The sequence below is a fragment of the Carcharodon carcharias genome, chromosome 19, assembly GCF_017639515.1.
Source record: "Carcharodon carcharias isolate sCarCar2 chromosome 19, sCarCar2.pri, whole genome shotgun sequence".
Taxonomy (NCBI): Eukaryota; Metazoa; Chordata; class Chondrichthyes; order Lamniformes; family Lamnidae; genus Carcharodon; species Carcharodon carcharias.
The window spans coordinates 35,634,776-35,691,459 of NC_054485.1; the positions used below are offsets into that span (position 1 = coordinate 35,634,776).

At 43.6% G+C, this 56,684-nt stretch overlaps 1 protein-coding gene across 1 annotated transcript; it reads left to right on the forward strand.

Annotated features, from left to right (window-relative positions):
• Positions 1-17,107: 17,107 nt before the first annotated feature.
• Positions 17,108-40,134, forward strand: LOC121291103 (tissue alpha-L-fucosidase-like). The gene is made up of 8 exons (XM_041212159.1): positions 17,108-17,484; positions 20,191-20,325; positions 21,382-21,519; positions 23,439-23,544; positions 25,749-25,949; positions 32,559-32,746; positions 35,848-35,947; positions 39,514-40,134. Exons 1-8 carry the CDS (start codon positions 17,129-17,131, stop codon positions 39,652-39,654), a joined length of 1,365 nt encoding a protein of 454 aa, XP_041068093.1. The 5' UTR covers positions 17,108-17,128; the 3' UTR covers positions 39,655-40,134.
• The last annotated feature ends 16,550 nt before the right edge of the window (positions 40,135-56,684 follow it).

Genomic DNA, 56,684 nt, shown 5'->3' on the forward strand with positions numbered 1-56,684 from the left:
TGGTAGCTGGAGGTTAACTATTGATTATTGTAAACTTAATTCTGAAACACCAGCCTGTCCTCCTGTTGGGTGGGAAGCCCCCACTCTTTTGTCAAAATCCCAGTTGGTTCCAAGTATTTTTCCACCCTAGATATCCCTAATGGATTTTGGAACAATCCCATTAGAAAAGAGGATCAGTACTAATTTGCTTTCACATTTGAAGATCAGAGTTACACTTGGACTTGTTTGCCACAAGGACTTCACAATGCCCCTACAATGTTTCACAAATGAATGGCAGCCATTTTGAGAGACTTTTCTAGACCTGACTGCCTGTTGCAATATGTCAATGACTTCCTTTTGGCATCTGAAACTGTGAGCGAACATTTGTTCCTTCTGGATGAATTGCTTACATCCAAGCTCAGGAAGGCTTGAAAGTCAATCCATGAAAAGCTCAATTGTTTAAAGAACAAGAAAGCTACTTGGGAATAGTAATTTCATCAAAACGGACAACTCCAGACTCTCTCAAACTAGACATTATTCAGAGATTACCAATCCCTACATCCAAAACTGCCCTAACTTTTCAAACATTAGTCAAATGTAAAGAATCTTAAAGGCTGAACCATTTATTAGAAGTTCATTGTAAAATACAGTTAGTATCTTTAAGATTTAAAAAAGTGTGATGATTGTCACTTCAAAATCAGTTCGACTGAGTAGGGGGTCATGTGATTTTTTCAACCAATGTGTGGTTGGCGCGGGGGAATAAATTCTAGGGGAGGAGTCTCCTAGGAAATGGTCGTATGAGGTGCTGGCTGGATACAAGCAGCCACTGAAGCTCTTGTGTAAATAAAGCTTGAATTGTTTTACTAAAAAGCCTCCCAGAGAGTGTTTCTACATTTGACGATTAGGAACAACTATCTTAGCATTGTTTCCCACCTGCATCTGTGAATATCATGTGTAATTGACGACTGTGAATAGGAAATTATATTAGTCACCGAGATGCCTCTTTTCAGCCGGATAGGTCCATTCGACTCTTCTGGAGAGGAATGGGGTCAATACATCATGCGCATTGAAATCTACTTTCAGGTGAATGAAATAAGGGACAAGGGGAAGCATAAGGCGATCCTCCTAAGCATTTGTGGAAGCCAGACTTACAGTCTGATCTGCAGCCTTACCGCTCCAAGTGCACCCAACTCCAAAGCATTCAGTGGTTAGTGGATCTACTTAGGAATCATTTCAAACTGAAACCTTCAGTCATAGTGCAACGCTTTAAGTTTAATTCGTGAGTGAGAGTCCTGGGGAAATTGATTGTGAAACTTGAACAATTGCCAGTGCATTGCAATTTTGGTATGAGTCCAAGTGATATGGTGCGGGATCAATTAGTCTGTGGTGTGTGTAACAATGCTGTACAATGTTGGTTGTTAGCGGGAGTTAATATCGATTTCAAACTTGCGATGGAGACAATTTATTATGGAAAGAGCTTAGGCAGATGCATTGGAACTGCACGGCGCGCAAAGTGGTGTCGTACACCAATTAGGGTGAGAACTGGCAGCCAGCTGTGGCACCAAATTGGCCAAAGCCACTCGAAAAGAGGACATAGTTCCAGTGAGCTACAGAACTAAAAGATACAATGGAGGCAGTCAGGCAGTGACTCCTAAGGTCCAATGTTATTGATCTGGGAATAACCACACTCCTGAATCTTGTCGATTTAAGGAGGCTGAGTGCCATTATTGTGGAAAAAAAGAGCACCTGAGGAGACAATGCAGGGCTAAGTCCAGGCGGCCGAATAGCCAATCCAACAAGATGTTGAACGTACACAGTGTGGAAGACCCTGATACCAGTAAGTTGGATATTTTTCTTTACAACCTTAAGAATGTTAAGCCAGACCAATCACCATAATTCTCCGTGTAAATAGGAAGCCTCTAAATATGGAAGAAGATACAGGTGCATCAGTCACTGTGCTGGGCGAACACCCATTCCAGTATTTCGGAGGGGGTGTTCAGCCATTATATTTAGAGGGCACTTCAGCCAAGCTGAAAACATACACCAGAGAAGAAGTAAAGGTGAGGGATACCACCATTCTACCTGTGTGCTATGGACAGTAGTCTGCCCAGCTACCTATTGTAATAGTAATGAGTGAAGGACCAAGCCTTCTGGGCTGTGACTGGCTCAAGAACATAAAGCTAAATTGGGCTGACATTTTCCAGGTGAGGACAGGGGGGTTGTCAGAATTGTTAAGAATATATATGACGGTGCCTTCTGGGATGAGTTAGGCAAAATTGAGGGCCACGTGGATCCGGAAGCCACTCCCTGATTTTTCAGAGCTAGACCGGTACCATGTGCCCTGCGTAAGAAAGTAGATGCTGAACTAAGGAGGTTAGAAGAACTAGGTATTATCCAGCCGGTTCCGTTTTCAGAATGGGCTGCACAAATCATCCCCGTCTTGAAGCCTGATGCTTTGCTTCTTGTTGCATGCAGGCTGTCAATGTTGTAGCTGAGCTAACTTTATTGATAACAGATTTTCCTAACATAAACACATATCTACAGTAACTGAATTCTATCAAGACAGGTTTCAACATGTGCTGTATGACCTTCAAACCCCAGGTCAGGTGACCCCATATCTAGTGCAGAGTACTGTATAGTATCTAATACTGGAGTCCACTACCACAATCAACTATTATCATGACAGTGGACTATACTATCCGCATTTGCGATGATTACAAACAAACTGTCAATCAGGCCGCAAAGCTGGACAAGTATCCTCTTCCATGAATCGAAGATCTTTATGCAAAACTGGCTGGGAACCAGTCATATACCAAGCTGGACATGAGTCACGCCTACCAACAGCTTGAGTTAGTGATTGTTCCCGAGGATATGTCATGATAAACATCCACAAAGGGCTTTTTCAGCACACGTGCTTGCTGTTTGGTGTCTCGTTGGCATGTGCAATATTCCAACGCACAATGGAAAGCCGACTATAGGGGTTGCCATAGGTTGCAGTATACCTCGATGTTGTACTCATCCCTGGGGCAATGGAGGCTGAACATCTGGCAAATTTAGAAGACATGTTAAAAAGATTTCAGGAGGCTGGAGTCCGCCTCAGGAAAGAAAGGTGCACTTTTCAAGCCAGGGAGGTGACTTATCTGAGACACAGGATTAATGCTCAAGGGCTATACCTTGTTGAGGAGAAGGTCAGGGCCATAAAAGTAGTGCCTTCCCTTACGAATGTGTCTGAACTTAAATCATTTCTGGGAATAGTCAATTATTAGGGATGATTTTTGTCGAATCTATCCGCTATGCTGACCCCCTTACACACCCTACTAAAGAAGTGCCATCGCTAGTCTTGGAGAACTCCTCAGGAAATGGTTTTCAACAAGGTGGTGCAATTGTTGCAGTCTTCGAGCCTACTTGTACACTTCGACCCATCAAAGGAACTCAGACTGATGTGTGTCGGATCTCTATATGGCCTTGGGGCAGTGTTCTCCCATGAAATGTCCGAAGGCTCGGAAAGGCCGATAGGATATGTGTCAAGTACATTATCAGTAGCTGAAAGAGGCTATTCACAAATCGAAAAAGAGGGCTTGTCAATAGTCTTCAGCATCAAAAAGTTCCATCAATATCACATGGGAGACATTTCACGATTGTTTCAGACCACAAGCTGCTGTTGGAGGACAAGGCTATTTCACCAAAAGCCTCTACGAGGATTCAGAGGTGGGCATTGATCCTGGCCGCATATGAATACACCTTCAAACACCGACCGGGGCACATATTGCGCATGGGGACGCCCTGAGTCGCCTGCCTTTGAGAGAAAGCGTTACATGTACACCTATTCCTCAAGAAATTGTCTTGACCTTAAACTTTCTGTACGCTGCAAAGTCTGTACAAAGCAAATCAAAACCTGGACCAGTCGGGATCTACTGTTATCTGGAGTATGGGATAAAATCCTTATGGGATGGGGGAAAATGAGGCAGTTTCAGAGGACGTGAGCTCCATCCATAAACATGAACTTAGTTGTCAATAGGGTATTTTGCAATGGGGAGCGTGAGTGGTTGTTCCTCTGACGGGCAGGGAGCCACCCTAGTATCTCGAAAATGAAAATGCTAGCCTGGCGTTATGTATGACGGTCTGGAATCAACATTAATATTGGAAACCTGGTAAGGCACATCCCACAGTGCCAGTTGCAGCAAAACCTGCCAGTCACAACTCCACTACACCATAGGGAATGACCTGGTCGGCCGTGGGCTGTGGGACCAGAATCCCCTGCAACTGGACTGTATAAAATGTGATGGAAGAACCCCAAAACCCGCACAGATGCAAGTACTGTGAATGAAAGCCACCGAGGTAGGCCACACTGTGGGACGGGGATTAATCTCAGACGTTCCAACATCACAACAAAACTGATACTATTAAAAGGACTGGAATTTAAGACATCATCACAGCAGTGAACAGTGAATCTAATTAAGAAATGAAGGAGGCCATTGTCACCACCAAATGGCCCCGGACAATATCTATTCACTCTTGTCATGAAAGGAGAGAAACCTTTCACATAAAGATCAGCTTTGGAGACAGGGATAGCTCACCTTGCTGGGATTCATTGGTTTCAGTTGTGGAAACAACATCAGCGCTGAATAGGTCTGTCTGGAACAGACTTGAAGGATCAAAGAAGGTGTTAAGCGCTAACCATCAAGTGGGATGGCCTCAGGAAGCAAGTTCATGATATTTCAATAAGGGTCATCATAAAAAGGACAAGAGTAAAGGGTTTGGCACTGCAGTTGGAAGAAGGGTCGAGTTTGGTCAGCTTGACTGAGGCCTACAGTCAACACCGGACAGACCAGCCATGTTGGGGATTGCAAGTTTCAGCCAAATCGTAGTGATATTGGTCTGAGGGTTTTGTGAAGGTTTGGAGCAAAAAGGTTTGGGTTTTTTTGCCGGTACTTTGTAACTTATTTCAGTCATACCTTGGTGATATTGGCCTGAAGGTTTTTTTCTTAAAGTTTCAGGACAGGACGTGGTGTGTTGCCTGTGTTTATGTAACTTTTACCCGAGCCCTGGTGACTTTGACCAGGATCTTCGGTTTGGCGAGCGGGGGCGGGGCCCGCTCACCGATGCGTAAAATGAAGCGCGATGACATCGGGCCTGTGTCCCGACGTCACCGCGCATCATTCAGATTTTCAGTTCGGTGGGTGCGCAGCAGACTCGGCTATTCAGTCTATTAAGGCCATTCAAATATCAATTAACACAATAAACTGAGTTGCCTGTCCAACCTTAAGGTTGGCAGGCAGGCGAAGAGCCCAGATGGCCTTCGCATTTATCATGAAACCTCATCCATGGGTGGGATGGGGTTTCATGAAGGTATTTAAAGTTGGATAAAATTTTTTAATAACATTCATGGACATGTCCAAGCTTATGTGACACTTCCACATGAGGGGAAATGTCTTAAATATTTTTTTCTCTCTATTAACATTTTCAGAACTTAAAACTAAGCTCCCTAAGACAGCTCTGTGCCTGAGGAAGATTTCTGCGCTCTTTCACATGCATGCACAAAAAAGTGCACTCCCCAACTCAGTCTACTCCCCCCGCCCGCATAGGGAGCACTCAGCGCTTCTGGGCGCACATCACGCTGGGCAGGCCTTAATTGGTCCGCCCACGTAAAATGGCGGCGCCCAGCCGATCGCGGGTGGTGATCGGCTGTGTGCCTGCTTGCGCCCACTCCCGCCCAACACCCCTGACAGGGAGAAAATTCTCCCCTTTGTGTCAGGAAGTGGGAATAGGTTGTTTTAAATTTGGGGTTTTGTACTGTGGGGTTGTGGGTGATTCAACAAAGCAATTGTGAATTATCAGAAGAAACTTGTCTCGATAGTCATTCTGTTCAAGCCATACACTTGTGAACCTGGTGTCACGAACTTGAGTGTGGGTCTCTGGGGGAAAAGTGGAACCCCTACAGGGTCTGAATCCATGTCGATTATGTAGGACCATTTATGGGTATGATGTTTCTCCTCATAATTGATGCACACTCTAAGTGGATAGAAATTTTTGAGGTGAAAACACTGGCATCAATGGCGACCATCGAAAAGCTCTGGCACTGTTTCGCAACTCAAAGTTTGCCTGATGTAATCTTGTCTGATAATGGGGCAGTGTTCACGAGTACGGAGTTCCAAAACTTCACCACTCTCAATGATATAAAACACATATGGACAATGCCCTACCACCCAGCATCAAATGGCTTAGCCAAGAGAGCTGGCCAAACTTTTAAATCTGGCATGAAAGAACTATCAGGTGGATCTTTAGCATTCAAGAGTCTCACATTTTCTGCTGAGTTACTGTACCACCCCACACGCAACGACAGTTGTTCCTCCTGCTGAACTGTTGGTGAAACATTGTCTCAGAATGAGGCTAAGTCTTGTGTTTCCAAATTTGAAGGGGAGGGTAGAATGCAACCAAAATACAAGTCATGATTCTCACAGTAGAGCTAGGAAGTTCTCAACTAATCAACATGTGTACGTGAAAATCTTTGGTAGCAGTCCTAGGTGGATTCCCGGAAGGACATTCTCTGAGACCATACCTCTTTCATATCAAGTAAGGATAGAGGGATGGATCATTCAGAAGCCCATCAACCACTTGAGGGGTAGAGAGATGCTCCTGCAGTCAGCGTTGCCACCGAGTGTTGGCGAACCTGTGTGCACTGAAGATTCTGGTTGACCTGTAATAAATGTGAAGGACATCCCTGTGGAAGTTAATGATAATGAATTGCCTGTACCAAAGCAGGTACCCATTAGTATGGTTCCAGAAAATGTCGATCACAACCTGTTGAACTTGCCACACAACGCGAATTTGAAAGCCACCCCAAAGTCAAATTGTAGAATGAATTGTATGTATTGTGCAATTGAAGTGCGGGCTATGTAATTATATATGTACATACGTAATTATTAATTGGTTCAATTGTATAAAGCAATTAACTGAAAGGATGTACAAAAGAGTTGAGGGTGGAGGGATGTGATGAATGTCACCTTTAAGATCAGGTTGATGGAGCAGAGATCACGTGATTGGTTGAACAAATGTGTAGCAAGCGCGGGGGAATAAATTTTAGGGGAGGAGTCTCCTAGAAAATCATTGTATGAGGGGCTGGCTGGATACAAGTAGCCACAGAAGCTCTTGTGTAAATAAAATTTGTTTTGTTTGACTAAGAAGTCTCCCAGAGCGTGTTTCTACAAATTATATGTTGCAGGGAATAGAATTAAAAAAAATGAAATTAAAAGTTCTTTATCTGAATGCACGAAACATCTGTAATAAGATAAGTGAACTAGTGGCACAAATAAAAGTAAATGATTTAGATTTAATTGCCATTATAGAGACATGGTTATAAGGTGATCAAGGTTGGGAAATAAATATTCCAGCGTACACAATATTTCTAAAGAAGACAGAATGGCAAAGGCAGAGCGGTAGCCCTGATAGTAAAAGATGACATAAGGACATTAGTGAGAAAGGATCTGGCCTCAGAAGATCATGAAGTGGAATCAGTATGGGTGGAAATTAGGAATAGCAAGAGTCAGAAAACACAAATGGGTATAGTTTATAGGGCCCCTAATAGTTGTTATGCTGTTGGATAGAGCATTAAACAATAAACTATTTGAGTTTGTAACAAAGGAAATGTAATAATTGTGGGGGACTTTCAACTTCATATAGACTGGATATCACGACCACGTTAAAGGCATTTCCTTAAAGTCGTCCGCGAGCTGAGAGTTTGTGTGTGTATGTGTGTTTGTGTGTGTGTAGCCCCCTTTTAATTTATGAATGGTTCAATTTCAAAAATAACCCAGCAGACAAGCTTCAGTCTTAAACAAGATAAAGGTTAGTTTATTACAAAACTACTGCTGAAAGTTACTTAGGTAAATATGATAAAGTTATTAACTAAAATACAGATACAAAAATTAAAAGCAGGTGAAGATAAAAAGATGCTTAAAGGTAAGTTTTCAAGTCACTTTCTCAGAGATCACTATGGACCCGTTGTTTGAATTCCTTCTTTCCGAAGTGAAGGGGTTGAAACTTGAGGTTTAGTTTAGCAGTTGCGATGGCTTCTGTAATTGAAGTTTGTCTTTGCAAATGAACTCAACAAGCAGAACAGATTCTGGGAGTGAGTGAAGACTTCTGTTTTCGCTTTTACGGTACTGCAGGTGGTGCGTCTTGGTGGCCTGATTTAGTAAAGCAGTTCGATAGCTGTTTCTGGAAACGTTCCTTGGTCTCTCCCTGTTGAGAATGAGTTTCTGTTTCAGGGTGTCTTTCCCATGGTGTTCAAGAAGGCTCTGCACACAAAATGGCTGTTTGCAGCCAAATTTTATAAAGTTCAAAAACTTAAAATGGCTGCTATTGCAAACTGTCAAATTATGCTTCCATATTAGGAATTGGGTTTATCTGGAGGTCTTAGTCCCATTCATTGTCTTTTTGGCCATGGTAATTAACCTTTTAAAGGTCTCAGCCATTAACTTCAATGGTTCCCCTTCTCCCAGTCCTGAGGAGATAAGAAAAAGATATTCGCATGTCCTGGAAAGCCAGAATGAGTTTGTTTACCCAGGTGTAAATGCAAATTGAATTTCAAATGTCTTTGCATGTCTGCATATGTCTTTCTGCAATCCACTTAGAACTTTCTGGAAGCTTGACTACATTACCGTGGGAAAGGTCAGGTGACTTTTGGCAGTTGTCAAGAAGATATAATAATTTGCATAATGTTATTAGAATTTATTGTAAAATAGAGTAATAGTGGGATGTGTTTATATGTGGATGTCTGTGTGTATATGCAAGACTTAATTGGATTAAAAGCAGCTGGTCTGAAGGGTTTGAAATGTTAATTAGGTAATTATGGGGAAGTTTAAAAACATCGTTGTCAAGGGAACATTTGCATTGTTAAATTAACCAGATTAGATTATTTTCAAAGGAGGGGTGAAATGTGTTACCTAGCCAGGTGACGTTTAGAAACAGTATGTTTATTTTTCCGAAAGATTACTGGTAAAACTTAGTGCTTTGAGAGGGTTTTATTATCAAGGAGATAAAGTGCAAAGACATAGTGAAACAATAGGAACTTGCATTCAAAGAGGAAGATATGTATAAAGAAGAGAAGTCATTTTGGAAGGGAAGGCATTTTTAACATCTAACAAGTATGTGAAAACGCCTTCAGCATCTATGCCTCAAGTGCTGTCTTCAAATGACTGAAGTTAAGAAAACTCATTTGGAATTCCACTTGTTCAGGATATCATGTTGCTTTGCCTGGGTGTCCTAAAATCCATGTTTTACTGTTGCCTTAACAAAAGTGTAACTGGGAGTTAGATTGATTAGGGGATTTAGAAGTTATCATAGTAGTAATTCATAGATCAATGTAGCATTTAAAATAATTTCTCTTATTAATAAATGTGTAACCTTGTTTTATAAAACCTATAAGACTTGGTCTTATTACTACTGAATTCAAGGCATGCATCTTGAAATTTATTTGAAATTGAAAATTAGTTGTGCCGGTTGTTTCAAGTTTCCTTCTGGGATTTGAGCAGCTCAGCATTTACCATCAGCTGTGTCATAACAGAGCCATCTTTAAGGCATCTTGTGTTAATTTAAAAAGGAAGATTAGCTTTTCTGCAAAAGCTATAATATCACATATACACGTTCATGATGCTGGGACAATCAAATTGGCAAGAGTGATCTTGATGATGAGTTTGTAGAATATTTTTGTGACAGTTGATTGAAGCAATATGTTGTGGAAATGACGAGGGATAAGGCTATCCTAGATCCAGTATTGTGTAATAAAGACATTAGTAATGCAGCAGTAAAAATGGCAAGATAAGTGCGCATGAAGTTGGAGGTAATACATTAGCATTGATAGAGGATTGGTTAACAGAGCAGAGAGTGATATAAGTGGAACTTTTCATGTTGGCAGGTGGTGAATAATGGAGTACCACAAGGGTCAGTGCTGGGGCCTCAGATATTTACAATCTATGTTAATAAATTAGATGAGCAGACAGAGTAATGTATCTAAGTTTGCTGATGATACCAAACTAGATGGAAAGGTAAGCTGGGGCAAAGACACAGGGACTTCAAAGAGATATAGACAAATTAAGTGAGAGGCAACAAGATGGCAGATGGAGTATAATGTAGGCAAGTGTGAAGTTATTCACTTTGGTCGAAAGAATAGAAAAGTTGAATATTTTTTAAAAGGTGAGAAACTTGTAAGTGTTGATGTTCTAAGAACCTTGGGTGTGCTCGTATAAGAAACGCAAAATGTCTAAGTAGAGAAAGCAATCAGGGTGGCAAATAGCATGTTGGCCTTTATTGCAAGGGGATTGGAATACCAGAAGTCATGCTTCATAAATAGGGATAGAGATTTTGTTGGAAAAATTACACTTACTTCTTTGTCATTGCGCACTGATGAGTTAGTGTGCACCAGAACATAGGTCATTCAGTCCCTTGAGCCTGCTCCACCTACAGTTCGTACATGTTAGTTCATGGTTCACAGGGTAACTGTATTCATCTACACTGTTATAAACTCAATGTCATAAAGGATAATTTGCATAATAACCATCATTCTTGACACACAAGTTTCCATCACTCCTGAAGACCTGCGCTGATTTTCTGTTTCTTTGAATGTATTTTTTATAGCATCAGTAGAAATCACAAGTTGAAAAGCTCCACACGTTGGGACTAATATGCATGAATGATAGATAGTAAAGAGGGGATGGATGTCTTCAAGGGAGCAGGAAGAAGTGTGTGAGAAAACCTATTTTTGGGGGTTTATAAAACACACAGCACAATTATTTACATCATGCTGAACACAGTTCAGTGTTACTTGTAAGTTACTTATAAGTGACATCAAATGATACCTCAAAGATTTCCCACTCTCCGAGGAAGACGTTTCCACTTTAAGGCTAACTTCTGTCTGACGATCATATTTATGAAATGAATATATGGCATGGGTTCTGCACTTTTCTTGTATCCTGTTTTTATACAATGATTGTGACTTGTTTAGCCTATCTTGACGATCTGGCCTCTCCCACAGCTAAAAAACAAAGTCCACTACAATAACTAGTGTGGAGTGTTACATTCTATGGACACGAGAGTTGGACTCTGAAGGAAGAGGATGAGAAGCGGATAACACCTTTTTGAAATGTGGATATGTCGGAGGGTCATCAGCATTAGCTAGATGGACAAAGACAAAATGAATGGGTTAGAACAAGAATTCATGAATCAAAAGGGTTACTAAATACATTGAGAGAGAGAACCAAATACAAATGTTGGAAATGAAGACCAACAGCTTTATCCTGGCAACAATTGATGGAGAAACACAAGAGGAAGAAGAAGCTTCAGATGGGTAGATAATGTTGTGATGTTGACTGAGGGAGGCTTGAAAAAAGCCAGAGAAGAAGCAAGATGCTGTCAATGGCCGCACTAAGGCTATGGTGAAAACGAATGAACAAACGATGTTGGTGAGATTGGCAAGAAATTTGGATATAAAGAGTCGTCAGTTAAATGAGTGATGGAATGGGCACAATTTCAAATGCAGTTTTGAGATCAGCTACTGCAGTAGCTTCCAGGAAAATTTCTTACACACATCTATGTGGAAGGATAACCAGTTCATCTTAAAAGGGATGGGGGTGGGGAGTGGTGGTGGTTGGCTTCAAGGAGGCAGGGAGAAGTATCTGAAAAAATCTGTTTCTGGGAGTTTATGAAGCACACAACACTATGTGGGTGGAATCGTGCCAGATTTGGACTAAGCGTGGTAGAGGGCAGGTAAAATGTTGTTTTAGCCGCCGGGCACAATGGTGGGTTTTCATGCTGTATCGTCCCAAAACCGTCACATTATTTATGCATTCCTGGGAAACATGACATTTCCACCCATTAGCACCTCGCCACTTCATCATGCCGGGCGCCATATTTAAAGTCCAGTCGCATGGACACATCTCAGTGCTTCCAGCCCACGACTGCTGCAGGGAAGATGTCCATGAAAGGCAAAAAGATTGCAGCCCCCAGGTTCAATGATGCATCATTGGAATGCCTTTCGGATGCTGTGGAGTCCCGCCGGGAAGTCCTTTACCCCTGCTCTGGCTGCAGGATGGGCAATGGCGTAACCAGCCAGGCTTGGGAGGCAGTGGCAGCAGTGGTCAGTGCCAATGCCCTTCAAAAGAAGGCAGCCACCCAATGCCGCAAGAGGATGAATGATCTCTTCCGTTCCGCCAGGGTAAGTCACTCTCCTCATCACTCTCACCTCAGAATCCTATTACATATTCATAAGGCCCTCACTGCCGGTTCAAGGGACGTCACCATTCACTCTTTCACTTTCACCGTCATTGTCCTCATCCCATCCATGGGACCACACGCCAACCACACATGTCAGGCATACTTATCATCTGGCTGGCAGGCATCCTGGTTACACTTTCTCCATCTCTATTCATGCAGGACAAGCAGGCAGATAACAAGAAGGAGAGGTTGCAGACCAGTGGAGGAACGCTGGAAACCAAGGTCCTCCAGGACTTTGAAAACAGAGTCGTACAGCTGGCCAGCGATGATCTGGACCATTCCAGTGCTGAGGGTGAGGTCGGCAGTGCTCTGCCAAGTGAGGGTCCAGCAGTGCAACATCCATCAGACAACCATGCTGTGAATGATGTGTCCTGTTTCATAGGCCACTGCCATGCACTAAGTATCTCCCCTTGCTTCTGAAGGCATATCTGGGAAACAGCCAATGGAGTCAATGACCAAGGACCTCCAAACAAGCCCCAAAGAAACCTCTGAAGAGGACGCACCCTACTTGAAGTCCCATCACCTCGCTCACCCACACCCTCCACCAGTACAGAGACACATACCTCGATGGGACTAAGCTTTAGAATAGCCTCGGGATCACAATCTGGTGAGCATAACGCACTGTCTGATCTGGCAGCAGGGACTTCCCTGGTGTCCGGCACTCGGAGGACTGTTGGAGGCCAGATATTTGCTGAGTCCGAGTCAGATGATGAGCCTCTGGTCTCGGTCATGTCACAGTTGCTGGAGCTGCAAAGGCAAGCTAGGGAACATCAGGAAGGGATGTGCGCTGCACTCCTCTGCAAGGCACGATGGAACAGTCCGTTGGCCTTCAGGCTGAGGTGACAGCACCAGCATGCCAACACACCGAGGTCAACACTGGTAGGATGGCGGCCGCCATGGAGACCTTGGTCCATGACATTGGTCCTGTACTGCTGCGCGTGCTCAACTCCATTGCTGATGCCATTGTTGGCCTCCCAACAGTGTGTACATGAGTAGAGTGCCGGGCAGCTCGATCTCACTCCAGCTACACTTTCTCCTCAAGGAGTCAGCCTGGGGCCCTTGAGCACCCATAGGGAGGAGGATCAGCAGGTGCATACCCCAGGCCATCCATCCAGGTGACTTCAAGAATGTCCAGCCCATGACTCCCCTCTTCCTGTGGCCTCAGCAGTTCCAGCTCCACAGGCCGAGGAGGGTGCTACTGCCACACAGCAGGATCCTGAAAGCAGGCCGGAGTCCTCCAAGTCTCAGCCCTCCAGAGGACGCCCACCAAGGTCATCACAGTGCGTTGCAGTCAGGAGGCTGCTCCACCTCCGCTGTGGATGTCTGGGAAGCACCACGATGTAGCGGCAGGGTTAGGAAATTAAGAATGAGTTGCACAGCCTGGGCATGGGTGTTAATCACCTGCACATACTGTTCATTATTGTTAATAAACTCCCAAGAATGTCTCCCTGCCTTTGGCTCCTTGTTCTGATGAGCAGTGTCACTCAGATGTGAAACCTTTCTGCACAAGATAAAGGCAGGTGTCTCAGTCCAGGGTCTCTTCCCTGTGCTCTATGCAACCTTCAGACTAAAGTGATGGTCCAGCCTCACACTCCCTGGAGAAGTTACTGGTGCCTGCACTTTGGTGGTGCTGGTCATTGCTGCCAGAATGTAGTAGGTAGGCATCACAGAGTTTCACCATTCCCTCTGTGTGCTCTCAGCACCTTTAAGGTGGGGCTGGCCCCCATCTCTTCATCATCTGTGACCAGTGACGCTTTGCTGCTGAAGGACTCAGGTGCTGAAGGCAGACAAAGGATCAGATGCTTCTAAAGTTTCAGGGCTGCGTCTCTATGATATGACCCTGATCACAGAGCACAAGTGAGCTGCCCTCAGCCAGACAGGATTCTGACATTCTCAGAGGCTATGTGAAAATCTATGGAGTGTCCTCACTGCATGTTGTCATCATCCTCCTGCAATTGAGCGACTATTAGGGCCTCCACACATCTCCATGTTAGGAGCATTCTCAGAGAGTATTGGTGCTGCTATAAGCCAGACTGGAGTCAAACGTTCACAACTGTGATGTGAGGATCTATGGTGTCCGCTCACTGCATGTTGTCATCATCTTCCACAAATCTAGCAGCTATTCGGGCCTCCTGAGTGTGCCTGCCTTGTTTAGCCTATGCGAGGGCTTCATCTCCATCATTTTTGCCTTCGAGGACCTCCTCACCCTCATTCCCAACAGTGTCCTCCTCATTGGAGGAGACCCGCAGCTCCTCCATCTCCTCAGCCAGCTCCTCTCCCTGTTGCAGCACCAGGTTATAAAGGGTACAGCAGGCGACGACGATGTGTGACACTGTCTATGGACTATATTGCAGGGCACCACCAGACCGATCCAGGCACCAGAACCTCATTTTCAGCATCCCAATAGTTTGCTCCACCAAGCTGTGAGCTGCAGCATGAGCCTTGTTATACTGTCGCTCTGTTGCAGTTTGAGGCCGCTGCACATATGTCATCAGCCACGGCCTCTGTGGGTAGCCCTTGTCCCCAAGGAGCCAACCCTGCAACTTCTCTGGACCTTGGAAGACTTCAGGGATCTGTGACTGACTGAGGAAGTAGGAGTCGTGCACATTTGCTGGAAACCTTGCGCAGACGTGCAGGATGCTTTTCTGGTGGCTGCGCATTAGCTGCATATTAAGCGAATGGAAGCCCTTGCTGTTGATATAGTTCACCACCTGTTGCGACAGAGATCTGAGCACCACATGCGTGTAGTCAATTGCAACCTGCACCTTTGGGAAGCACAAGATCTGAGTGAATCCAATCATTCTTGTGTCCTGGCTCTCCTGGTCCTGGGCAAAATGCTCATAGTTGTGTGCCCTCACAAAGGTGACATCTGTGATCTCATAAATGCATTTGTGGGTGGAGGCTTGCAGTATCCCACAGAGGAGCCCTGAAAGGAGCCACTGGTATAGAAATTGAGCGCTGCAGTCACTTTCATGGCCACTGGCAGTGGATGCGCTGCATGTTCCTGTGGCGCAAAATCCTGCAGTAACTGGCAGATGTGACCGAGCAGTTCTCTAGACATACGCAATCTTTGGCAACATTGGTTCTGAGTCATCTGGAGGAAAAAGGGGATATAGACACCTCCTGAATGTCACTAGGTGCCAACAAGTGACAGCTCGCTGTGGCTCTTCGGTGGCATGTGCAGGAGCCCCAGCCACCCCTTCTTCCTAAGGTTGCTGCTCCTGCCTCTGCACAGCCAGGAGCCTCAGTTGCTCTCTCCTACATCGTCTTTGCACTCTGTAGGCCATCAGGCATACAGCTAGTTCACCAGATTCCATGATCCTGATGTACTCCTCCTGCAGGGTAAAAGAGAGACACATAGTTAGCATGGGTGAACTATGAACCTGTCCTGGTTAAGTGTGATAGCCCTTAACGCTTCCTGGAGAGTGCTGGCCACCACTTGGATGGCCAGAGATTACTGCGTTGCGTGGCTGCCCAAAACCCCACCCACCTCCGATCCACCCACCTCCGCCCCACTCTACTTGACCGATTGGCGGCAGCTCTGCCCATTGGACTGCATGCTGTGCTCTCAGCTCAGGTGCAGGCATTCTCCTAACCCACACTGCAGGGCTGCACTGTTAGCTTGAACCATCAGGGAGACTGGTCCAAACCAGGATGATGACAGTGCAAGAGGCTGTGAGTGCCTCCAGCAGTGACTGCTCCATGGCCAGCTTTCGCAAGGAGATTGTACAGTGTCTGCAGTTGTCCAGCTGTTCTGTAGTCCGCTAAAATGTTCATGACTTTGCAATCTGTGGCGGTGGTGGGGGGTGGTGAAAAGCTTTGGAGCACTTGGTGGCATTTTGAAGGCTCTGCATTGCTTGAGTGGGCAGATAAGCCAGAAGCCCAACTGCAATCATATCAATGGCTGCATTTGAACTGTGTCAGTTGAAGACGAATGGTCACTTTTATACAAGGTGTCCCCGGTGGGTGGTCACTTCTCTCACCTACACCCACCCCCCCAATTTTGTGCTTTATTCAACGGCATGGCTGCCCTTGACACTGCGCCTCCCCTCCCCCCAAGTTGCCTCAACTGCAAGGCAGCTGTTGCCCCCCAACCCCCCGCAACGCCACACAAGTTGCCTCAATGGCAGGGCTGCCCTTGAGCCCTCCCACCGCTCCTCAAGCTTGAAGTCCAATAGACAACCCTGGCAGGCGCTGCACATTGTTACTGTGCACTCAGCTCCGAGTTCCCCTCAAAGTGCAGCCCACCTTATATGTACTGTTGTACACATCAGCAGGAAAAATGGACGATCCAGCGGACTGGTGAATGATTCTGGCGGGTTGGCCTAGTAATGATATGCAGATGTATTACAATGAGGTTCCTGACTCCTCCTGGTGGGAAATGTGGCCTGCCATTGGCGGCCCGAGAGGATGATCGCAAACTGGTTCCAAGGCTTTGTGAAACCATATGCGCCATATTGTCCACTCACGCCATCAAACACGCCTGACGCTGGTGGGCATAGAAAATCCCATCCAATTATTTACATCACCCTGAACACAGCGCGCTGTTACTTATAAAGCAACATCATTTAGTATGAAAATAATACCTCGAAGTTTTCTCACTCTCCAAAGGAGGCATTTCCACTTTAAGGCTAATTTGTATCTGACGATCATATTTTGTTTCGAATATTCAACAGCGATAAGAATCGCTGTCAAAAGAATTGCGAGTCTGGAGATGGGTGCTTTATATTTACACTGGCAGTTTGGAAATAAACAATTTATTATAAACAATTATAAAATCGGAACATTTGTTGCACCACTTCAAGAGTAGCCTTTAAGAGGGAAATAACGCTAGAGACAATTTCCGCCCAAGCTATTACAGTGGGGCTGGTTGCTGATCATGGGGTGGAAGAGTTTTGTCAATTGTATTTGTATTACTGGCATTTTATGGCCAGGTGTTGCTCCCGATCGCCGCTACCAGCCGGACTGGAAGAGTCTGGACAGCAGACCCTTGCCCTCCTGGTACGACGAGAGTAAATTTGGAATTTTCATTCACTGGGGTGTCTTTTCCGTGCCCAGTTTCGGGAGCGAGTGGTTCTGGTGGAACTGGAAAGCTGTGCAGCAACTGGAATATGTAGACTTTATGAAAAAGAACTACCCAGCGGGGTTCACGTACCCCGAGTTCGCCGCAGAGTTTACCGCGGAATTCTTCGATCCGGATCAGTGGGCAGAGGTGATTCAGAAATCCGGAGCCAGGTACAAGATTAAACTTCCAATACCCAGAAAATGTTATGAATGAGTAGTGGCGGAAGTTAATATTTACTGAGTGCTGCTTATGGAGTTGACAGACAACAAAACTAGTCACAATTTTAAACCAAAAAGAGTGTTTGCCACTCAAATAATCATAGCGCTCGACACTGCGGCAGCAATTTCTTTTCATTGTCCTAGGTATGGTCAATACTAGCAAAGTCATATTTAATGCCTATTTCAGCAGGTCTGCTGAACTCTGGCTGCCGGCATCTCTTTGAGGTTTGATCATGTGAGACTCGCACCACATGACTTTTCGCCATGGGACACATAATTACTTGCTACATTTCTGCAAATATTATTCCGCTAGTTTTCCGGGTGTGGTTCCCTGCTTACCTTTGCTCGTTTCTTGCCAGCTTCCCTCCCTGCTTTGGTATTGTATCTTCCTTCCACAATGTGAAAACTGAAGCAAGCTCCACGAATTATTTCTTCAGTAAATTAGTCAGAGTGACAGAGTTTAAAAGCTGGAAATTTGAATTAAATCCAGAAAATGTTGAAACCACAGCAGGTCCACCAGTTTCTGAGAACAGAGAAGTTGCTCTGGCAGAGATCTGTTAACACTTTCGATCCCTCATCCCAAAACAAATTGATTCTGTATTCCCTCAAACCTGATCCCAAATGAATCCCTCTGTCCGGGGCTCATTATTAGATGCTGTAATAAAACCTATTGATGATGGTGGATGTATGAGATACAGGAAAGTACTTCCAAATGGGTTCCGCTATTGTAAATAGGATTACTGCATCTGAATCTGTTTTGGGGTTAAGAGTAGTTTCTTTGTAATCCACTGCTTTTAACCATTATTTTTATAACAACGTAAGAAATCGGAGCAAGAGTAGGCCATTCAGCCCTTTGAGCCCATTCTGCCATTGAATGAGATCATGGCTGATCTACTTCAACACTATTTTCCTGCACTGTCCCTGTATTCATTGTTATTTTTAATATGTATAAATCTATCGATCTCAGTTTTGAACATACTCAATGACTGAGTCACCACTGCCCTCTGGGGCAGAGAATTCCAAAAATTCACCACCCTTTGAGTGAAGAAATTCATCCTCATCTCAGTCCTAAATGACCTGGCCCTTATTCTGAAATGGTGTCCCCTAATTCTATACCCACAGCCTGGGGAAACATCCTTCCTGCATGAACCCTGTTGAGCCCTGTAAGGATTTTGTGTGTTTGAAAAAGATCACCTCTGATTTTTCTGAGCTCTAGACAATAAAAGCCTAGTCTATTTAATCGTTTTTAATAGGACAATGCCTGCATCCCAGGGATCAGCCTGGTGAACCCTTTGTTGCATTCCCTTTATAGTAAATACATCCTTCCTTCGGTAAGGAGACCAAAACTGCAGGTATGGTCTCACCAAGGCTCAATATAATTGCAGTAATACATCTTGACTCCTATACGCAAATCCTCTTGTAATGAAGATCATCGTTATAATATATTGTTTAAACTGAAGTCTGTCCTATTGATGTGTAGAGGATCACCTCTCTTCATGCCTCACTGTGATAGCTAGAATGTTCTGTTTATTTAATGTGTCTGTAATGTTTTGTCAGAAACATTATATATTTGCGACACAGTCAGAAGATTGATTTTATTCTGCAGTGGATTTTAGGCATTGGCATTGCAGTCTTTCAGGTGAGAATTGACTGCTTTTACATCCCAGTAATAGACTGGTGTTTTCTATGAACATAGTCCCCATATTGCAATTGTTTGCAAATCTACATTCAGTTACCAAAATAGCCTCTAAAATCACATTAAATCTGTTCATTTGCTGCATACTTCCTGCAGATTTGTTGCTGTGCATTGAAAAAACTCGAAACTCCACCATGGATTTCAATGGATTTCAATGCATTAATCTCATTTATAACACCAGACCCCCTTTGGAAGTATTCCAGTATGTATTTCTTAATGTCACTTGTGTGGTCCGAGGGTGGAAAAAAATTTGGTAGAAAGAAAATCTTTCCAATACTTGCTAAAAGCTGAACACAAAATCTGAATTGAAGGTCAAACATTAATCTGTGCAACAAAAACAGAAAATGCTGGAAAAACTCAGCAGGACTAACAGCATCTGTGGAGAGAAAAATAAACAGAGTTAACGTTTCGAGTCCTTGTGGCTCTTCTTCAGAGCTAAAGAGAAGTAAAAATGTGATGAAATTTATGCTGTTTAAAGGAGGTGAAAATCTGAAACAAAAACAGAAAATGCTGGAAAAACTCAGCAGGTCTAACAGAGCCAGTATCACTATCATTACCCTTTGTCCTTTCGTCCATGATATCTTTGGCGATGTCCCCTTTGCCTCCACATATCACTGGCCTTGTATCCAGATTCACCTGTCCCACACCCCCTTATACAGTATAAATTTCATTACATTTTTACTTCTCTTTAGCTCTGAAGATGAACCGTAAGGACTCGAAACGTTAACTGTTTTCTTTCTCTCCACAGATGCTGTTAGACCTGCTGAGTTTTTCCAGCATTTTCTGTTTTTATTTCAGATTTCCAGCATCCGCAATATTTTGTTTGTATATTAATTTGTGCAACGTTGTTTCCGTTTGAACCCTTTGCTTCTCATAGACTGACTTTAGTTTGCAATAATAATATACAGAAGTGTCAGGGACATTGGTGTCGATTCTCAACAGTTTGTGGTTTGTGATTTCAGGTATGTGGTTCTGACAACCAAACACCATGAAGGATTCACAAACTGGGGATCACCTGTGTCCTGGAACTGGAACTCAATTGATACAGGTCCACATCGAGATTTGGTGGGTGACCTTGCAGCTGCAGTTCGAAAAAGGTTTGTGTTTAATGTTATGCATTTGGGGAAATTGCAGTGTATTTATAATCACACTGATGCATATTGACAGTGAAAACCCATGCTAAACCCACACAATATGGCAGACCGGTTCTGAAATGTACCATCCTGATACAGGTCAGGGTTTGTTCAATAATACCTTCACAAATGTTTAATACAAAGCTGGAAGCTCTCTGGGAATTTGTGGAACTTGTTATAATGTGCATAGACTTTCCTGTGCCGTGAATCCGTGCAATTATTGAACTGTATTTGTGATGATATGATTTTGTTTTAATTCTTGTATTGACAGAAATGTCAGATAAAATTAAAGCAATGTCTTATAATCATTACTTTATTATTATTTTATTATTTAACCATCAATTTATTTCTATGACATTTTCTAACTTCAACCGGAATATCCTCTGACTGATGTTGAGAACTGAAGTGAAACTTGCTGATAAATTTGAAGTTTAGCATTTCCATTTTTCAGCTTTTGAAATTTCAGATGGCAGATGCATGCCAAAGCTAATACATTTAATTAGTTAAGGGAAAGTGGGGAGTGGTGTGTTAGGAGATACCATTAACGTTTAGCTGAGTTTCCTATTCTCAATGAATGAGGATTACTTGTGAGTCTGAGCCATTGAAATGCACTGCTGGGGATAATGGCCTGGGTAAATTTGGAACGTCCCACAAGCACTCTTAAAAGCCCACTCTCTGACTACTTGATGTACACCTATCCTTCTCAACAGTTACCTCCTCCCTCCACACAGTCTCAGCCAATGCATTTGAGGCATTCATTTGCTGGTTGCTGAATCTTTTGTTGTTCCGCACAATGTTGTGGATTCTCAAATGCTCTGTGAACTCCAGGTTTTCTTCATCTAGTGCCCTACTGATCTTGTAAAAAGAATAAGATTGCTCCCGAGGTTATTTATACCCACAGTGGTTGTTTCACTATTAATCTTACACTGCTGGGCATTTTTTTTCCCATAATGTATGAAAACTTTGAAAAAGAAATGAACTTTGAAATTTAATATATCAAACGTTCTTCTGTTGCAACAGGAATTTGTATTATGGAGTGTATCATTCTCTCCTTGACTGGTTTCATCCATTCTACTTGTATGATAAAAAGAACCATTTCAAGACCCAGAAATTTGTTGTGGAAAAATCGTTACCAGAGCTGTACGAATTGGTCATGAGGTAATGAAATATGGCAGTTCTGTAGTATTGTCTGTGAGCTCACCTCATTACTGAAACACAGAGTTTATGCACAGGTGATGGCATTAACTTCAGACTCAATTCAGTTCTCTGCCTTAACCATGTAGACTTGAAAGTATTTCAAATCCTAATGGTGGCTGGGATCATCAGTCTAAATGGTGTTGCTGTTGGACGGGAGAGAGAGAGAGAGGGACATGTCAGGTATGGGAGAATTTTTCAGCTGAATTCGTTCTAAAATGGACAAGAATTATCTGCTCCGCCATCTCAATTGAAAGGTCCCCGTGCTGTCCCCAAGTAAGTAAACTTGCCTGGAAATTATACAGTGTGGTATTAGTATGGGAAAACAACAAATTCCTTTCTTTCCAAATGGTTAAGTAGCCCTAAACAAAAACAGAATTACCTGGAAAAACTCAGCAGGTCTGGCAGCATCGGCGGAGAAGAAAAGAGTTGGCGTTTCGAGTCCTCATGACCCTTCGACAGAACTTGAGTTCGAGTCCAAGAAAGAGTTGAAATATAAGCTGGTTTAAGGTGTGTGTGTGGGGGGGCGGAGAGATAGAGAGAGAGAGAGGTGGAGGGGGGGTGGGTGTGGTTGTAGGGACAAACAAGCAGTGATAGAAGCAGATCATCAAAAGATGTCAACGACAATAGTACAATAGAACACATAGGTGTTAAAGTTAAAGTTGGTGATATTATCTAAACGAATGTGCTAATTAAGAATGGATGGTAGGGCACTCAAGGTATAGCTCTAGTGGGGGTATTTTTTAAATTTTTTTTCTTTTTTTTTAAATAATGGAAATAGGTGGGAAAAGGAAAATCTTTATAATTTATTGGAAAAAAAAGGAAGGGGGAAACAGAAAGGGGGTGGGGATGGGGGAGGGAGCTCACGACCTAAAGTTGTTGAATTCAATATTCAGTCCGGAAGGCTGTAAAGTGCCTAGTCGGAAGGTGAGGTGTTGTTCCTCCAGTTTGCGTTGGGCTTCACTGGAACAATGCAGCAAGCCAAGGACAGACATGTGGGCAAGAGAGCAGGGTGGAGTGTTAAAATGGCAAGCGACAGGGAGGTTTGGGTTATTCTTGCGGACAGACCGCAGGTGTTCTGCAAAGCGGTCGCCCAGTTTACGTTTGGTCTCTCCAATGTAGAGGAGACCACATTGGGAGCAATGAATGCAGTAGACTAAGTTGGGGGAAATGCAAGTGAAGTGCTGCTTCACTTGAAAGGAGTGTTTGGGTCCTTGGACGGTGAGGAGAGAGGAAGCGAAGGGGCAGGTGTTGCATCTTTTGCGTGGGCATGGGGTTGTGCCATAGGAGGGGGTTGAGGAGTAGGGGGTGATGGAGGAGTGGACCAGGGTGTCCCGGAGGGAGCGATCCCTACGGAATGCCGATAAGGGGGGTGAAGGGAAGATGTGTTTGGTGGTGGCATCATGCTGGAGTTGGCGGAAATGGCGGAGGATGATCCTTTGAATGCGGAGGCTGGTGGGGTGATAAGTGAGGACAAGGGGGACCCTATCATGTTCCCTGCTAAGATAACAGCAGAATCATTTCAGGCACGTGATGTGGTGATTGCACAATAATATTGCACAGTGTAATTTCCAGGCTATAGCTAAGGTGGTATAATTTTTTGTAATTCCTTTTGGTTAGCTTTTAACACCATTCAAAATAGACGCCAAACACTGCACCAATTTCTCCAGTGACAATAATCCTGCTATTGGGAACACAGGAAGCATCTTGTGTTTCAGGAAAAATATAAAAGCTGCATTTAGAGTTGGTTAAATTGCCAGCACAATCAATGATCAGAGCCATTTTTTTAAGAAGACTGCATTTGTTAGTGATAAATTGGCTCTGTTTTTTACATGGTCACACTCTGGGAATAACTAGGAATTTTGTCTCTTCTCCCTTGACAGGTACAAACCGGATGTAATCTGGTCAGATGGAGACTGGGAAGCACCAGGTTCCTACTGGAATGCCACTGAATTTCTGGCCTGGCTTTACAATGATAGCCCCGTCAAGGTACTCATTGTCAATATTTATAAGATCATTACCGAGAATTATAATTACCTCACATTTAATTTGTTAATCTATTTGGCTCAGGGTTGTTAAACTGAGTTTATTCTTTTTTACCCTGCGTATTCAGCATCATATCTTTTAAAGATGTCCCATTTCCCTTGTTGAACAACTGCCCTCCCTCCCACCATCCAGCTGCTTTACTTGTTCCCTCATTGCATTGAATTTAGCTGTATTAAAATTACATATTTGGCTTCTGGTTCTGGGCGTTCCTGTTTGCAGCTCATGTTAAACTTGGCCATCCTGTGGCCAGTGTCTCCCTCCCCACCCTCAGGGATGGTATAACCTCCACCTTGTATGTTTTGTAGAGTCATAATGGCACATAAGTAAAGCATTCAGCCTATTGAGTTGATGCTGGAATTCTGTGTCATTGACAGATACCAGCCTAAGGTGAGCACTGTCTCTTGTGGCTGTCTTGGTGAACTGTGTTATGAACCGCTTGAGTTTTCCAAAGTTTGTATTAATTTGCGAGAAATGTCCCATTTCAAAAAGCATTCTGACTCTCAGTGCCCTTCCTATTTCTTTGGATTGCCTTTATACCCATGTTAACCTGTCAATTACAGCACCCTTTGTGTTAGCTTTGAGTTTTCTCCACATTAGAGATGCTCACTTTGTAGCTTCCTACCTCCAGCAGGATCCATTGCTTTTCCTTTCCAAGTGTCCCTCAGATGCGGAGACATAAAGTTGTCTCCTTTTTGTCCACTCCGTTCTTCCTTTGTGTGCTCTGTAATCTCTGAATGGTCTCTATTTCCCCAGGAAGCTACTTTTCATCACATCCCATGGTGTGCATACAGACTGAAACGATTGCCACCACCCTCCTCTGACTTCCAAATCATATATATTTGTCAAATTCTTTGGCGAGACAAACCAAGTGAATGTTTCAGGCTGATGATCGTTTGTCAGAACTGGGAATACTGAGAGAGGCAGGGAAACATTTTCTCCTCTCTGCGGGAGGGGGGGTGGGCAGAGGGGGTGCGGGGGAGTGTTGGGTGTGGGGGGAAGTGTGGGAGTGGGCCCTGGTGGCCGGCCTTCCGATTGGTACCACCGGTTGTAAGGGCGCCACCATTTTACATGGGCAAGTCTATTAAGGCCCGCCCAGCGTGATGTCTGCCAGGAAGCGCTATGTGCTCCCTATGTGGGTGGGGGGGGGCTGTGGTGGTGGTGCGCGGGTGGTTTCCCTCAGCCGGGATTGCGCTCTTTCGGGTATGTGTGCGAATGAGCACACTGACCTCCTTGAGGCAAAGTGCTGCCTTAGGAAATCGGCTGTGATTTAGATGTTGACAGAAAGGTAATAAAAACATTTCCCTGACATGTCCCCTTATGTGACACTCTCACATGATTTGGGTCATGTCCTTCACTTTTATTTAAACATTTGATAAATATTTAAAATGCCTCATGAAACCTCATCCTGCCCGTGGATGAGGTTTCATGCTTTTTCCGAAGCCTGTCTGGGCCCGCGGCCTGCCCACCAACCCCAGGATTGGACGGGCAGGTCCATCAATCAAGTTAATAGTTTATTAATGGCCTTAATAGGTCATTAAAGCCGAATTGGCTGCACACCCGCCGAACTGAAAGTCTAAGTGACGTGGAATGATGTCAGGACACACGCCTGATGTATCCCCGCATCATTTGATGTGTCGGCCGACTGGAAAAACCTGCCTGTAATGTAGGGAATGCAATGTAGGGAAAAAGGGGTAGTGAGGGGAGGCAGGACAGAACAAAAGGGAAGGTCTGGGATTGGGTAGAAGGCAGGAGAGATTAAATGTCAAAAGGGATGATGGTGCAAGGCCAAGGAGATGGTAATGGGGAAAGTAAAGAAACAAAAAATGCGTCTGGAGGAGGGGTAAGTGGGAGTAGCAGGATGATCACTAAATGGTGCGATCCAGACAAAAATGATGGGTAGAGGTCATGACCTGAAATTGTTGGACTGAATCCCTTGACCAAGATTATGTAAATACACAATATAGACTATCTGGTCATTATCTCATTGCTGATTTGGGATCTTGCTGTGCATAAATTAGCTGCCATGTTTCCTACACTTAACAGTAACTACATTTCAGAAGTACTGAGTTGAAAGTAAAGTGCTTAGTGACGTTGGAGGGTTTTGTAAGGTACTATATAAAGATCTGCTCCTTTATCTCTGTTGCTAGGATACTGTGGTAATCAATGACCGCTGGGGATCCGACTGTCGTTGTAAACATGGCGGTTTCTTCAACTGTGCGGACAAATACACCCCGAGCACGTTGCCAAACCACAAATGGGAGAAGTGCACCTCGGTTGACAAAAGGTCATGGGGATATCGTAGAAACATGCATTTGAATGAATTGATGGATTTGCCATCCATCATCACTGTACGTACTCCTGATTAATTAATGGTGAACATTACTAGAATGGTAACACGTTCATGTGAATGTGCAATGGAGCTCGGTGTGTGCTTGGCTTGTCAACAAGTGAATCGGAGTTTATCAAATGAGTAGCTGAACTATTCAGATCAGGAATGTTCCCAGGTTATTACCCAGCCTGTGCCAGGATGTTTCAGTTGGCCTGAATCTTTCTGAATTTGGGAATGGTGTTTCTGATTGTCAAGAAGCATCCTATGTTGAAAGTGCATTGGATGTTGGGTACAGCAGTGATGCCTCTATGGTAAATAACCTGTGTGGGGGATTGACACTGTTCTCTGCAGCGAGGGGCGAGAGTCTAGATGGCTGTGTTGCCTGCCTGGTTCCAGAGTTCGGGACATTTGCTCAGGGCCGGAGAGGGACTTGCAGTGGGAGGGGGAGGATCCAGTTTTTGTGGTCCATATACGTACCAATGACATTGGTACCACGAGGAAAGAGGTCAGTATGAGGAGCTAGGTACCAAATTAGGAATCCTCTAAGATAATCTCTGGATCATTAACTGAGCCACATGCAAATAGGTACAGGGCAAATAAGATTAGAGAGATGAATGCATAGCTCAAAGACTGATGTGGGAGAAGTGGGTTCCAGTTTGTGGGGCACTGTTATCAGTACTGGGGAAAGTGAGGGCTGTACTGTTGGGACGGTTTAACCTGAACCGTGCTGGGATGAGTGTCTTGGCAAATCGCCTGGCCAGGGAAGTAGAGAGGGCTTTAAACTACACAAGAGGTGTGAGGGATCAAGTTTGGGTAGAGGTAGCAATTCAAGGTGTAGAGTCAAGACAGGAGAGCAAAATAGTAACGTGAGAAATGAGGGTCAGAGAACGACAGAAAGGGACAAAGAGAAGTAAAACCTAAGAATACATCATCAGTCAAGATTAGAGGTTACAAAGGTAACAAAAAGACAAAGCTGAAGGCTCTGAATCTGCACGTAGCATTCCTAAAGTAAACTAATTGATGTCCCACATTGAAACAAATATATATGATCTGAAAGCAATTATGGAGATGTGGCTGCAGGACGACAAAGATTGGGTCTTGAGTATTGACGGGTACATGAGATTCAAGAAAATTAGGAAGCTAGGTAAAAGTGGAGGGGTAGCACTGTTAATCAAAGAGGGCATTTGTGCAATAGTTAGAGATGACCTTGGTTCAAGAGATCAGGATGTAGAATTGGTTTGGGTGGAGATGAGGAATAGTAGGAGAAATAAGTCAGTAGTGGGAATAGTCCCCAGGCCCACTAGCAGTAGCCACAATGTAGGACAAAGTATTCAAGAAGAAGGAGTGTGTGTTTGTGATAAAGCGATGGCAATAATCATAGGTGATTTTAAGCTACATATAAACATGAAAAATCAGATTGGCAGTAGTAGCCAGGAGGAGGAGTTCTTAGAATGCTTTCGAGATGGTTTCTTAGAGTACCATTTCCTGGAATCAACCAGAGAGAAGAGTATATTAGACTTGGTATTTGTAATTTGACAGGATTAATTAATGAGCTCAGAGTGAAGGCACCCCTGGGTAACAGCAACCAAATATGATTGAATTTTACATCCAGTTTGAAAGAGAGAAGAATGGGTCTAATACTAGTATCTTAAATTTAAATAAGGGCATCTATGTGGGCTTGAAAGCTGAGCTAGCTGAAGTGAACTGGGATACTAGGCTAGAGGAAAGATCAATAGAGAAGAAGTGGCAGACATTTAAGGGGATTTTTCAGAGTATTCAGAATAAGTACATTCCTATTGTAAAGAAAAATTCTAAGGGGAGGATCCATCATACATGGTTAACGAAAGAGGTTAAGGAAAGCATCAAACTTAAGGAAAAAGTGTACAACTCCGCAAAGCTGAGTGGCAGAACAGATGATTGGTCAGAATATAAGGAATGGCAGGGAATGACTAAAAGGTTAACCAGGAGAATGAAATTAGAGTATGAGAGGAAGTTAGCTAGAAATGTAAGCATGGATAGCAAGAGTTTCTACAGTTGTTCAAAAAGGAAAAGAGTAAGTAAAGTGAGTGTTGGTCCTCTAGAGAGTGACAGTGGGGAGTTAGTAGTAGATAATAAGGAAATGGCGGAAGAAATGAACAAATATTTTGCTTATGTGTTCACTATAGAGGGTACAAAAAACATTCCACTATTAGCTGCAAATCAGGAGGTGAAAGTGAGAGAGGAGCTTGGTAAAATTGAAATCAGTTGGGAAATGGTTCTGAGCAAATTGTTGGAGCTGCGGGCTGGCAAGTCTCTGGGTCCAGATGGACGACATTCTAGGATCTTAAAAGAGGTGGCTAATGAAGTAGTCGATGCGCTGGTGTTAATTTTCTAAAATTCGCTAGATTCTGGAAAGGTACCATCAGACTGGAAAGTAGCAAATATAACCCCTCTATTCAAGAAGGGAGGGAGACAGAAAACAGGAACTCTAAGGCCAGTTAGCTTGACATCTGTCATAGGGAAGTTGTTAGAATTGATCATTAAGGAGGTTATAGCTGGGCACTTAGAAGAGCTCATGGCAATCAGGAAGAGTCAGCATAGTTTTGTGAAAGGAAAATTATGTTTAACCAATTTATTGGAGTTTTTTTGAAGGAATAACATGTGCTGTAGATAAAGGAGAGCCTGTAAATGTACTGTACTTGGATTTCCAGAAGTCATTTGATAAGGCGCCACGTCAAAGCTTATTACGGAAAATAAAAGCACATAGTGTAGGCAGTAACCTCTCAGCATGGATAGAAGTTTGGCTGTCTGGCTGAAAGCAGAGATTATGCATAAATGGGTCTTCCTCGGATTGGCAGGATGTGACAAGTGGAGTCCCACAGTGGTTTGTGCTGGGGCCTTAACTTTTTACAATCCACGTCAATGGCTTAGATGAGAGGACTGAAGGCATGGTAGCTAAATTTGCTGATGACTCAAAGACGGGTAGGAGAGTATGTTGTGAAGAGGACATAAGGAGGTTGCAGATGGATACAGATAGGTTTACCTGAGTGGACAAAGATCTGGCAAATGGAGTTTAACATAGGAAAGTGTGAAGTTGTTTACTTTGACAGGAAGAACAAAAAAGCAGAATGGCTGCAAAATTCCGAGATGTAGAGGGATCTAGGTGTTCCAGTACATGAGTCACAAAAAGTTAGTATGCAGGAACAGCAAGTAGTTAAGAAGCCTAATGGAATGCTCTCCTTTATTAAGAGAGGAATTTAACCTAAAAGTAAGCGTGTTATGCTTCAGTTATACAGGGCTTTGGTGGGACCACACCTCGAATACTATGTGCAGTTTTGGTCTCTTTATTTAAGGAAGGATGTAAATGTGTTGCAGGCGGTTCAAAGGAGGTTTACTAGATTGATACCTGGAATGAGTGGGTTGTCTTATGAGGAAAGGTTGGACAGACTGGGCTTGTTAACACTGGGGTTTAGAAGAGTGTGGGGTGATTTGATTGAAGTATACGAGATCCTGAATGGCCTTGACAAAGTGGATGTGGAAAGGATGTTTCCTCTTGTAGGTGAGTCCAGAACTAGGGGGCACTGTTTTAAAATTAGGGGTCGCCCTTTTAGGATAGAGATAAGGAGAATTTTTTTTATCTCGGAGAACTCTGAACTCTGCCTAAGAAGGCGGTGGAGGCAGAGGTTGATAAGATTCTTGTTAGGCAAGGGGATCAAAGGCTGTCGGGGGTAGATGGGAATGTGGAATTCAAAACACAAGCAGATTAGCCATGATCTTGTTGAATTTTGGAGCAGGCTCGGGAGGCTGAATGCTCGACTCCTGTTCTTATTTCTTCTGTTCTTATGATGCTGCATATCACCACTCGCACATAACCATAAGGGTTTTGAAGGTTCCTGACAATCAGCTCGAACAAGGAGCTGACATCTTTAAAGGCAGAGGGGAGAAAATTGATGAGCTGTAATAATGAGTGGCAAAATGTAAATCTTTACATTTAAAGGGGGATCGTTTATATAGGATAAAGTGTCTGACTAGTTATTTTTTATTTAGGGACAGAAAAGAGCTGAAAGAGATGAGTGAGCATTTTTGTCACAATGGGGAGAACTTTCCCCCAATTGGGGGGGGGGTTTGAGTGGGGGCGGGCGGGGACCCGATTGGCGTCTCCGATCGGGTCCGTGCCGCCATTTTATACGGGTGGGCCAATTAAGGTTCCCTGAGTTGGTGCCTGCGCACTTTTGTTTAGTTTAAGCCCATTGAGTCTGCACCGACATGTGAGAAACACCTGACCGACCTACCTATCTAATCCCATTTACCAGCACTTGGCCCATAGCCTTGAATGTTATGCACTGCCAAATGCTCATCCAGGTACTTCTTAAAGGATGTGAGACACCCACCTCCACCACCCTCCCAGGCAGTGCATCCCAGACCATCACCACCCTCTGGGTAAAAACCTTTTTCCTCACATCCCCCCTAAACCTCCTTATGTTACTTGTGTCCCCTTGTGATTGCCCCTTCAACTAAGGGGACAGCTGCTTCCTATCCAGCCTGTCCACGCCCCTCACAATATTGTACACCTCGATCAGGTCGCCCCTCAGTCTTCTCTGCCCCAGTGAAAACAACCCAAGTCTATCCAACCTCTCTTCATAACTTAAATGTTTCATCCCCAACAACATCCTGGTTAATCTCCTCTGCATCCCCTCCAGTGCAATCACATCTTTCCTATAATGTGGTGACCAGAACTGCACACAGTACTGCAACTGTGGCCTCACCAAGGTTCTATACAACACCAACATGACCTCTCTACTTTTGTAATCTATGCCTTGATTGAGAAAGGCAAGTGTCCTATATGCCTTTTTCACTTCCCCACTACCATGCCCCTCTGCCTTCAGAGATCTATGGACACACACACAAAGGTCCCTTTGTTCCTCAGAACTTCCTAGTGTCATGCCGTTCATTGAATACTTCTTGCCAAATTACTCCTTCCAAAGTGTATCACCTCTCACTTTTCAGGGTTAAATTCCATCTGCTACTTTTCTGCCTATTTGAACAGCCCTTCTTTATCTTCCTGTAGCCCAAGACACGCAACCTCACTATTAACCACCCGTTCAGTCTTTGTGTCATCCGTAAACTTACTAATCCTATGCCCCACATTGTCAGCTATGTCGTTTATATAAATGACATGATAGGGGACTGAGCACAGATGCCACTGGACCCTGGCTTCCAGTCACTAAAGCATCCTTCTGTCATCGCCCTCTGTCTCCTACAACTTAGTCAATTTTGAATCCACCTTATCAAATTACCCTGTATCCCATGTGCATTTGCCCTCTTTATAAGTCTCCCATATGGGACCTTGTCAAAGGCTTTGCCGAAGTCCATATAGACTACATCAATTGCACTATCCTCATCTACACATCTGTTCACCTCCTCAAAAAATTCAATCATATTTGTTAGGCATGACCTCCCTCTGTCAAAGCCATGCTGACTATCCCTGATGAAACCTTGCCTCTCCAAGTGGAGATAGATACTCTCCTTCAGAATTTTCTCCAATAGTTTTTCTACCACTGACGTGAGACTTACTGACCTGTAGTTCCCTGGCTTATCTGTACATTCCTTCTTAAGTAGCAGAACCAAATTAGCTGTTCTCTAGTCCTCTGGCATTTCCCCCATAGCCAGAGAGGAATTAAAAATTTGGGTCAGAGCCCCAGCGATCTCCTCCCTTGTCTCCCTCAGCAGTCTGGGATATAAGTCATCCGGACCTGGAGATTTGTCCACTTTTAAGCCTGCCAACACATTGTCACTCCCTATATCAATTTGCTTAAGAAGCTCACAGCCTCTCTCCCCGAGTTCGATGCCTTCATTCTCGTTCTCTTGGGTGAAGACGGATGTGGAATACTCATTCAGCACTTTAGCAATGTCCTCTGGCTCCACCCATAGATTGCCCCCTTAGTCCCTTATGGGCCCTACTCAAAAGGAAAGAAAAAATTTAAGACATGTGCCCTCATGTGACAGTGTCACATGAACTGGGACATGTCAATGAACATTAATGAAAACATTTAATTAATTTATAAACCCTTCATGAAACCTCATCCCGTCCATGGATGAGGTTCCATGAAAAATACGAATGCCGCCTGGGCTCTTCACCTGCCCGCCAACCTTAAGGTTGGATGGGCTGATCAGTTTATTAGTTTAATTGATATTTAAAAGGCCAAATAATCCTTTGACAGTTTGGCGAACATGCAGCCGACTTTGCTGTGCGCCCGCCGAACTGAAAATCTAAATGACGCCCGCCTGACATCACCGTGCGTCATTTTACGCGTCAGCGAGTGGGCGCTGCCTCCGCTCGCCAACCCAAAAATTATGGCCTATGTGTTTTGACATGATTTATACCAATGTTTATAGGGTTTGCAAATGAATTGAAGAATGTTTGCCACATTTTTTTCGTCAATGTTAATCATAAGAAATTAGGGCTACTTATTCAGCAGGGACTGAAATGATGTTGACAATGGCAACACAGTAAATTCTCTGAATGTGTTGGGTGCTATAGAACTGTCAACAAAATGTGTGCCATTACTGTTATGATGCCAAGGATTAAAACAGGAACAGGATAATGTAGACAATAGCTCTATCTCGCTAACTTTTTTTTCTCTGACAGAATTTGCTGAACACAGTGTCTTATGGAGGCAACTTGCTGCTTAATATTGGTCCGACAAAAGAAGGGACTATCCCTGTCATTTTCCAAGAAAGGCTGGAAGCTATGGGACAATGGCTAAATGTTAATGGTGAAGCAATATATGCATCAAGACCATGGCGAGTTCAGAAGGAGAACTCTACGAACGTATGGTAAAGTCTATCAGGGTTAAATATAACACAGCTGTTTCTCTTTCCCTTACTTTATTGCCCAATTCTTCGTAGATACCTTCACTTGCACTTTATGCTTAAAGACAAAGCAAGAAGTGGAAAACAACTTGCATTTCTTTGATATAGCTGAATACAGAGAGGGCCATGGACAAAGAGTAGATACAAAGCAGAAGGGAAGAAAGAGAAAAACAGAGGTTGGGAGTCGGAAAGAGGTGACAAGTCAGAGGGTCAGGTGCACAGTAATGGAAGGAGCAGTCATTAATGGTGCGGTGGAATGTGTGGGGAACAAGGAGGATTTCAGAGGTGAGAAGGGATGTAAGGTGAGATGTAGAGAGGGAAGGATTTGAACAAAGAACAAGAATCATGTGCCAAGAAGGGATATTAATGTCTGTAATGTTATTGAAGGTCTGCAAGGACCCAGAGCTGAAAGAAACTCATTTTGAATGTGTCAGTCCAGGGTGTGCTTTGTCAGGTGTCTGTTTAAATCAATGGCTTTATTGTTCCTTACTGGGGGTCTAACTGAGAATCAGATTAATTAGGGGATTTTTGTAGTTATTATATTTGCAATTTTGTAGACATATATGCACTTTCAATTTTCCTTGTATTAACAAATATTTAGTTTAGTTTTATAAAACCCTCTTGAGACTTGGTGGTCTTATTACTACTGAATTCAAAGCCTGCATCTCAAAACGTACAAATTGCAAAACTGAGTTATGACAGTTGTTTCAAGTTTCCCTCTGGGATTTGAACAACTCAGCCTTTACCATTGGCTGTGTCATAATACATGGTCAACAAAAGTATAAAAACAATGAATATTGGAAAAAGAAACACGTTCACAAAGTAATCTTTGTGGATTGACATTTGTGTTTCCACAGCAACATACTGATATGTTCCAGCTTAACATCTGTCATAGGGAAAATGTTAGAAGGTATTATCAGACTTTATAACAGGACAATTGGATAAATTCAAGGTAATCAGGCAGAGTAAACATGGTTTGTGAAAGGGAAATCATGTTTAACTAATTTATTGGAGTTGTTTGAAGAATTAACAGGTGCTAGGGATAAAGGGCATCTGGTAGATGTACTGTACTTAGATTTGCAGAAGGCATTTGATAAGGTTATTGTGGAAAATAAAAGCTCATGGTGTAGGGGGTAACATATTGGCAGATAGAAGATTGGCTAGCTAACAGGAAACACAAATGGGTGTAACTTTCTGGTTGGCAGGATGTGACAAGTGGTATGCCGCAGGGATCAGTGCTGGGGCCTCAACTCTTTACAATTGATACAAAGGATTTGGATGAAGGGACCGATGATATATTTGCTAAATTTGATGACACAAAGATAAATAGGAAAGTAAGTTGTGAAGAGGACATAAGGAGGCTGCAAAAGAATATAGATAGGTTAGGGGAGTGGGCAAAGATCTAGTAAATGGAGTATTATGTGGGAAAATGTGAGGTTGTCCATTTTGGCAGGATGAATAAAAAAGAAGCATATTCTCTAAATTATTGCAGAGTTCTGAGATGCAGAACGAGCTGGGTGTCCTAGTACATGAATCACAAAAGGTTAGTATGCAGGTGCAGCAAGTACTTAGCAAAGCAAATAGAACATTATCATTTATTGCGAGGGGAATTGAATACTGGAGAAGGGGAGTTATGCTTCAGTTATACAGGACATTGGTGAGACCACATCTGGAGTACTCTGTACAGTATTGGTCTATTTATTTAAGGAAAGATGTAAATTCATTGGAAGCAGTTCAGAGATGATTTACTAGACTAATACCTGGAGTGAGTGGGTTGTCTTATGTGGAAAGGTTAGACAGGCTCGGCTTGTATCCGTTGGAGTTTAAAAGAGTAAGAGGCATCTTGACTGAAATAATATAAAATCCTGAGGGGACTTGACAGGGTGGATATGGATAGGATGTTTCCTCTTGTGGAGGAATCTGGAATTTGGTGCCACTGTTTCAAAATAAGGAGTTGCCAATTTATGACAGAGATGAGGAACATTTTTACTTTCAAAGGGTTGCGGAATTGTCTTCCTCAAAAAGGTGGTTGAGGCAGAGTCCTTGCACATATTTAAGGCAGAAGTAGATAGGTTCTTGATAAGCAAGGGGGTGATAGGTTTTCGGGTAGGTAGGAATGTTAAGTTAAGGTTAAAACTAGGTCAGGAAGTTAAGGTTAAAATTAGGTCAGCCATGGTCTTATTGATTGGTGGAGCAGGCTCGAGATGCTGAGTGGCCTACTCCTGCTCCTAATTCATATGTTCGCATGCTCTCCAATGTCGATATCAAAATTCAGTTGTAATACTGGGGTTAGTATAGCATTTGAATATCAATCTTAGGTCTTTGCTGGTCTTGTATTTCACACCAGGCAGTGTAGTTACCAACAGGCATCAAGAGAGCTCACATGCAGCTTTTCATAGAAGTGCTGGCTGTGTAGCAGCAGATTCTGTAATGCTGCTTCTTTCCCAACGATCATTACTTTTGAAGGAAATTTTTCAAAAGTGATTCCCGCCATGGGTCTACAAAACTAAAGCTAAAGATCTATGGTTTATGACCTGAGTGTTGATAATGTCCCGAGGACAGTGTCAAATTCTGTAGTTACTGCACCTGTGTGCAATTGATGAAGATCAGTATTGTGGAAGTGATGCCACATCTGTGGGTTTCCTAGGACCTGCTTGGAACTGTGGTATCGAATTTCAGATGTACCTTTGCACAATTTCAACACTCATGTTCCCTGTGAGACTTTGTCACTGAATATCTGAAAAACAGATTTTTTGAGTTCAGTAATGCCTGGAGCTTGGAGATAGCAACGTTCAGTGTTGACGTATGATGTGTATGTAAAGCCTAAATCCAGCACAAGTTATGCTAAATAATCAAGTTATTGTTGTGTTTTCAAGGGAAAAACAAAAACAAAGTTATGAAATAAGCAAGTTCACTAGTGGACTGTGTAATCAAATAATCAAGCAGGTCACAATTGCTGTAAAAATATTAATGTGTTGCAACTTTGCTGCTTTTTTTTGTCTCATTTCCCACAAGTCTCTGCTTTGAATTCAGTGTTTAACTTTGTGATGTGTCTTTGCCCCCAGGTACACTAGTAAGGGATCCTCAGTTTATGCCGTGTTCACAAAGTGGCCCACTGATAATGTCCTGAAACTGGAATCTCCAAAGAGCTCATCGAGCACCAAAGTAAGTGCTTAGGATTTATTTCCTTTGGTGACTGTGTTTCTTAGCCTTTATCTGACCTACAACTGCAAGAGGAGCTGGACAACATACTGATCCATGATGACTGTTAATCCCATGGACCAGCAGGTAGTGAAATTCCATGGATGATTTTGCCTCTGGTAGTTATCAAGAAAGTTGCCAAGTATGCAAATATGTTACTTGGGTTCTGCAATTATTGTCCCAAGATTGGATAGAAAAAAAGCTGAGTTGTCTGATATTCCTTCCGTTATCTTTCTTTGTCTGTTTCTTTTTGTCTTGTTTAATCCACTATTTGTGCTTTTTATACGCTGTACTTATCCTCTCTATTCCTTTGTCTCACTTTCACATTTTGATCTTTAGCCATGTTCCTCTCTTGCCACTGGAAACACACCTTACTCTCACATTCCACCTTCCACAATTTTATCATCCAAAACACTTCTGACCTAACTCGCACCAATTTCCGTTCACCCACCTCCCTCTGTGTTCGCTGATCTACATTGGCCCCCGGTTAAGCAACACCACACATTTAACCTTCCCTTGCTTTCAAATTTATCTATCTCCTTCCACCCCACAGCTCTCTTGGGATATCTGCACTCCTCTAATTCTGGCCTTTTGAATATCCCCACTATTAATCTCTCCATGATTGGTAGCTATGCCTTCAGCTGGCAGGACACTAAGCTTTGGAGTTCGCTCCCTAATCTCCTCTTCCACCCTTTCCTCCTTTAAGACAATCCTTAAAACCTAATCCTTTGACCAAGCTTTAGATTATCTATGCTAATACCCTTATGTGGCTCAGTTTGAGATTTTGCTTTATGAAGCTCCTGTGGAACATCTTGGGACCTTTTATGATATATAAGTGCCTGTTAATGTTGTTTCCAGTTATCTCCTGTTTTGTTAACTCTTTTGAGTATTGAATGCCTTTTGGAATTTGTGCATTTTTTAATAACTGTTATAATTTTTATTTTACTGTAGGAATTTTTTATAATAGTTTTACCTTCTCTTGTGATACTCAGAGTACTGCAGCCTGAAATCTCCCTCATACTCCTTTTCCACTCAGATATCTCTTTCTCTTCTGCGCCCCCAACCCTCGCACATCCCATCTTTGACTGGTATCAAAAATCACAAAGTAATGATCTAGTCATTCTGCCACCTCCTTGTCCACCCTCAACCCCTTGCTGTTGTTGACTGATCCAATATATCGCTTTGGTTTGCTCTTGCTTTTGAGTTGCTTAAAGAACACTCTGCTATTGTCTGTTATATTTCCTTCTATATTCATTTAATTGTTCCTGTTTTAGATCTTTCAGCAGTTTCTTGGTAGTTCATTAACTTGAATTTTCCAGTTCTTTTGCCTTGTTACTTCCTATTTCTTCCCAGGATATTTCAGAATATATATGCCCTTTCTATCTCCTGATGCTTTCCATGTTGGTTTAGCTTTCCTGTTGCTACATATATAAAAAAAAAACAGATATTATGTTCATTGGGATCTAAATGGTCTCCCACTTAAACTTGGCTTATTGGCATACCCTTATTAGCCAGGAGCCAATTCAGTGTCCCTTTTCCGTCAGATTTGTGAAGTACATTACCTTGTACATTCTGATCCCAAATCCCAATCTATGTCAGGAAGATAAAAATCTATTATGATCACAACTGAGGCCATATTACTAATCTTTATAACCTCTCTAGACTGTACATTCATCTCCATGTTATTCATTATTCCTGCCACTGACTTGTTTCCCTTTTCTACTTTCTAGATCCACCGAAGAAGATTCTGTGCTAATCCCCAATTCTTTCCTCTCAGTAATCTTCAAATAGTTGTTTGGTAGTACAGAACTTGAGTATTGTTGTAAAATGAGGCATGCTTTGAAATGTTTTGTTTTTCACTCTTCAGGACACTTTGCAAGAATATCAATATAGGGGGAAGACAAGTTATACTGTATGTGAAGAGAGTGCTGATTGGTTGGCAACTGGACTCTGACTGAGGGGGCTGAACAGAGTAGATAGGGAGAAGCTGTTCCCTCTCGTAAAAGAATCAAGAACGATTTAAAGTGATTTGCAAAGGAAGCAAATGTGATGTGAGAAAAACCTTTTTCACACGAGAAATGGTTCGGGTCCAGAATGCACTCCCTGGAAGCGTGGTGGAGGCAGGTTCAATTGAGGCGTTCAAGATGGCATTAGATGATTATTTGAATATAAACAATGTGCAGGGGCATGAGGAAGAGTTAGGGCAATGGCACTAGGTCATAATGGTCATTTGGAGAACTGGTGCAGACGTGATGGGCTGAATGGCTTCCTCCTATGCCATTAAAATTCTGTGGTACAGGCGTTGCCATATTGGTATTCTTGAGGTGTCCTGAAGAGTATAAGATGAAAAGCTTCGACATGTTTCTTTTTTCAGCAGTACTCAGTAACCTTCCTTGATAAACTGTGTCATCTTGTAGACCTTCCTTTCTTTTCTTATCTCCCTAAAGCAAGCGTAAGCTAGCCTGTGTGTCAGCTGTGGCTCAGTTGGTGGCACATTTGTCTTTGAATCATAAGGTTTCAGGCTCAAGTCCCACTCTGAGGCCTTGAGCACACAAATCAAGCTGACACTCCAGGCCGATGCTGAGGGAGCATCATCATCATTGGAAATGCTGTCTTTTGGATGAGATGTTAAGCCAAAGCCCCATGTGCCTGCTTGCAGACCTAAGTGGTCTCAAGGTATGGTTTCGAAGGGGAGTTGTCCAGTATTTGCACCTCAACCAACATCACAAAAAAATAGGTTATCTGGTTATTATCAGATTTGTATTTGTCGCTGAGCATAAACTAGCTGCTGTTTCCTACATTACATGTACAACAACACCTTAAAAAGTACTTCATTGGCTGTAAAGCACATTGAGATTTTACAGCTAATTCTGTTTTTGTTTTTGTTTTGAGATGTCCAACAGTCATGCTAATCACTATCTATATGCGAGTCTTTTTTCTATTTGTTCCCTTTCATCCTCTCTAGCCAGGTTTCAGTCATTCTATTAGTTCCCTATTTATCTTATCGAACCCATCCAATTTTTCTCATGCTCAGGAAAGCTTGCAGTTTTGAAATGTAATCACTGCAGATGAATGAGATTTGATAAATCTGCTCATGGAACAGAATCCCAATTCAAATAGTTAATGCTAGACAAGATAACCTTTCTCAAAAATTATAAGTATCTCCATATATCTGGCTATATATTAGTCAAAAGTCAAAAAGATGAATCTGGTTAGAGACAAAATGCTGCATGAAACTTGATGATTTCATTAACCATCTTCATCAACCACCATAATGATGTGACAGTTGAGGAATATTGAGCACAGGTTCGAATGAAAATTGTGAGTCCTGGAGTTACTTGTGGGAAATAGGGTTGGGGGGGTGGGGGGAGTGGGTGGTGGGGGCTTGGGGGAGACTTATAAAAGCTTCCTCAGGAAATTAAATAGTTGTGTAGACTCTGTGGTGAAATGGATTGTATCTGGTTTGGGGAAGAAACAAGCTTGATGTGTTGATTGTCCTTTTGCTTCATATCCTTGTGTTCTGTCTCCAGGTGACAATACTGGGAATCCCCGAGCCTCTGAAATGGAAGAGTTCTCCTGGGCAGGGTATCCTTGTCTTCCTGTCCTCTATTTCTCTGTTTACTCTCCCATCGGAAAATGGTTGGACAGTGAAGCTCGAAGGAGTTTCATAATCAGGAGAAGCAGCTCGGTCCTTTGAAGTAGCTTTTGGCTTGAAAATGATTTTTAGCGACTTTGCACCTATTTGACAAAGCAATTGCTTTAAAATTTGTAATATAAATTAGTATGACTCAATTTTTTTGTATTATAGATCAGAGTGATTTTTATTTTTTGATAACTTAATCAGAAATTCGATTTGGCAGTGCCACATGGATGGATAAAAATGATGGTGATAGGGTCATTGTGCCGATCACAGCTTATGTCACCCATTGCAAGGCTTAGTGGTGGAATTTGACTGTGTTTTGGGGGTACCTTTTGGCTTTCCGGAGCTCCTTTTATCAATCTCACTAATTCCTTTATTAAGTGATGCAGTCATGTAGAAACATTATTTTCTGCTTTTGTGTTGATTTTTAAAAAGATTTCCTTCCTTACATGGATAAGGTAGCACAAATACCAAAGGCCTTATGTTATTAAAACTTTTAACTTAGAATCTATAAATAAGGTGATTTTGTTAATTTATTATAAAGAAATCCCCCATGCTGCATTTCCAAACTGAAAACTCCAACTATTTGGCACAAGGTAATTATTAGGAATGGATCTCACATCTGCGGCCCCTTTTAAAAATTAATTGCAAGCAATTCGTGCACTGCAGCATTTTTTGGTTTTGTTCTGCCAATTTCAAGTTTCTTTCCTCTCAATATTTCTGTTTAAAGTGACTGCTGATGAACAGATTTGGATACTGACTTCCAAAAGATCGAACTGTACAACAAGGGGAACACACATACACAAATTAATTCTGCAGCACCAAGCTAGACATCAGCTTAAAAAATGGGTTTAATTCACATATAGTTCACATTTCAGTGATTTTGTTTCCCCAAGGTAATGCTCCTTCTCATATGATCATCCGTGCTGTAGTGAGACATAGATTGGAACTATTTAGCACTGAAGCCCTTGGTTGCATTAAAGACATATACAAATTTATAGAGATGGTGAACTCACTAACTGTACCTCCCCCCAACCCCCGCTATCCCATACATTTTACAATGGGCATTGAATGTCTGTATACAAGAATAGAAACAAAGTTATGCTGGCCGTCCGAAGTATCTTCAAAAAATTTCTCCAGCCTGACAAGACCAGCTGAAGCTGTAATCCAGTTACTACACTTATGTTTATCAAAAAATGACTGAATTCAGGAATGAATTTTAACTCCAAAACAAAGGCACAAATTTACCTTAGCCGATGCAAACCTATACATGGAAGAGCGGGAAGAGAGTGTGTTTAAAGTTTCCCAGGCTCCCTATGTGTTACTACAGATATTTGGAGTGGTGATATTTGAATTCTTACAGAAGCAAAATTAGAACAATTCATCAATATTCCCAATAATTATCAGCCCTTCATTGAACTTAAAGCCACACACAGGAAATTGTTAATTTCCTACACATGCAGTAGTTAAGCTGGCACAAGAAAACAACTGGCATAAGTTAGTGACAAAAGTTTCTTTCAAGATAATGGACACACACTTCTACATACAAAGAGTGATCACCCATAACATATTTCCCGCTGACTGGTGAGGTCACTGCGAATGCGTTTCATCACGTGCACAAAACCAAAAGGTTTTAGCCAGGCAGTTACTACCCTTTTTACTGCATTAAGTTAAAGAGGATACTCAAAAAGATTGCTTGGACATGTAAAGTATAATTTTTTGAGAGTGCTGGGCAACCCACTGTTGCAACACACGTTAACACCAAGCTCACCATTAGTTATAACATACTACACAATGACCCAATAAATAAATAATGTGGTTAGGAATCATTTTGAAAAGTTAAAAGTGGATGTCGATTCACTAAGCCAATATATCAGAACATCAGCTTTTAAAGATTTATTAGTCTGGAGCAGAGCGAGGACACAACTACCACATTTCCCAACCTTCCTGCCTCCACACTCAATGGGTAAGAAATTTATCCCAGCTGATACATGGAAGAGTGAGAAGAGAGTGTATTTAAAAAGTGTCCCAGGTCCCTATGTGTTACTACAGATATTTGGATTTTTGTTATTGGTTCATGGGATGTGGGCATTGCTGGCTAGGCCAGCATTTATTGCCCATCCCTGTTAAGAGTCAACTACATTGCTGTGGGTCTGGAGTCACATGGAGGCCAAACCAGGTAAGGACAGCAGATTTCCTTCCCTAAAGGGCATTAGTGAACCAGATGGGTTTTTACAACAACCAACAATGGTTTCATGGTCAACATCAGTTTGCAGATTTTTATTGATTTCAAATTTCACTATCTTACATGGTGCAATTTGAACCTGGGTTCCCAGAGCATTACCTTGGGTCTTTGGAATACCAGTCCAGTGATAGAAACTGTGACATAAACCACTATGTCACCCCCTCCCCATGGATTGTCGATGTTTGAACTCGTACAGAAGGAGAATTAGAATAATTCATCAATATGCCCAATAATCATCACCCTTCCATTAGGCTGAAAGACACACGCAAAGAAAGTGCAAAAGCTATGGGCCCTGACAATATTCCAACAATAGTACTGGAGACTTGTGCTCCAGAACTTGCAGCGTCCCTAGCCAAGCTGTTCCAGTATATCTACAACACTGACATCCAGCCGGCAATGTGGAAAATTGCTCAGGTACATCCTGTACACAAAGAGAAATACAAATTCAACCTGGTCAATTATGGCCCCATCAGTCTACTCTTGATCATCAGTAAAGTGATGGAAGGGGTCATCACCAGTGATATGAACCTGCACTTGCTTAGCAATAACTCACTTACTTTCGCTCAATTTGGGTTCTGCCAGGGCCACTCCGTTCCTGACCCCTTTACAGCCCTGGTCCAAACATAGACAAAAGAGTTGAATTCCAGAGGTGAGGTGCAAGTGACTGCCCTTGACATCAAGGGCGTTTTTGACTGAGTGTGGCATCAAAGAGTCAATGGGAATCGGGAAAAACTCTGCCGTGGAGTTTTACCTAGCACAAAGGAAGATGGTTGTGTTTGTTGGAGGTCAATCATCTCAATTCCAGGCAATCACTGCAGGAGTTCCTCAGTGTAATGACCCAGGTCCAAACATCTTCAGCTGCTTCATCAATGACCATCCTTCCATTATAAGGTCAGAAGTGGGGATGTTTGCTGATGACTGCACAATGTTCAGCACCATTTGCAACTCCTCAGATACTGAAGCTTTCCATGTCCAAATGAAGGAAGAGCAGGACAATATCCAGGCTTGGGCTGACAAGTAGCAAGTAACATTCATGCCATACAAATGCCAGGCAATGACCATCGCCAACAAGAGACAATCTAACCATCACCCCTTGGTATTCAATGGCATTACCATCACTCAATGCCCCATTATCAACATCCCGGGGGGTTACCATTGACCAGAAACTGCACTGGACTAGCCATATAAATACTATGGCAACAAAACCAAGTCAAAGTCTAGGAATCCTGCAGCGAGTAACTCACCTCCTGACTTCCTAAAGCCTGTCCACCATCTACAAAGCACAAGTCAGGAATGAGATGGAATACTAAAACAAAAACAGAATTACCTGGAAAAACTCAGCAGGTCTGGCAGCATCGGCGGAGAAGAAAAGAGTTGACGTTTCGAGTCCTCATGACCCTTCGACAGAACTTGAGTTCGAGTCCAGGAAAGAGCTGAAATATTTCAGCTCTTTCCTGGACTCGAACTCAAGTTCTGTCGAAGGGTCATGAGGACTCGAAACGTCAACTCTTTTCTTCTCCGCCGATGCTGCCAGACCTGCTGAGTTTTTCCAGGTAATTCTGTTTTTGTTTTGGATTTCCAGCATCCGCAGTTTTTTTGTTTTTATGAGATGGAATACTCTCCAGTTGCCTGGATGAGTGCAGCTCCAACAACACTCATGAAGCTTGACACCATCCTGAACAAAGTAGCCCATTTGATTGGCACCCCAACAACAAATATTCACTCCCTCCACCACCAACGCACAGTGGCAGCAATGTGTACCATTTACAAGATCCAAGAAATCACCAAGCCTCCTTAGCATCTTTCAAACCCATGATCATTACCATCCAGAAGGACAAGGGTAACAGACACATGTAAACATCACCACCTGCATGTTCACCTCCAAGCCACTCACCATTTTGACTTGGAAATATATCGCCGTTCCTTCACTGTTGTGCTGGGTCAAAATTCTGGAAATCGCTCCCCCACTAATTTTCATATTACATCACTTGTACCTGGAAAAAACATACAGAATAAGTAATATCAAGGATGAAATATCTTTGAATTAAAACCAAAAATGCTGGAAATTCTCAGCAGATCTGGCAGCGTCTGTGGCGAGAGAAAAACAGAATTTTATCAGTTCTGATGAAAGGTCACAGGCCTGAAATGTTAACTTGTTTTCTCTCTCCACGGTTGCTGCCAGACCTGCTGGGTATTTATAGCATTTTCTATTTCTGTTTCTAATTTCCATCATGAACAGTATTTTACTTTTGTAAGCACATTTTTATATTGAGTTTAACAAAAATGGGAGTTGGAGTGATAAAGCTCTGCAGGTGGCGCTGTTGAGCAATAACTAAATTTTATCTACTTCAAGAACAACGTCAATGTTTACAGGTTTTTAAAAATAAGCTAACTTGATGTACAAATTAATGTTTCAAACATTACAGTCAAATCGAAGGAATTTTATAGACTGAGCTATTTATGAAAGTTTAGTTGTAAAATACAGTTAGTATTTTTAAGATTTAAAAATCAACCCAAAATCACTGTTTTCTAGAATCAGCCCATGCATTGAAACAGATATACAGTGAGTCTGTGATGTTTCTTACTGTGTACACCATTCTCAGAACATGCATTGAAGGCACAATTACTAGAATGGGAGCTAGGAACTGTGCCCTGGCTAATCGTAGAACTAGGGCTGTGGGGTTGGGGTGGTTCAGGTGAAGGGATATTTAGAAATCCAAAGAGAAATGTCGAGGTAATGTGGGTAAAGACAAGCAGAGTGGGGTAGGAATGGAAGGGACAGAGTCTAACAAAAATTGTACATTGGCCAATAAGGCCATTGCAGGGAATAGAAGTTGAAAAACGAAATTAAAGGTTCTTTATCTGAATGCACGAAGCATCTGCAATAAGATAGATGAACTAATGGCACACGTAGAGGTAAATAATTTAGATCTAATCGCCATTATAGAGACATGGTTATAAGGAGATTAAGGTTGGGAAATAAATATTCCAGTGTACACAATATTTTGGAAAGAAGACAGAATGGAAAAGGCAGAGCCGTTACTCTGATAGTAAAGGATGACATAAGGACATTAGTGAGAAAGGATCTGGCCTCAGAAGATCATGAAGTGGAATCAGTATGGGTGGAAATTAGGAATAGCAAGAATCAGAAAACACAAGTGGGAGTAGTTTGTAGGGCCCCTAAGAGTAGTTGTACTGTTGGACAGAGCATTAAACAATAAGTTATTGGAGCTTGATCCAAAGGAAACATAATAATTGTGCATGACTTTCAACTTCATATAGACTGGGTATCACGATCACGACCACATTTCCTTAAAGTGGTCCACAAGCTAAGTGTGTGTATATGTGTGTGTGTGTGTGTGTGTGTGTGTGTGAGAGAGAGAGTGAGTTTGTGTGAATGCGCGTGTGTGTGTGTGTGTGTGTGTGTGTGTGAATGCATGTATGTATGTGTGTGTGTGTGTGTGTGAGTGAATTTGTATGTATGCGTGTGTGTTTATGTGTGTGTGTATGCATGTGTGTGTGTGTATGTGTGTGGGTATCTGTGTGTATGTGTCGCCCCCTTTTAACTTATGTATGGTTCAATTTCAAAAATAACCCAGTAGACAAGCTTTAGTCTTAAACAAGGTAAAGGTTAATTTATTACAAAACTACTGCTGAAAGTTACTTAGGTAAACATGATAAAGTTATTAACTAAAATACAGATACAAAGATTAAAAGCAGGTAGCGAGAAAAAGATGCTTAAAGGTAAGGTTTCAAGTCACTTTCTCAGAGATCACTATGGACCCGTTGTTTGAATTCCTTCTTTCCAAAGTGAAGGGGTTGAAACTTGAGGTTTAGTTTAGCAGCTGCGATGGCCTCTGTAATTGAAGTGTTGAAGTTTGCCTTTGCAAGTGAACTCAATTAGCAGAAAAGATTCTGGGAGTGAGTGAAGACTCCTGTTTTAACTTTAATCATACTGCAGCTGGTGCATCTTGATGGCCTGATTTAGAAGAGCAGTTCGACAGGTCAGGTGAAATTTGGCAGCCATCTTTAAGGCTTCTTGTGTTCATTTCAAAAGGAAGATTAGATTTTTTACAAAACCTATAATATCACAACTAAATATTCATGATACTGTGACAATCAAATTGGCAAGAGTGGTCTTGATGATGTGTTTAGAAAATGCTTTTGTGACAGTTTATTGGAGCAATACATTGTGGAAATGATTGGGGATAAGACTATCTTAGATTTAATATTGTGTAACTAGACATTAGTAATGTTGTATTAAAAGATCCACTGGGAAATAGTGATCATAACACCATAGAATTCCATGTTAAGTTTGAAAGTGACATACTTCAATCGTAAAGAAAAATCTTAAACTTAAACAAATCCAGTTACATATGTATGAGAGGAGAACTGGCTAAGGTTAATTGAGTACATGGATGAAAAGGTAAGGTGAATGAACCTTTCCAGTGGGAAAGATTTAAAGAAATAATTCAAAATGTTCAACAAAAACACATTCCATTGAAAAACAAAAAGCAAGGCGGACTCATCTGTGGCTCACTTAGGGAGTTAAGGATAGTATTAGATTAAAGGTATAGTTTACACTGTTGTGAAAAACAGCAGCAAGTCTGAGGATTTGGATTGTTTAGAAATCAGCAGAGGGCCATCAGAAAATAAGGATAAAATAGAATATGAGAGTAAACTAGCCAGAAATATAAAAACAGATTGTAAGAGCTTTAATAAGTATACAAAAAAGATGTGAGTGACTGAGGAGAGACAGGAGAAATTATCACGGGAATTAAAGAATGACAGAAGCATTGTACAAACATTTTGTGTCTGTTTTCACAGTAGAAGAGAAAGGTTTCAGACCAGAAATAGACAGTAACCTAGGGGCTAAAAAGAGTGAGAAAATTAAGGACATTAATATCAGCAGAGAAAAATTATTGGAGAAACTTAGGGATTAAAATCTGACAAATCCCAGGGACCTGATGGCCTACACCCTGGGGTTCTAAAAGAGATAGCTGCAGAGATAGTACATGTACTGGCTATGATTTTCCAAAATTCCTAAGATTTGGGAATGCTACCACTCGATTGGAAGTTGGCAAATGTTACATTGCTTTTAAGAAAGGAGGGAGAGAGAAAACAGTGAACTAGAGACCAGTTAGCGGAACATCAGTTGTTGGGAAAATGCTGGAATCTATTATTAAGGAAATCTTAATAATGCACTTAGAAAAACATAGTATGACTAGAACAAGTCAACATGATTTTAGTAAAGGGAAATCCTGTTTGACAAATTTATTAGAGTTTTTTGTGGATGTAACTAGCAGGGTAGATAAAAGGTAATCAATAGATGTAGTATCCCTGTATTTTCAAAAAGCATCCAATAAGGCACCACACAAATGGTTAATAGGCAAGATAAGGTTCATGGAATTGGGGGTAATATTTTATCATGAATAGAGGATTGGTTAATGGATAGAAAGCAGAGGGTGGGGATAAATGAGGCTTTTTCAAGTTGGCAGTCAGTGAATAGTGGAGTGCTGGAAGGAACAGTGCTGGGGCCTCTGCTATTTACAATCTGTATTAAAAACTTAGATGAAGAGACAGACAGTGACATATCAAATTTACTGATGATACCAAGCTAGGTGGGAAGGCAAGCTTGTGGGGAGTAGAGGTTTGGGGGGTGGGTGTGGGGGGTCCAAGGGGCTGCAAAAAGATATAGACAGGGTACCAAGATGGCAGATGTATTATAATGTAGGAAAGAGTGAAGTTATTCACTTTGGTCATTTAGAATAGAAAAGCAGAATAGTTTTCCTAAGTTGTGAAACTTTTAACTGTCGATGTTCAAATGGATTTGGGTACGCTCATAGAGAAAGTCAGCATGCAAGTGCAGCAAGCAGTTAGAAAGGCAAATAGCATGTTGGCCTCTATTGCAAAGGGATTGGAGTACAAGAATAAATAAGTCTTGTTACAACTGTACAGGGTTTTGGTGAGACCACACCTGGAATACTGTGTGGAGTTTTGGTCTCCACATTGAACAAAGGATATACTTGCATTGGAGGTTTACAGCATTTAAGGCTGAGAATAGACAGATTTTTAATTTCTCAGGGAATTAAGGGATATGGGGAGTGGGCAGGAAAATGGAGTTGAAGCCCAGGATCAGCCATGATCGTATTGAATGGCAGGGCAGCCGTGACAGGCCACGTGGTCTGGTCCTGCTCCTATTTCTTTTATTCTTGTGACCAGGATGATTGGTGGTAGATACACATTGATAACGGCCTCCTTTAAATCCCAGATCCATCCATGTTGGTCATACAGGATGTCTCATGAACTGTGGAAGAACTGGTTTTTTTTGCGAAAATATACTTTATTCATAAATCTTCAACATCATTTCAAACCATTTCAAAATCACCATCACAAAAATACAATCAGGTTCAACTTTTACGACATGAATCACAAGGTGTATCAGTACAAACAATGAATATTACAATCATTGGCAGACATTCATTTTAAGCTGTACATCCCGAGGGGCTCTTCACAGTTCCCAGCCCCTCGGTGCACTGTGGCAGAAAGGTCTTAGGCAGCGACCCTTCCCCATTGCGCCTTGGCGGCAGCTGCCCCAAGCTTTAGTGCGTCCCTCAGCACGTAGTCCTGGACTTTGGAATGTGCCAGTCTGCAACACTCGGTCGGGGACAACTCATTGCGTGGGAAGACCAACAAGTTTCGGGCAGACCAAAGAGCGTCTTTCACCAAGTTGATGATCCTCCAGCTGCAGTTGATGTTTGTCTCGGTGTGTGTCCCTGGAAACAGCCCGTAGGGCACAGAGTCCTGTGTCACAGAACTGCTCGGGATGAACCTCGACAGAAACCACTGCATACCTCTCCAGACCTTCTTTGCAAAGGCACAATCTACAAGGAAGTGAACAACGGTCTCTTCCCCAACACAGCCACCTCGAGGGCAACGTGCCGAGGGGGTGAGACTCCTGGCGTGTAGGAAGGATCTGACAGGGAGGGCTTTTCTCACCACCAGCCAAGCTACATCTTGGTGCTTGTTGGAAAGTTCAGGCGATGAGGCATTCTGCCAAATGACTTTGTCAGTCTGCTCGGGGAACCATCCCACCGGGTCCACCCTCTCCTTTTCCCTTAGGACCTCTGAAACGTTACGTGCCGACCACTGCCTGATAGACTTGTGGTCAAAGGTGTTTCTCTGCATAAATTTTCCCACGAGGGACAGGTGGTACGGCACAGTCCAACTACTTGGAGCGTTCCGCGGCAGCGTGGCCAGATCCATCCTTCGTAACACTGGGGACAGCTAGAACCTCAGCATGTAGTGACACTTAGTGTTTGCGTACTGACGGTCTACGCACCGCTTGATGCAGCCACACACAAAGGTGGCCATCAGTATGAGGGTGATGTTGGGCACGTTTTTTCCCCCTTTATCTAGAGGCTTGTACATCGTGTCCCTGCGGACACGATCCATTTTCGACCTCCAGATAAAGCGGAAGATGGCTCAGGTGATCGCCACCACGCAGGAGTGTGGAATGGGCCAGACCTGCACCACGTACAGCATCAGCGAGAGTGCCTCACACCTGATGACCAGGTTCTTACCCGCAATGGAGAGGGAGTGTCGCTCCCACATGCCCAGTTTCCTTTTCACCATAGACACTCGCTCCTTCCAGTTTCTAACGCATGTCTTGGTCCCTCCGAACTATATCCCCAGCACCTTCAGGCCATCAGCCCTGACAGTGAAGGGGACAAAGGATCGGTCAGCCCAGTTCCCAAAGAACATGGCCTCGCTCTTCCCATGATTTACCTTGACTCCAGAGGCCAGTTTGAACTGGTCGCAGATGTGGATCAATCTGCTCACCGACAGCGGATCTGAGCAGAAGACGGCGACATCGTCCATGTACAGGGAGGCTTTGATCTGAGTGCCTCCACTGCCTGGGATCATCATTCCTCTAATGCCCGGATCCTTCCTGATGGACTCAGCAAAGGTTTCTATGCAACACACAAAAAGAACAGGTGAGAGAGGACAGCCCTGCCTGACTCCAGATTTAATCGGAAAGCTATCTGATTCCCACCCATTGATTGAGACTGTGCTACTGATGTTAGTGTAGAGCAGTTGGATCCAATTGCGAATTCCCTCCCCAAACCCCATTTTGGAGAGCACATCCACCATGTAGGTGTGCGATATTCTGTCAAAGGCCTTCTCCTGATCCCGGCTGATGAGGCAGGTGTCCACACCCCTGTCCTGTACATAGGCAATCGTATCCCTGAGCAGCGCAAGGCTGTCAGAGATCTTCCTGCCCGGCACAGTGCAGGTCTGGACAGGGTGGATCACCAATTCCAGAGCTGATTTGACCCGAATGGCAATGACCTTGGACAGAATCTTATAGTCCACATTCAACAGTGAAATAGGTCGCCAATTTCTAATTTCCTCCCTTTCCTCTTTGTGCTTGTAGATGAGGGTGATAATGCCTTTCCTCATGGATTCTGACATACTGCCGGCCAGAAGCATACTCTCGTACACTCCTAGCAGGTCCGGGTCGATCCAGTCCCACAGAGCTGAATACAACTCCGCAGGCAAGCTGTCGCTTCCGGGAGTTTTACTCTTCTTGAAGGACTCAAAGACCTTAGTCAGTTCATCAGGAGTTAGCGGTTTGTCCAGGCTCTCCTGTGTACTGTCGTCTAAGACCTCCGTGATAGATGACAGGAAGGACTGGGAGGCCGTGCTGTCTGTGGGCTTCACGTCATACAATCCGGCATAAGAGGATTTGCTGATCCTCAAAATGTTGGATTGAGATGACTTTACTGAGCTGTCTTCCTCCTTCAGGCTGTTGATCACAGAGCTCTCTCTGTGTAACTTTTGGAAGAAGAAACGTGAGCACATCTCATCCTGCTCCACGGAGCGGACTCTGGAACGGAAGATGATCCTGGAAGTCTCCGAGGAAAAGAGCAAGGCTTGCTGGCTCTTCACTTCTTGGAGTTCCTCCTTGACATCGACCCCTATCGACTGCAGCTGGAGAATATTCTGCATGTTTTTCTGGAGTCGGGAGATTTCTCTCTGTTCCTTTCTAGCTTTCTGGGTGCCTTTGAGGATGAAAAACCTCTTGATGTTTCCCTTGATCGATTCCCACCAGTGTGGGACTCAAAGAGGGGTTTCACGGTTCTCCAACCTTTGTAATCCCTCTTGAGCTCCACAATGTTCTCTGGGGTCAGCAGTTGCACGTTTAGCTTCCATGCCCCCTTGCCATCCTCTGGACTTCCTGTAGGTGACAGTCAGCCAGTACGAGGCAGTGGTCGGAGAAATACACAGGCTTGAGATCAGTGGATCTGACTGCGAATGCACGGGACACAAACAGGAAGTCTATCCTGGAACGGATGGACCCGTCTGGCTGTGACCAGGTGTATCTACGCTGCGCTCCGTCTGCAGGGTTGCTGATGACGTCGTGCAGCTTGGCATCCTTAACTGTTTCCATCAGGGATCTGGACGTAGTGTCCAATCTGCTGTCGGCCCTGCTGGACCATCCAGCCACATCGATGATGCAGTTGAAGTCACCACCCAGAATGACCTTCCTGGAGGTTGCCAGCAGCAGTGGGAGCTGCTGAAAAACCTCCAGCCGCTCAGCCCCTTGTGATGGGGCATACACGTTAATTAACCAGAGTGGAGCGTTCTTGCACATTACGTCTGCTACGAGGAGGCGCCCGCCCACTACCTCCTTAACCTGGGAGACGGTGAAGCTGCCTCCCCGCAGCAGAATACCCAGGCCGGAGGAACGAGAGTCGTTTCCTCCCGACCAGATCGATGACCCATGGGACCACCATCGTGACCATTGCCTGTAGAAGCTGTGGTGCAGTATCGCACACTCCTGCAGAAACAACAGGTCAGCTTTGACCTTGGCAAGGTAATCCAAGGTCACAACACATTGTGTAGTAGATTTAATGCTATGCACATTTATGGATACAATCTTTAAACCTACTTTAAAGCATTTAGTCTCTTACTAAACCTGTTGTCTCTGAGAGTCCCAGACCTTTAGTCTGCTCCTTCATACCCGTAGTGTGCTCAAATTACCTTACTTTGGATGGGCTGAGGAAAGCGTCCTGAACCTCCCCATTGGCAGTGTTCTGCTCGGGTGGCATCTGGGGGTCCGTGCAGAGAGCCGTTTTTGAAATGACCTTTGTTGGTGAAGCTTCTCCAATCCTCTCCCCCTCTGGGGCGTTGCTGCTCCCGGATTCCCGGAGCTGGGGTGCGCTGGCCTTTTCGGGTTGTGGGCAAAGTTGGGTTGCGCTGGTCTCCTCATTGTCTCTAATGTTCTGGAGCTTGGGTGTCTCGTCCTCCAACTCCCTAACATTTTGCCACTTCTTCTGTCGGTGCCGCCCTGGCCCTTCTTCATCTGAAGAGCTGCTGCTCTTGTTATCTGTGTCAGATGGGAGAGGCCTCTTGCCTCTTGCCTGGGGAATGGCTTGGTTCCTTCATAGCCCCTTCTTCCTTTAGGCTTTCTTCACCAGCTGCCACTCCCCCTGCTGCTTTTCCACTGCTAACTCCTCCTCCTCCACTGATTCGTTCTCCTGAGGAGTGGGTGGTTCAGAGGGCAGTGTTGTTGATTGGCTGTCTGTTGCCCCAATCTTTTCCTCCACCTTATCTCTCTCTGTGTCCTCCTTTGTCCTGTTGTTCTCCCTGGGCGCCTTGGTGGTTGGAGTGACACGAGGCATTTCTTCTGCTTCCCCCTCATTGGCTTTGGCTGCCTGTGCATAAATACTGCAATGTTTGGGGCAGGTCCTGTACAGGTGACTTGCCTCGCCACACAGGTTGCTGCACTTGGCCTGTTTGCAGTCTTTTGTCTGGTGCCCTTCCTGTTTGCAGTTCTGGCAGAGGACGGCGCTGCAGTTGGCCGCCACATGACCAGCCTTGCCGCATGAGCGACAAAGTTTAGGTTGCCCAGCATAGACAAGGTAGCCACGGCTTCCCCTGATAGCGAATCTGGAAGAAGGGTGGAAGATGGCTCACTTACCATCGGTCTTGAGCGTGACCTTAACCTGGCGTTTGCATGTCCAGATCCCCAAATCGTCTCTAACCAAGGTGCAGCTCCCAACCTTATCGAAGTACCTGGTGAGGAAGGTGAGCACGTCGGCGACAGGGACGAAGGGGTTGTAACGATGCACCGTAGCTACCCGGTCTCGTTGCAACGGCAGAGCAAAGAGCGGCTCCGCCGTCAGGATCTTCATTTCTGGCAGGTCTCCCTTCTCCTCAAACACCTTCAGGAGCTTGACGCAAGCTGCCACTTGCTTGAACGTCACATCAAAAAATCCAGCACTGGGGAAGTCCTGTAGGCAGTAGATCTCCGCAGCCTCGAAACAACACACCTTGTATAGGATCCTCTTGGTGAAGAACGTCCGATCCGTAACTATTCCTTCTTCGCTGCCCTTCACCATGACTCGGATGGTGTTAGGTACCCCATAGTATGGGATTCGATTGGTTATAGCCATTGCTGGACAACCTTTCCCTGACGGAAACACGATCAAAGTCTCTCCCCTGCAAGGTAAGGATGTGTGAGAACTGGTTGTAAACTGGCATTGAGAAATGTGAATCCCACTGTAAAGGCTTTGGCAAACCTATCCACTTGTGATAGATGAATTAAATGTCACATCATATTGCATATTTCCATCCATCTTAGACAAACTGCTGGCTTATGCTATCCTACCACCAGTTGCTACCTTAGTGTGGGCCTGCCAAATGAAATTGATGCGCCCAAAGGAGAAACAGAACACTTAAAATTCATCATCTGATATTTGCATATGGAAGTTGTCTGAACGCCACCACTGTCCTTCCTCTAGGTGAGCATTTAAGGCATGTTGCTTCTACTTCCTCATTTCATGCTACATTCAAACATTCTCTGAATGTCAGGAGAAAGTATAGTGATGGGCTGCTGATGTTTAATGTATGTCTCAAGACTGGAAGTGGTAATTGTACCTCTGGCTGTCGGGTAATGAGATGCGCCTGCTACACCTTGGAAGATAGTGGCTTCCAGTGTCTGCCTGCTAACTAGCGCTTGCCAATTCTTTGACCGAGCGGGTTGGATTGGATTCGATAGACCTTGTCACCCTCAGAGGAAAGTAGCTGATCTGCCTCCTGAATTGCCATGTCCTAAGTGCTGGTCTTGCAGGAGTGTGAGTGCCCGCTGTGAGGGTGGCACCGAGGAATGTGAAACCCTATCATCATTGCTTTGGCAAATCTATCCACCTGCGACAAACTCCTGTAAATTGAATCCCTTATTTTCAATGAGACAGTGTGTGTGGAACCCATAACACAGGGAGAATCTGTGTGTGTGGAACCCATACCATAGAGAGGGTACGTGTGTGTGGAACCCATACCACAGAGGAAGTCCATGTGTGTGGAACCCATACGTCAGAGAGAGTCCGTGTGTGTGGACCCCATACCACAGCAAGAATCCATGTGTGTGGAACCCATACTGCAAAGAGAGTCCATGTGTGAGGAACCCATACCGCAGAGAGAGTCCATGTGTTTGGAACCCATACCGCAGAGAGAGTCTGTGTGTGTGGCACCTGTACCTCAGTGGGTCAGTGTGTGTGGAAACCATAGCGCAGAGAGAGTCCGTGTGTGTGGAACCCATACCACAGAGAGAGTCCGTGTGCGTGGACCTTTACTGTGGTGAGATTCAGTTTATCTGGAATCCATACCCCATTCAGCGTCATTGTGTCTGGAAGTCAAACCCCAGTGAAAGTCAGTGTGTGAGGAAACCGTACAACAGTGAGAGTCAGTGTGTTTGGAACCCATATCCCCATCAGGGGCAGTGTGTATGAGACCTGTACCCGACTGAGAGTCAGCATTTGTGGAACCTACACCCCAGTGAGAGTCAGTGTGTGGGGAACTATACCCCACTGAGAGTTAGTGTGTGTGGAACTATACCCCAGTGAAAGTTAGTGTGTTTGGAGTCTGTATCCCAGTGAGAGTCATAGTGTGTGGAACCTGTACCACAGTAAGAGTCAATGCATGTGGGACCTGTAGCCCAGTGATTCAGTGTGTGTGGGACTATACCCCAGTGAGGGTCAGTTTGTGTTGAACCCTGCCCCAGTGAGAGTCAATGTGTGTGGAACCCATTGCCCCAGTGAAAGTCAGTGTTTGTGAAACCTGTACCCCAGTGGGTGTCAGTGTGTGTGGAACCCATACTCCAATGAGAGCCAGTGTGTCTGGAACATGTACCGCAGTGAGAGTCATTGTGTGTGGAACCTGTACCCCAGAGAGTATTAGTGTGTATGGGACTCTACCCCAGTGAGAGTCAATGTGTGCAGGGCCTGTACCCCATACAGTCTCTCTCTCTCTCTATTTCTTTCACACCCACACTCATACATAGTCTCTCTCTCTCACACACACATATGATCTCTCTGTCTCTATTTCTCACCCATATACACACACACAAAACCTCTCCATCCTTCTCTCTGCCACTCTCTCTCTCTCACACACAGACCCAATCTCTCAGTCCCTCTTTCACACACTAACACAATCTCTCTGTCTGTTTGTCTATCTGTCTGTCCCTCTCTCACACACAATCTCTCTGTCCCTCAAACACATACACATGCACACACACACGATCTCTCTGTCCCTCTCTCTCACATACACACAATCTCTCTGTCCCTCTCTCTCACATGCACACAATCTCTCTGTCCCTCAAACACATACACATGCACACACACACGATCTCTCTGTCCCTCTCTCTCACATACACACAATCTCTCTGTCCCTCTCTCTCACATGCACACAATCTCTCTGTCCCTCTCTCTCACATGCACACAATCTCTCTGTCCCTCTCTCTCACATGCACACAATCTCTCTGTCCCTCTCTCTCACATGCACACAATCTCTCTGTCCCTCTCTCTCACATGCAAACAATCTCACTGTCCCTCTCTCTCAAATGCACGCAATCTCTCTGTCCCTCTCTCGCTTTCATGCACACACAATCTCTATCTCTCAAACACATGCACATCGACACAAGGGGGAGAGAGAGGGTTAGGGAAGAGAGAGAGGGTTGATGGAGCGAGGGAGACAGAGAGGCAGGGAGAGGGAGAGGGGGAGGAGTGAAATATCTTGATAATAGTTGATTGTGGTAGTAGAGTCCAGTATTAGATACTATATGATACTCTGTACTAGAAAGGGAGTCACCTGACCTGAGAGTTGAAGGTCAGATGGAACATGTTGGAGCCTGTCTTGATAGAATTCAGTTACTGCAGGGGTATGTGTAAATGTTAGGAAAATGTGTTATCAAAAAGTTAGCTCAGCTACAATGTCGATGGCCTGTGTGCATCCTTGAACCAAAAACCAAGACATGGGGCAGAATTTTGCCATCGGCGAGCAGGGGGAGAGGCCCCCTTGCCGAAGTGTAAAATGACACAGGATGATGTCAGGCGGAACCCCTGACATCATCCTGCCCCATATAAATTTTCAGGAAGGCGGGGGCGCAGCAAAATCAGCTGTGTGCCCACCGATCTTTCAATGGCCACTTGAGGTCATTAACAGGATCATTGAAACAATTAAAGGACAAGGTTGGTGGGCCCCGGCTGCAAATAGAGAAAACATGAAACCTCATCCAGTGGCAGGATGATGTTTCCTGCAGGGTTTTAAAAATTTTAATAAGTTATTCTGTAAATTATAAACATGTCCCATCTTATATTTTTCAAAGTGGAAGCGATCTCCCTGAGGCCGCACTTAGCCTCAGGGAGATGTGCGCTCTTTCGTGTGCAAGTGCGAGAAACTGCACTCTCGCTTTTAAGGAAATCCCCCTGCCTGTACGGGGAGTGCACAGCACTTCCCACCGGATGTCACGT

Excerpts from the sequence above, each read along its gene's own strand:
- LOC121291103 (XM_041212159.1), top strand. The coding sequence starts at position 17,129 with ATGGGGTGGAAGAGTTTTGTCAATTGTATTTGTATTACTGGCATTTTA. Across the intron at positions 20,326-21,381 it reads GCAGCTGCAGTTCGAAAAAG|GAATTTGTATTATGGAGTGT; the intron begins GTTTGTGTTTAA and ends CTGTTGCAACAG. Across the intron at positions 23,545-25,748 it reads ACAATGATAGCCCCGTCAAG|GATACTGTGGTAATCAATGA; the intron begins GTACTCATTGTC and ends CTCTGTTGCTAG.